This window comes from Drosophila kikkawai, chromosome 3R (assembly GCF_030179895.1).
Source record: "Drosophila kikkawai strain 14028-0561.14 chromosome 3R, DkikHiC1v2, whole genome shotgun sequence".
NCBI classification, from domain to species: Eukaryota; Metazoa; Arthropoda; class Insecta; order Diptera; family Drosophilidae; genus Drosophila; species Drosophila kikkawai.
This window is the reverse complement of record NC_091731.1, coordinates 3,984,345-4,055,786: the sequence shown is the minus strand read 5'-3', so window position 1 is coordinate 4,055,786 and position 71,442 is coordinate 3,984,345. Positions and strand designations below refer to the sequence as shown.

The window sequence follows — 71,442 nt, the reverse complement described above, 5'->3', positions numbered from 1 at the left end:
TAGAGCCTGAAGCTGTCGGGGGCCGTGGCAAGTACAATTCCAGAAATTTCCCAATAAAAGATGGCAGAGTTCGATATGATGATGAGGAGGACAAAACGATCCGTCTTCTTTGGAATTTATTTTCAGAGTAATAAAAGAGAGGTACCACTAATATGGCGACAGGTACATTTTCCCCAGAGATGCTCCCCTGGCGATATTGCCCCTTGTTCAGCATGAACATTCTCCCCCCCTCGCAAGAGGAATACTTGCAATCTACGAAAGGGAACACCGTCCGGAGAGGATGCTAACCCTCGTGCGCGCCAGGATAGGCGTGCGCGACCGGCTGCGGGATGGAGACATATCCATTGGCGTGGCGGGCCGCCGAGGTCCGGATACAGGCGCCTGCTGGCGCTGCTGTGGCTGCCGCTGAGGCCGAGAATCCGAGGGTGGGTTGCGCCTTTGTCGGGGCCGCGAAGAGCGAGGCTGCCCAGTGTGGAGGTGCAGCAGCGTGTGATGAGCCTCCTTGCCAGACGGTTCGCGCAGTACTGGTTAATTAGTACCGCGCGGAGCCGCTTCACAGCCGGCAGTTGGAGAAACCGTTGGCAAACCCTCAGAGCGTGGACTCTCCCGCAGACTCGACATCTGTATACATTGCTCCCGGATGAGCGACGAGGATTTCGGTGGGTCGTTGGAGCCATTGTATACACGGATCTACGTTAAAAACAGAGAAATGGATAAATATGAAAATGAAGTGTTATGGATGAGGATGAACAAGACACGTGGACGGAACGACGACGTTGGATGACACAACTTAGGACTAGTAAATGTCAATTCGAAGGACTAATCTATTGAGGAGTCACTATGGTCAGTGGGGCCGTCCATTGGGAGGCGAATAATTTTCGCAGCTGGTCGTCGGATGACGCCCCGTGTTGTGGCGGTCGAAGGTAGAAAACCGCTCCAAGCGGGGTATGGATATGGACCTGACTAGCAACTCTGGCTTTGGATGTCAGCCGATGGGTACACCAGCCATCAGTCGTTTCGACTCGGATGAAAATGGCAGCCCCATACGCGTCCTGGTACTGCAATTTGGCTGCAGGATGGAAGAGAGTTTTCGCCGTGCTGGCATCTTCCAGCTCAAGGAAGTCTGCACTGACCAAATGTTCCCTCGGAATCGCTTGTAGGAGTCTCCTTTCGTTGGAGGTCCACTTGCGCAGTGGAAAACCGGCACTCTCGAGAGCCAGCCGAAGCTCTTTAATGGCTAAAACTGCCGACTGCCGAGTGTGAGCCCCTGCGAGCACATCGTCCACGTACATAAAATTCGAAATGATGTCGCTGGCCAAAGGATATTGGCCTCGGATGTCCTGAGCCAACTGCTGAAGCACTCTGATGGCCAGGAAGGGCGCACAATTTACGCCGAAGGTGACTGTGTCGAGTTCATTGTCACAGAGCTCACCGTATTTGTTGCGGAATAAGATTCTCTGAAAGCGCGTGTGATCAGGATTGACCCGGATTTGCCGATACATCTTTGTGATGTCCGCATTAAAAACATACTTAAAGAAACGCCATTTTAGAATCTGAATAGTCAGATCGGACTGTAGTACAGGCCCCTCATGAAGGATATCATTGAGGCTGTTCCCGTTTGATGAGGGATTGGAAGCGTTGGACACGACGCGAACCTTCGTCGTGGTGCTATCTGGTTTGAAGACAGCGTGATGAGGCAGATAAAAACTGCTAGAGTCGTCAGGGGAGACTTGGTGCATATGACCTAAGTCTAAGTACTCTCGAATGACTGAGTCGTACTGCACCTTCTATGGAAGATCTTTACTTAATCGCATTTCGTTTCGGAGGTACTGAGCTAGTGCGATGGGTCTGGAATGTCCCAGCTTAATATTGTCCGGCTCTTTAAAGGGCAACGAAACAACATATCTTCCATCCTCACTTCTTTTGGTGGATCGGATAAAGTTCTCCTCGCAAACCGAGGTGGATTCCTTTACTAACTTCACTGGAACATCCTCCACCTCCCCAAATTTGGTGAGGATGCTGCCTGGTTTGGACTCGGTCACTGCTAATCGGGCTGAAAAAGAACAGATTCTGCTTATGGGACTCGTTGCAATAGGACCGCAAAGAGTCCACCCGAATATGGTCTCTTGACCCCTTGGTCCACAAATATTGGAATGGGAGCTGTGAGAATGATTGATGGCAGGATATCGGAACCAATAAGCACGTCAATCGGCGAGCTCCGGTAGAAATCTGGATCTGCTAGTTGCAGAGGTGGAAGATCCTTTAATGAATCCTCTGGTATAGTGTAGGATGGGAGATTCCCGGCTAACTGTGGTAGCACATACGCACAGGTTTCAATTTGGATATGGGGCTTGACGGGAGAACCTAGTCTGAATTGACAACGCTTACGGGGCTGAGCTGCAACGGAAAGGTTGACCCCTGAAACTTGCGCTTGGATGGACTCATAAGGCAACTTAATCAGGTTGAACAACCGTTCTGAGATAAAGGTTGCCTTGGAACCTGAGTCAATGAGAGCCCGTGCTGAGTACTTGATGCCCAAATGGCAAACTTCTATTATTGCCGTACTCAGGAGGAACCCTTGCGTGTTAACGGCAAGAAACGTTTGCACATTCGCTTGACCCGTCGATGGAGTGGACTGTATATGTTGCTGGATTGCTGTGGATGGATGGGACTGTTGGTCAGGCATAACCACTGAATGGACTGGAGGAGGGCCGCTTCGATGCAGGAGAGTATTGTGACGTCCACTGCAGGTGTAGCAATTATGCGTGCTGTTGCAGTCCCGGAGCAGATGCGTTCTTGCGAAGCAGTTCAAGCACAACTTCTGCTGTTTCACATGTCTCTCTCGATCTGCGACTGACATTCGCAAGAATAGAGGACATACACGGAGTGGATGGTTCTCTTGTGCACAGAGTTTACAGGATTGCGGGCTTACCGTAACTCTGTTTTCGAAGGTTTGGATCGACCGCGAGCTATTGTCAGCCCTCAGTGCCCTGGATTGAACGCTCGCGTTTGGCTTGAACTCCTCAATCGCCTCAAGCGTTCGATGACGATCTTTTAAGAAGGCCTGGAATTCAGCCCAGAGTGGAACCTCTGACTTACTTAGCAGGGACTGTTCCCAAAGAGCCAAAGTTAGTTTTGGCAACTTGGACGAGCACAGGAAAACAAGCAGGCAATCCCAATTCGTGGTCTCGACTCTTGCTAATTGCAGGGCCGTTAAACAACCTTGGATTGTGCTCTCTAAATGCTTCAAGGATTTTCCGCATTCCTGGGCAACAGAAGGCAAATTAAACAAGATCTTTAATTGGCTATTGACCAGCAGCCTCTTGTTCTCGAACCGATTCTGCAAGTTTCTCCACGCTGACTCAAAACCATCATTGGTCAACGGAGATAAGGCCACAATGGATTTGGCCTCACCGCTCGTCTTTGCATTAAGATGGAACAGTTTTTCGACTTCTGAAAGCCGAGGATTGCGTATATAGATGGCGGAGAAAAGGTCCCGAAATGTGGGCCATTGAACATAGTCACCATTGAAAACTTCGCACTCGACTGGAGGTAAGTGACATCCGCCCTGAGACGGCGTCAGATTGGAGGACTGAACAGACTGTTGTGCGCGTGAATCTGCAATGATCTCATTGAGGCTTGCTGCGCACCGCTCGTAAACGGTATAACAGTCGTCATACTTGGATTGCATGGCTGTTATTTTGTCTTTGCAGGTTTGACTGGCCACAACTTCGGAGCACGTCTCATATTCCTTTTCCACCTTGTCCCAGAGGGCCCTGATCTGCTCGAGTCGAACCCTACTCGTGTGGATGGACGGATTTGTGTCCTCATTGGTATTGATTCTGGCTTCAAACTGACTCACCCTATCGGTTATGGTGAAGTGAAGTGGGGAGATACGACTGACCTTGCGGCTTTTGTGGATGGAACAGACCGTGGAACTTCAAGCGACGTGCTCGTAGATCTTAGTGGAGTTGCGGTTGTCAATGGGCCTTTGCTGCGAGAGGGATTTTCGCTTTTGGAAGGCACAGTAGATTCACTCTTTTCCCTGACTCTGTGAGACTCTTTTTCCTTAGAACGGCCAAAAAGGATTTTGGTTCCTCACCGTCACCAATTGGCATATGAAGCTCTCGTAGGAGCCGGAAAATGTAAGTGAGTGAGGTAGTCTATCGACTTTGACGTGGTTCGGAGAGGGGCCGCTGGATAAGCGCAAAAAAACCGAGTTAATCGAAAAAATTTTATCGATTTCAATTAGTACGGGGACGCTGGATGAAGCGTTCAAAATTGATGGTTATCGATTTTAAATCAATACAGGGACGCTGGATAAAGCGTTCAAAATGGTTATCGATTTGAAGGATAAGGGGGCGCTGGATGGCGCGTTGACACGGATGTACTCGGTTCGAAAGATATGGGGGCGCTGGATAACGCGTAGAACAAATTAATCGAAAAAATGCTATCGCTACTCAATTAATACGGGGACGCTGGATGACGCGTTGGCACGGATGTACCCGGTTTAAAGATATGGGGGCGCTGGATAACGCGTAGAACAAATTAATCGAAAAAATGCTATCGATTTCCAATTAATACAGGGACGCTGGATAACGCGTTGACACGAATGCACTCGGTTCAAAAGATATGGGGGCGCTGGATAACGCGTTGGCACGGATGTACCCGGTTTAAAGATATGGGGGCGCTGGATAACGCGTAGAACAAATTAATCGAAAAAGATGTTATCGCTACTCAATTAATACGGGGACGCTGGATGACGCGTTGGCACGGATGAACTCGGTTCAAAAGATATGGGGGCGCTGGATGACGCGTTGGCACGGATGTACCCGGTTTAAAGATATGGGGGCGCTGGGTAACGCGTAGAACAAATTAATCGAAAAAATGCTATCGATTTCCAATTAATACAGGTACGCTGGATAACGCGTTGACACGAATGTACTCGGTTCAAAAGATATGGGGGCGCTGGATAACGCGTTGGCACGGATGTACCCGGTTTAAAGATATGGGGGCGCTGGATAACGCGTAGAACAAATTAATCGAAAAGGATGTTATCGATTTTAAATCAATAGAGGGACGCTGGATAAGCGCAGGAAAACAGAGTTAATGGAAAAAATTATATTTATCGATTTGGAATAAGTGCAGGGACGCTGGATAAGCGTAAATAAACAAATAATACTCGAAAAGGATGTTATCGATTTTAAATCAATACAGGGACGCTGGATAAGCGCAGGAAAAACAGAGTTAATCGAAAAAATTATATTTATCGATTTGGAATAAGTGCAGGGACGCTGGATAAGCGTAAATAAACAAATAATACTCGAAAAGGATGTTATCGATTTTTAAATCAATACAGGGACGCTGGATAAGCGCAGGAAAACAGAGTTAATCGACAAAATTATATTTATCGATTTGAAATAGAACCGAGACAAAATATGTAGAATCAATTATTCGGGGACAAATAAATGTTTGTCGAAAAATACTGTGGGGTTGGAAAGTGTGTTGCATTTTCAATCGGAATGGGCTGGAGGACTATCGATATATCGATAGAGACAGGATCTTTAGGACCAAGGGGGGCAGGGATTCAAAAGAGCGAACCGGGAATAGGTAACGGGCTTTGGTCAAGGGAATTAAGAGAAATGGTTTTTACCCTTGGCCTCGGCCGTTGCACCGAAAAAAGAACGGTTCCTAGGTCTGAACTCGGGTGACAGGCCGAAGCCTATATAGGGAGGGATAGGCAACATGGAAGCCGGCAGTAGCAACGAAAAGTCAATGCGAAAAGCAGCTAATCTCCTGGGCGGCTAGGAATTACCTGAAGAACGTGGGTGAAAGTGAAAAGATTCAAAAGCGTGGTATTAAATAAACGTTTAATTTCAGCGTGGCAGTGAATCAATCGCTGGCCACGGCGATTTTTATTGAAAATTGGTGAAATTATACGGAGAATCTTACCCGCCGCCGACGTTCTGGGGAGGATATATTCTGAAGAGGAGTGAGGGAAATTTTCAAACGAGCCTCTCAGCAGCCGTTGACGGAGCCAGCTATCGAGCCAAACGGGAATCCGGTGAGTCCGTTCCGTTAAGCGCCGTCCGGAACCGGCAGGTTTTTTCGTACCCATATTTGGGGACATCCATTGGCTCTGCCTCTTCTCCGAATCGACGTGGCCGTGGCTGCGTCCTACTGGCCCTACTTTCCTCGGGCTAGCCGTCGCCAACAGTCGTCACGATTTCTGGCCACTCAGGCCACCGAAGCCATTTGCGGGTCGCCAATAGTGCCTTCTAGTTGCTAAGATATAATTAATTAATTAGTGTTTGATGTATTTTTTTTTTGTAAACTCACGTATCGCCGTAATTTGTCCTCTGCGTTGTTGTAGTCCCTGGGTCCGGGATTTGTGCAACACAAGGCTGCAATAGGGCCGATTCGGGGTGAAGAAGCTGGACCAAAATCGAAGTAGAACCCTCTCCCCTTTTATTTCTCTTGGAGCTCCAGTAGGGATATCAGGTTGGAAGTAGCAAATTCTTTTGGCCAGGTTGTGGCCTGTTGTGTGTTGGCGGAGCGCCGCTTCTCCTCCGCGATATCCGGAAACATTTGCTTGGCAGCCTTGGCGCGAGCGCATCCCTGGCTGAGGCCACGCTCTCGCCGGGAGCAAGTGAGGTGTTACCTGGGTTACAAATATGTACTCTGCCAATGTTAGCCTTAAATACCTTGAATTTATAAAGTATTAAACACGATGAACTTTGAGTAAAAAGTATTTACCTGGGGAGATGGGCCGGCCGTCGAGCCGCCTGGATTAGACTCCGGTCCGCCGGAGATGGGTGGTGCCCCTAGACACACCGGAGGCACCACAGGTTGGGCGGGAGCGTCGTGGCGACTCCATCTATGCCACCATTCCGCAAAAGTCGTCAATTTTTGGTTTGTTTACTTTTGTTTGTTAGAGATGTGTTATCTGTTAGTGAGGAGTTTTGTTGAGACGTCCGATTAATCGGTGTTTTGTTGTGCGGACTGCGGGCATAGGTTCCTACCCCCCCTGGGCATCCACTGAGCTAGTCCGGCATTGCCCAGGGAATATGCAGTTCCGTAACAATATGGCGCCCAAGTTAAAAAAAAAAAATTTTCATCGGGATGAGGACGTCTTGTCCAGTCACGTCCTGGGCTATCCAGCCCCCCACAAACGGTGGCTTGCGAGGCCTATATTACGGCCTGCAATTGCACCGGGGACATGGAGACTGGTGGTCCAGGCGGAGGCATTTTTTTTTGTTTATCGTTTTCTTTTGGTTTTTGTCTAGACGGGAGGCTTGGGCCGCAGGAGAGTGGACAATTGCTCCAAGTCACAGCTTGCAGCTGTTTTGCTGTGCAGAGGTGGTGGCATCCGGGCGTAGGACGCCGGATTTGCATCCCTCGGGCACAGACCCGTGCAGGAAGCACGCGATACAAGAAAAGCTGTGAGATAATTGATAGGGATACATGTTAATTTTTTTGTTTATTAACGTAAAGTCTGGTAATTTTTGTTTTGTTAACGTAATTTTGTGCGGATCCTTGGGTTTTCCTGGTGAGGGTGGCTTTTGGGATCGTCTTGGAGGTGGGTGTCGTGACCCGCAGGATACACTGCGCGTTGCACGACCACGCCACAGGGTGAACCTCAAGCCGCGTTCGCCAAGGAAAATCCTACGGGATGCTGCGAAGGCCGAAGTCCTTAACTGGCGACTTTCAGCACAGCTGAAAGTTAGTCCAGTTGACGAGCGGCCGGAGTAGAGACGACCGGAAGGAATGTAAGACGCAGGAAATCTGGCACGGAGTCCACCGGCGGTTGATCGGCTCCATCTCCCCTAAGAAGTAAGAAGGAAAGGAAAATTAGTTGACTGGTTATTTATTTATTTATTTTTGGTTATTTATTTATTTAGTTGTGGTTATTTATTTATTTATTTTTGGTTATTTATTTATTTATTTGTGTTTATATATTTATTTATTTGCTGTTTGTTATTTATTTACTTATCTTGCTTTATTTATTTATTTATATCGTTATATTTATTATTTATTTATTTATTTATTCAGTGTTAGGTGTTTGTTTAGAGATTTGGGTAGGTGGTGTTATAAATTTGTTAGGTGTTTCGCAGGTTAGGAGTTAATAAAAAAATGGCAGAGGAAAGGCAGGACAGATATGAGCTTAGATCGAAGGGTCCTTCAGCCCAGGAAGAAGAAATGTGGTCCACGGACGCGGAAGGTGCTGCTGGGTACGCGCCGCCGCGGTTTTCAACCGGGTTGGTGAGGACTCCACCGCGACGACGGGCAGAGGAGCAGCCAGGGGAACCGAAGCAGCTCAAGTCGCTGGAGTTTGAAGCTATCGGGGCAGCAGCTGACAAGCTGTTGGAGGCGGAATCCCCCCCGAAGGAGGTACGCTTCCAGAGTCCTCCGGTGGACTCAACGATCACGTCGGCGGTGAACCTCGCCCTAGCGCAGGCAGCGGAAACGTACCGCAAGTCCCAGGAGGCGGGAATCGGCCAAGGGTTGCGGGACGAGCTGCGGGCGGGCTTCCTGGAGATGATGAATCTGATGAATCAGGTGTTGAGACCGGTAGGTACTCACCAACAGGAGCCGCAGCGGACGCCAGCCCAGCAGCAACAGCAGCCTCTGCCAGAGGGACGGCAACAGCAGCCTCTGCCAGAGGGACGGCCACAGCAACCTTTTCCTATGGGACGACAGGCGGAGGGACCCCAGGGCGCTCGTGGAGCCATACCGCGGAGCCACCAGACGGTCAGTGGGCAAGCGGCAAGGACACCTCCGCGTGTTCCACCGAAGCCGCCCAGGAAAGCACCGTACCCGGACGAGACAGTCTGCAGCAGCCCAGGGTGGTCCACTGAAGTCGAGGAGATCCGTCGGGACGAGGGCGGACGTCGGAATTGGCGAGTGGAGGATCGCCGCGCGGGCGAGTTCCAAGATGAGCGGGCGTACGCCAACTGGGACGTAACAGGAAGCAGCGCACAGTACACCAGGGTGGAGCGCTCATCTCATTCAGCGGCGAGGACGAGAGGAACCATGTCGAGGGGTTCCTATTCCGGTTGGAGTACCTCCAACGCCAAACTCGATGTCCGTGGGCTGAAGTTCTGTGAAACTTCCACACGTTGCTATCGGGACGGGCGTTGGAGTGGTATTGGATCCACGTCCAGCAGCATAGACTGGACCATTGGAGCCAGTTGCGTCGAGCGCTGCTTGACAGGTTTCAGAGCCACGAGACGGAGCACCAGCGGATGCACCTGCTCTTGCAACTGGAGCAGCAGCCAGGAGAGGGCGTAGACGATTACCTGCACGCCATGCAGACCCTTGCTTCTCGCCTGAAAAAGCCAATGCCAGAGCGGCACTTGGTAAAGGTGATGAAGAAGGGTTTACGAGAGGGAATCGCGCGTTTTATCTACGCGATGGAGCTGCTCACCGTTGATGAGTTGCGGCAGGAGGCCGTCGAGGTCGAGCGCAGTTTTGGACGCAGGAGCCGCACACCACTCCTTCCAGCGACGCGCTATCCGATAGGAGAGCGAAACAGGGTCAGCGAGGTGGCTGGACCGGAACCAGACGAGGAGGAGCACCCGCCAGAGGTCGAGGAAGTCCGGGAGAGGCCACGAAATCCGATCCGCGCCGGATGCTGGAACTGCGGAGCGTTAGACCATGGATTCCGCGATTGCGAGCAGGAGCTGCGAAAAGTGTTCTGTTTCCGATGTGGAAAGGCCGATACTGTTGCCCCAAAATGTCCGAATTGCGCGGGAAACGGTCGGCTGGGCGATGCGAGAGCGGGAGGAACTCGCCCAGGACGGAAACCCGCGATGTAGGGGAGCCTGCAAGGAAGGATACAAATACTAATCACCATAATCAAAATATATTAAGGTACTTACCATATGAGGAGCGCATGCGAAGGTATTTGGAAGCTAGAAATAGAATTTTTAAACAACACCAGCTGTGCGGAATGCGCCAGGTATCCCGAACGGTTCGGAAGGCCAGAGAGCGGTTTCGAAAGCGTAGGGAAAAGCGAAGAGAAGTCGTCGCAGCAGTGCAGCGGGGCGGCATCTCCGATCCCAGGCCCTTCGCCGGGATAACCATTTTAGGCCAGCAGCTGACGGGTCTATTGGACACCGGTGCAAGTGTCAGTCTGCTCGGCAAAGGCGGCAGGGAACTGGTGGAGGCGTTGGGGGTGCCGGTCCAGAGATATTTCTCGGTAGTGCGTACGGCCGCAGGCGAGGATCGGTCGATCATCGGGCGATTAAAGCTACCTGTGGAGTACAAAGGGAGGGTAGAGAGTATTCTTTTCTATCTTTGCCCGTACCTAGAGCAGCCGGCATATCTCGGAGTCGACTTTTGGCGAGCGTTTGGCTTGGCTCCGGCCGTAGTGGGGGAAGTACCGACAAACAGCGTGATGAAGGCCGAAGAAATCCACGCCAGGGAAATGGAACACTACGCCGACCAAGAAGACGACGACGAAGAGAAGGTAGATCCCGAATCCTGGTCTCTATCCGAGGCGGAGTCCCGGAAGCCGGAGGAGATCAAGCTGATGTTTCTCACCTTTGAAAAGGATGGCTTAGGAACCACGAGCCTGGAGAAGCATTCCATAGAGCTGGCGCAAAGATTTTTAAGGATCGGCCCTATCCGATGTCTCCGGCGAAGCAGAAGGTGGTCGAGGACGAGGTCGACAAGATGCTGGCGCTGGGAGTCATCGAGGAGAGCAAGAGCCCGTGGAGTAACCGGACGACGGTGGTTTCAAAGCCTGGAAAGGACAGGTTCTGTTTGGATGCCAGGAAGCTGAACGAAGTGACCGTCAAGGATGCTTACCCCTTGCCTAGTATCGATGGAATCCTGTCCAGGATCGATCAGACGCACTACATTTCCAGCGTGGATTTAAAATTCGCGTTTTGGCAGATCGAACTGGACGAGAAGAGCAAGGAGTTGACAGCGTTTACGGTTCCTGGTCGGCCCCTGTACCAGTTCCGAGTGATGCCGTTCGGGCTCTGCAATGCGGCGCAGCGGCTGGTGAGACTCATGGACAGAGTAATCCCAGCAGAAATCCGGTCCAACGTGTTCGTCTACTTGGACGACCTGCTCATCCTGGCACCGGACATCGAGACGCACTTCCGGTACCTACGACGAGTCGCCGAATGCCTAAGAGAAGCAGGATTGACGATTGGGCTTAGCAAATCGAAATTTTGTTTCAAGTCGTTGACTTACCTAGGCTTCATCGTAGGTGGAGGTCGTCTGCGGATGGATCCAGGAAGGGTGGCTGCGATCCGTAGGATGCCAGAGCCGAGGACGATGAAGGAGGTGCGAGCATTTTTGGGCACGGCTGGCTGGTATCGGCGCTTCGTCAGGAACTTCGCAACGCTGGCAGCACCGCTCACCGAGGCGCTCAAGAAAACCGGGAACACTAAGTTTTCTCTGAGTCCGGAGGCGCAGCTGGCGGTCGAAGCCCTGAAGATGGCTCTAACGACAGCGCCGGTACTAGTCCACGCCGACTTCAAGCGGCACTTTTTTATCCAGTGCGACGCTTCTCACATCGGGGTTGGAGCGGTTCTGTTCCAGAAGGATGTGGACAACCAGGAGCAGCCGATAGCCTTCTTCTCGGCGAAGATGAACAAGCACCAGGTGAATTACACCGTCACCGAGAAAGAGTGCCTGGCAGCGCTCCTGGCGATCCGGAAGTTCCGTCCTTATGTGGAAGGGATGCCGTTCACCTGCATCACTGATCATGCCAGCCTAAAGTGGTTGATGTCCATGAAGGATCTCTCGGGACGCCTGGCCAGGTGGTCTCTGCAGCTCCAGGGATTCAACTTCAACATCGAGCACCGGAAGGGCAGCGAGAACGTGGTTGCAGACACGCTTTCGCGATGCGTGGAGGAGATCGCCGTCGATCCGACAGAGTTGCTGGGTTTCGAGACCACCGAGTTTGCTGGGGATGAGTACCAGGAGTTAGTCCGTGAAGTGGAGGAGAATGCGGATAACTTACCGGATCTTAGGATCGAAGACGGTCTCATCTTCAAGCGAGTCTCCCCGGCAACGCTGGATGATGAAGTGGAAGGATCCGCATGGAAACTTTGGGTACCACAGAGTCTGACCCACAGCCTGGTTGAGCGAGCCCATACGGATCCCAAGGCAGCTCACGGCGGAATGGGGAAGACTCTGGAGATCCTGCGGAGGCAGTTCTACTGGCCTGGGATGGTGTTGCAGATCCGCGAGTTCGTCCGAAGATGTGAGATTTGCAAGGAGTCGAAGGCCCCGAACCACCGGATGATGGTGGGGATCGGAGAGCGGGTACAGACGGAACGGCCTTTCCAGAAGCTGTACGTCGACTTCCTTGGCAAATATCCGATGTCGAAGAAGGGACACGCGTGGATTTTCATAGTGGTGGACCACTTCTCCAAATACACGTTCCTCAAGGCGATGAGAGATGCAACCGCTTCGAACGTAGTAGATTTCCTAATTACGGAGGTCTTCTACAAGTTTGGAGTCCCGGAGGTGGTGCACTCTGACAACGGTCGGCAGTTCACCTCGAAGATCTTCGAGGAGGCGATGAAGACCCCGATTTACTCCCCACAGAGCAACGCAGCGGAACGGGTCAACCGGAGTGTCCTGGCAGCGATTCGAGGGTTCCTGGAGAGTGACCATCGGGAGTGGGATGCGTACCTTCCGGAGATTGAGGTGGCCATCAGGAATGCCGTCCATTCAGCAACAGGTGAGGCGCCGTTCTTTACGGTGTTCGGGCATCATATGTTCCTGCATGGGTCCAGCTACCGACTGGCAAGGAAGCTGCAGTCGATGTGTGACCATGAAATGGCCGGAATGCCGACGGCTGACAAACTCCGGGTGGTACAGGAGAAGGTGCGCAAGAGTCTGGAGACCGCATATGACCACAGTCGCCAGCGATACGACCAGAGGGCCAGAGTCTTCACCGCGAAGCCGGGGCAAGTCTTTCGCTGGAACTTTGTCCTCAGCGACTTTGGGAAGCAATTTAATGCAAAGTTCGCCAAAAAGTTCCTGAAGGCCAGAGTGGTAAAGGCCGTAGGCAACAATGCGTACGAGCTGGAGGATCTGCAGGGCCGAAGTTTGGGCATCTATCACGCCAAGGACATCCGCATCTAACCTGGAAGGGAACAAAGAACACAAAGTATACAAGGACGGAAAGGAGCCTACAGACATCTGATACTTCCCGTAAGGCGTGGGCCCCGCGTTGGGCACCTGACGGAACTGCACGGGAACAATATTCAAATGCTCCCAATGATCCTGTCGAGCCGCCGTGATCCAGTAGCATCTCTCCAAATCCTTGGGTGGTGTTGCATTTTCAATCGGAATGGGCTGGAGGACTATCGATATATCGATAGAGACAGGATCTTTAGGACCAAGGGGGGCAGGGATTCAAAAGAGCGAACCGGGAATAGGTAACGGGCTTTGGTCAAGGGAATTAAGAGAAAGGGTTTTTACCCTTGGCCTCGGCCGTTGCACCGAAAAAAGAACGGTTCCTAGGTCTGAACTCGGGTGACAGGCCGAAGCCTATATAGGGAGGGATAGGCAACATGGAAGCCGGCAGTAGCAACGAAAAGTCAATGCGAAAAGCAGCTAATCTCCTGGGCGGCTAGGAATTACCTGAAGAACGTGGGTGAAAGTGAAAAGATTCAAAAGCGTGGTATTAAATAAACGTTTAATTTCAGCGTGGCAGTGAATCAATCGCTGGCCACGGCGATTTTTATTGAAAATTGGTGAAATTATACGGAGAATCTTACCCGCCGCCGACGTTCTGGAAAAGAGATATTTGTAGAAGAGGGATAAAAAAGGTTTCCAGCGAGCCTCAAAGCAGCCGTTGACGGAGCCACCTATCAAGCCAAACGGGAATCCGGTGAGTCCGTTCCGTGAAGCGCCGTCTGGAACCGGCAGGTTTTTTCGTACCCATATTTGGGGACATCCATTGGCTCTGCCTCTTCTCCGAAACGACGTGGCCGTGGCTACGTCCTACTGGCCCTACTTTCCTCGGGCTAGCCGTCGCCAACAGTCGTCACGATTTCTGGCCACTCAGGCCACCGAAGCCATTTGCGGGTCGCCAATAGTGCCTTCTAGTTGCTAAGATATAATTAATTAATTAGTGTTTGATGTATTTTTTTTTTGTAAACTCACGTATCGCCGTAATTTGTCCTCTGCGTTGTCGTAGTCCCTGGGTCCGGGATTTGTGCAACACAAGGCTGCAATAGGGCCGATTAGGGGTGAAGAAGCTGAACCAAAATCGAAGAAGAACCCTCTCCCCTTTTATTTCTCTTGGAGCTCCAGTAGGGATATCAGGTTGGAAGTAGCAAATTCTTTTGGCCAGGTTGTGGCCTGTTGTGTGTTGGCGGAGCGCCGCTTCTCCTCCGCGATATCCGGAAACATTTGCTTGGCAGCCTTGGCGCGAGCGCATCCCTGGCTGAGGCCACGCTCTCGCCGGGAGCAAGTGAGGTGTTACCTGGGTTACAAATATGTACTCTGCCAATGTTAGCCTTAAATACCTTGAATTTATAAAGTATTAAACACGATGAACTTTGAGTAAAAAGTATTTACCTGGGGAGATGGGCCGGCCGTCGAGCCGCCTGGATTAGACTCCGGTCCGCCGGAGATGGGTGGTGCCCCTAGACACACCGGAGGCACCACAGGTTGGGCGGGAGCGTCGTGGCGACTCCATCTATGCCACCATTCCGCAAAAGTCGTCAATTTTTGGTTTGTTTACTTTTGTTTGTTAGAGATGTGTTATCTGTTAGTGAGGAGTTTTGTTGAGACGTCCGATTAATCGGTGTTTTGTTGTGCGGACTGCGGGCATAGGTTCCTACCCCCCCTGGGCATCCACTGAGCTAGTCCGGCATTGCCCAGGGAATATGCAGTTCCGTAACAAGTGAAGACAAAAGGATAAATCGAAAATGTATGCTTATCGCCTTTTAAGATATGCTTGGACGCTGGATAATGCGTACCAAAAAAATAATCGGAACGGTGTACACAATTTGGAAAAATTAGGTTGTAAATTAGTCGAATTGAAACTCAAAAACCAATAATGCAAAAAAAAATGCACCCAAGTGTGAACGGCTCATTAACAGACGCGTATGGTAATAGCGTCGCAACCTTGGCGGCCTGTACTTACATACATATGTATTTACGCAAAATAAACAAATAAACAACTATTAAAAACGCAGATTTTTTAATTTTGTTTGTTTCACTTGGTTTTGTGTTCGAATGCAGCGACACTGATACCCGCCGAGTCTCAATTGCCGGTCCGGCAAATTTGCATGAATATGTGCATATATGTATGTATTTATATGCACGTATGATCGGCCAGCTGGAGGAGGGGGTTAACTTTATTTATCTTTTGTTTTGTTGTTGTGGATGCAGTGGATGGAAAACATGTACATATGGATATTTGTGGTGGATGGAATATGATCTTTATTTATTTTTTCTCTTCTAAATGCCGCCGATTTGTGAACCAAAGGTGATCTACATATGTATGTTCATAAATCGGCAATGTTCGTACATACCTATGTGCGTATGCAAATTGTGTAAGTATATACGTACATATACTACGGAATCGGTGTGGTTTTTTATGTATGGAAAAAAAAAACTGGATGTAAACCTTTTCGGATATTGGCTGATTTAGAAAATAGGAAAGGGGCATATAGCCATGTAAACACATGCATATATATACATATACTACTGCCCAAGTTGGTAGTGTTTTAAATAAATTGGATGCAGCAGTATATCTACATATATATGCATGTATGTACATACATATATGATGGGAATTTCGGCACCGTACTTATCTTGGCAAAAAAGGCGCTGGAATATCTCGGGCGAAGGACCAAAAATGAAGCTGTCGGGGGCCGTGGCAAGTACAATTCCAGAAATTTCCCAATAAAAGATGGCAGAGTTCGATATGATGATGAGGAGGACAAAACGATCCGTCTTCTTTGGAATTTATTTTCAGAGTAATAAAAGAGAGGTACCACTAATATGGCGACAGGTACATTTTCCCCAGAGATGCTCCCCTGGCGATATTGCCCCTTGTTCAGCATGAACAGAGCCCATCGAGCTAATCGGCTACTGAGATCGGATTGAGTCATCAGCCATTTTAAAGAGGCATGGTCGGTTATTACCGTGAAAGGATGTGCCTCGATATACGCTCTGAATTTCTTAATGCTTAACATAGCTGCCAAACATTCTTTTTCTGTAACAGAGTAGTTACGCTGGCATTTGTTAAGCTTTCGAGATATGTATGAGATCGGCACGTCATCGCCTTCTTCATTTATCTGCATCAGTACACCGCCAGTACACCGATAGAAGCAAAATTACAAATGAATTTTTGGTACCACCATAGGGTGGTTAAGCCAGCTTTGGCTAAGCAAAATGATATTTCGCTATTTCGGACAAGTGTCGATTAAATGTATCTGATACAATCAATAGGTCATCCAAGTAAATAAATACTTCGTTTTTCAATGTAACGGGTATAATGCGATCCATCAATTTCGACATGGTCGATGGGGCATTGGTTAACCCAAACGGCATAACAGTAAACTGGTATAATGCTCTACCTGGTATAGTAAAAGCGGTTTTATCGCGAGAGCCTGGCTCGAGAGGAATTTGCCAATAGGCATCTTTTAAATCGAGACTAGTGATAACTTCGGCTTTTGGTAGTCTGCTTAAAATACCGTCAATTATTGGCATTGGGTATGCATCCTTACGAGTGACTGCATTCACTTTACGGCTGCCGATACACAGGCGGACTTTGCCTGGCTTGCAAACTAAAACGACTGGTGAGGACCAGGCACTTTCTGACTCCTCTATGACACCAAGGGCTAACGTACGATCTATCTCTTCAAACAGAAGTTTCTCAATCGCAGGTGACACCGGATAATGGCGTTGTTTAATTGGCTTCGCGTCGCCTACGTCAATGGAATGAGAGAGTATGTTAGTTCTGCCTAAACCTTTTTCCGTATAGGATGGGAAATTTTGAACGGTTTTTTGCAATTCAACTTGTTGTTCGCGGGAGATCGGTCTGAACAAGTCAGGGTCGATAGCTGCTAGGCTTTTTTCCGGAGTGGATTGAAGAAGACCTAACGGAAGTAACTGGAACTCTTTCCAAATATCGATGCCTAAATATAGCGACTGTACTAATAAAGGTAAGGTAAAAGATTAAATTTTTCTTATCACCTTTATATTCAACGTCTGCACTAATCTTGCCAGTTATATTTTGAGTTTGTCCATCCGCAGTTCGGACTGAATTAGTCATGGGCTTATATTTTACCTGTTCTTGCAATAACTATTTAGCCAAAGCACCTCCGATACAACTGATAGAAGCACCGGTGTCCATTAAGCCAGAAATTGAGCGACCTAGGACTTTTACATTCGCATATGGACGACTATCGGCAGAAATTATCGCTGACAGTAAACACTTTTGTTCCTTTTGCAAGTTTCGATAATAAGTTTTTATGCGTCTTTGAGAACGCCTTCTTCTCTTAGCATATCTTTCAGATACCGCAGAAAGGGTAATCGCCGGGTCAATAGAACATTCAGGGTTGTTGGTCAAATCTGGTGAGGGTTGGTAAGAAGCTTCGGATTCTTCTATTCGGTGTTGGTTGCTTTGGAAACAGTCGGTTTGCGTGCACTTCTCAGTTGTGCACGAGCTTGACAGTTTTTTGTACCAGTACACTTAGGACAAGAGGGTCGATATGTGTCTGGTTTTCCACAACCGTAGCAGAAGACTTTTCGCTCATCGTAGCAATCATGATATAAATGACCACTTTTACCACAATTCCAACACGAAGTTGTTATTGCGGACAGCTCAACATCTTCTGGCTCGCTTTCAACTTCGGATTCGGTTTTGATCTCGTGTATCATACGACGAGGAGCAGGAAGAGGTTTTCGCACGGCAGGATTGACAGAGTGCATAAAAGCTTCTCGCATTCGTACCACGCGCCTTAACTGGGCTACACTACTAAAATTGTGGTATAGCAATTGAGTTGGATTTCAGGCAATAAATTTGATCGAACGCACTCTAACAAGGTCAACTCAGCCATCGGCACGGACAACTTAGCGGTTAATTTAACAATGCTTTCATAAAACTCATCAAAAGATTCTCCTGTCTTCTGTTTGCGACGATCAATGGATGCTCTGATACTCACATCAGTTCGTTCTTCCCTAAACTGCTCTCTTAAAGCTTCAGATAAACTGGTCCAAGTTTCTTCTTGAACACTTTCTTGGTACCGCCAGTACCATTCACTAGCCGGTCCTTCTAGCAACGTGCTAATATGACACGTCAAAAGCTCAAGGTTTCCGTCTAGAGTTTTCCGCGTAAGCGTTTCTACTCGATGTAGGAAACCATCTATACTCATAGCTGATTTTCCTGAAAACTTTAGGTTCCAGTGACTTATAATTTGACCTATACGATCTGGTCTTAAGTCTGAAGTTCTGGAAGACAAACCCGAGGGTACGGAGTTTACCGAAGTCACAAGGTTACTTCCCCTTGCGTTTGCGGCCGGAACGCTTCCGGTTCGAGAATCTTCTCTTTGCGTAAGTGCTTTTTGAAGATTTTGAAAACCCACATTCATGGCTCGAGTTATAAGCTCTGTTTGTCTTATAGCTGCTGCACTCATAGCCTCAACTACTGATTGTTGTAATTCATTCAAAACAGGAGACGGACTTTGTTCTTCCCCAATTGCCTGATTTTCGCGACCTGGTTCGTTTCCTATCTCTGCACTTATAGTTTCTGGAGGGGCATTCACTTCCTTAGGATGACTTCAAAGTCGGACTGGCATATTGTCTGATGGTAAACTCTGAGAGGATTGATTTAGGTCGGTATTAACAGTTAGGGTCATACGCGATCTTTCTAACTTCGATCTGCACACTGGGCAAGAATCTCGATTTCCAACTTTAGTGTTGAAACAGGCCCAATGGAACGTGTGGTTACAATTGGTGGATAGATAGCATTGAATATCTCTTGGAAGTTGTTCCTCCATATTAACTTGTTATGAATGCATAATATCCACTCGTATATAAAGTGAATACCAAAGGTTACCGTATTAATTAATAATGTTTATCTTTAAATATATTTGATCTTAACACAATAGAAAATAATAAAAAATCTAATTTAATCAATATTCAGGAATCATGGACTTCTTCCATGGGCAAGACTATTTACACTTCCATACTACTTTATTCAGACTATCATAGAAAACATTGACCCCGAACCTACATTGATGACGCAATCCCCCAAATCCTTTACATCCTTGGTAAAATAATCTTTAATCCGAAAAGACGTTTTGGTTGAAAGATCTACTAATTGTCATCTTATGTATCATTATATTCAGGTTCAAGTGAATAATAGACATATTTTTATACATGTCAGTTGTCCTAACGAAGCGGTATATATTCTTTTACGATTCGCTCATCTGCTATCCCCGATATACAAATATTTACAATAGGTAGGAGCATATAGCTAGTCAATCCGAATATAAAATTCCTGCTAGTTAAGACAACAAATAGCATTAAGGGAAAATAGAAAGGGGTTGATGGAGAAAGGGAAAGGGAACGAAAAGGAAAATTTAAGGAACAAATGCTTCAATAAAGCAAAGGACCATAAATACTTGCATTCCAGTATACTTCGAGCTCAGGATATTGGTATACTAACGGTAAGGTACCGATTAAATTCGGAGCCGAAATCCAGTCGAGTTAACCTTTATCCTTTGTCGGCTATTACACTTCTAATCCTGCGAGCGGAGTTAAATCCTTGTTTCTTAGATTTATCTTTCCTGCAACCAAAACTTTTAGTGAAATACCGTTTTCAGAACTGGTACTAACGCCATGTAGAATTTCCTAATTCTTTTCTCTGAAGTCGAAACTGGAATGTAGCACAAAACCAAGACAACATTTTTGTGATCTAGCTGTTTAAATCACTTTATTTTATTTTTAGGACCTGTCGAATCTCTCTTCAAGGCCCCACGTTGGGCGCCAATTTATTATTGTAGCATATAACGTACATATCCGAAAAGGATCAGGGATATGAGAAAACGAACGGATGGTCGGGGAGTCCTATTCGCAGAGCACGTGATAATTTTCCGGCTCAGTGTTAGTCGGGCGTTGGGGAGGTTCCCTACTTAATCTTCTGCTAGGCTCATTGCTCGCGGGTATACACAATAACAAATAAAATTCACGTGCGGGTATTGGTGTAGTCATTGGTCTTGAGTGTCACTATCGAGAGGGAGGCAAAAGGGAAATAGTCTGAGAGAGGAAGTCATCGGGTCCTGCACAACCGTATGCGCCAACTCAGGTGGTATTGAGCCGCGTTATCCCCACCCTACCAATGATCGCCAGTGCTAGGTGTTCCTAAAGGATATTAGGCGATCCCTTGATCGGTTGTGGAACCGCTACGTCATTGCTCCACTTCCGATTGCCATGATTCCTTAAGAAAATCGTCTACTCACGCTTCATTATAATTTTTATTAAGGACTAATTATAGAAGAAATAGAATTCATTTTGGGTTGGCATTAACATAAGAACTTAATTTAATTACTAACGAGATTTAATAATAATACTTCATGAAATTGTCTGCATTTGGCTTTCTTTCGCGTTTAACTAGTTTTTCTTTCATTTAACTATGACGAGATAATGAGAAGGCGTTTATTTTATACAGTAGAAACTAACCGAAAATTAAATATGATAATTATAATTAATAAAGAATTAAGTAAGAGTTCTTTTCATTTTGATTCACCCTGATTATTTTCAGTGTATCTATTTATATTTCGTTATTATTATTTTGTTACTAGGTATTTTACGAATTCAAGAGAAGTATATAATTGTTTTTAATATTTAAAGTTACATTATTTAATATATTAATTCATTAAAGGATAAGAAATGGCGATCAAATAAAAATAATAAAATTAAATAATAAAGAGTTTGGGTGACTTACAGTAATCCATTATTTCCTCGGCGAAAGATCTTTCTCCAAAATAAAAGAATAAAAAAAAATAAAAGGATTTTTCCTTGCTAACTACATCATACAAATAGACTTAATTATTTTTATTTATTTCACAGTACTTCGAGCCTCATTTCTCATTTCTTCTCGTTCACATTCACAATCTAAATTTATACTATTAAATTTGTAAAAAATATAAAAATAATTCAGGAAAATAATATAGTCGAAGATTAATTAATCCACTATTGTGCCACTTTAATTAATTCATATTGTTGTTATTTAAGATTGGGCAAACAAGAAAAATCAAATTATTTATATTTAATTAAATTATTTTCCTTTGTGGTTGTTGTTGACTCAGGCACCGAATTAGGTTATTTTTAATTGTTGTTGTCACTAGTTGTTGTTGCCTGAATTTAGGTTATTTTCACTTGTTGTTGTTGTACAAAAACTAAGGGCACATGATCACTAGGGTTATTCTCACTTGTTGTTGTTGTACAAAAACAAAACTTAAGGAAGGCACATAGTCCCTAGTTGTTATTGCTATTCAGCCTAACTTTTGGTTATCTTCACTAGTTGTTGTTGTACAGAAAAATATGCAAAGCGGAGCTTGAAGTTATTTGCACTTGTTGTTGTTGTTCAATGCTGGAGGTTAGGGTATTTTCCCATGTTGTTGTTGTTGGACGATGGGGCTCCGCTGGCCGAAGAAAAATTGGGAACTCGATGGCCAAGTTCAGACTTTTGGCTTGGTCTCCGATCCACGGAACCAAAATGCAGACCTCGGACTCTGCTAGCCGTTCTGCCGCTGGGCGCAGTTGGCCGTAGTACTGCCGGGGGGGTGCTCCTCGAGGCAAGTCGATCCTCAATTAGGCACAAAGTGCCAGAAACTAATAAATTAATTTTTATTAGTTTTCTGGGTTGAAATAATGATGTATCCAGTACATACCTTGAGTCTGGCACACTCAAACACTTTAGATTGGCGGACAGGTGGAGGATTAATTTTTAATTAACAATACCACGTTTGTCCGGCTTAAGATCTTAGAGGAAAAGGAAATTGGCAGCGCAAAGTTAGCTGCACTTACGCTAAGCCCAGGCTTGTATTTTGGGGCTAGTATAAAATAAAGTATGCGATATAAATTTAACTATGGTATTGCAACTCCGCCCATAGGTGGCGCTGTTGATCATACTAGCCGATATGGCGCCTAGTTTGAATTCAGCCGCTAGATGGCTCAGTCGCTAGTGACAAGCGCTACTACAATTCCCCCCCGCTAAAATCACACTTGTTGGGGGCTCAACAAGGGAGATACACGCTTGGCACAAATACCTATTGCTTAATATCTTTAGCGTGGTATTTGCCAACTAGCTTTCCTTGCATGTCTTCAATTTCATAATACGCTGATCCTAGTTTCCGCCTTATTCTTCCTTTCACAAATGTTGGGGCTAATTTTGCATTGAAGCCCTTCGCAAAGCAACTTTACTTCGCAAATTATACGCTCTTTCATTGCGGGTATATTGTTTTTGTACGTGAAGGTTGCCTTGATTTCTCATCAGATCAAAAGAATCGTCCTTGTTAAATACGATAGATCGATCCTCTAACAAGCTCAAGCGACGCAAAAGCTCATACGTGCTTGCATGGGTGATCATCTGCTGACCAAAAACAAGGCGATAAGGGGTATTATTCGTTGCAGTGTGGAAACTAGAACGAAGAGAACAACAGATTTTACTTAGATTCTCATCCCAGTTTGTTTGGTTAGGGTGTACATACGCTTTAAGGGGGTCTTCTCATTCAAAAGCCGTTTTTTGGACCCTTTTTAAAAAAATTCTTATTTGAAAACGCAAAGAATAATTGAAAACTTTTTTTATTTATTGTATTCAAAAATGTTCAAAGTAACTAAAAAAGTTGTTCTTGCCTCGATACGAGGGTTGTTCAAAGAGTAATGATACTTCAAACTTGGTGGTCGAAAAAAAAGGTGTCGTCCTGGCGGCCACGATTCAGGGTCTCCAGAGCGTCCGAAATGAAAAATAAAAACGGGGTTATAATCAGAATTGATGTCATTTTCGGGTGACGGAACAGATTTTTTTTTAAATTTTTTTAAACAAAATGGCGGCCATTCAAAAAAAATTTCGATTTCGGGCTTTTTTTTTGTAGTTTAGTGTAAAAAAAAAATAGAAAAAAAAATTTAAAAAAAATCTGTTCCGTCACCCGAGAATGGTGACAATTCTGCGTCGACTCCACTTTGTTTCATGAAAATCGGTTCAGTTGAACTGGAGATATCATGGCCGCCAGTTCGAAAAACGTGGTTTCGAGATAAACGCGTTTGAAGTTTGAAAAAAGCTCATTTTGCGAAGAACTTGCTTCACAAAAAAGGCTGTATCTTCTAAAGTATTTCGAATTTCTAAAAATCCTTTTGGGGACATATACACACCATCCCATGCTATAAATAAATGCAAAAAAAAAAATCGAAAAAAAAAGTTGCCCAATGAGAAGACCCCCTTAATGGCAGATATTACCGAACGATTTACGCGTTCCGACACATTCCCTTGAGGGGCATACGCTGCCGTGAAAGCGTGGTTTATTCCATATTTGGATAGCAACTGTTTAAATGCGTTCGACTTAAATTGGACTCCATTATCCGAAACAATGGTTTCGGGAACTCCATAGCAGGGAAACAGATTCTCTTCGATAAAGGACAAAATAGCATCGACGGAAAACTTTTTTACAGGTTTCAAGAAAGGAAATTTCGTAAGATGGTCGACTACTATAAATATTCCAATGTGACCTGCCTTCGATCGTGGATACGGCCCTAAATAATCTATATAAAGCTTTTGGAAAAATCTATGACTCTCAGTAGATTTTGTCAAGGGCGGTCTTAGCGATCGATTGGATGGCTTAGTAATTTTGCAAATTTCACACTGGTTAACATAGTTCCGCACATCTGTCACTAAATTTGGCCAAAAGTAATAGCGACGTATTCTCTCGAGGGTTTTATTTATTCCACCGTGAGAAGATAACGGATCATCGTGGGCTAATTGTAACGCCTTCGGTACTAATTCTGAGGGCAACCAGAGTTTCCACGCTTGATCATCTGAAATTTTGCTGTCATTTAAATGCTCCATTCGACGAAATATTAGACCATCCTCTATTTTCACGTCACTCACTAGTCCTTTTTCAATTTTCTCTCGTAGATCCTGATAAAGGGATGAGTGGAAATGTGGGGACTTTAAGTCGATAAACTGAGGTAACTCGACAGCGGATAAGTCTTCAGTATAGGTTCGCGAAAGCGCATCGGGAACAATATTTTTGCTGCCTTTTCGATGCTGTATGGTAAACTCGTATCCTTGTAACTTTAGAGCCTGAAGCTGTCGGGGGCCGTGGCAAGTACAATTCCAGAAATTTCCCAATAAAAGATGGCAGAGTTCGATATGATGATGAGGAGGACAAAACGATCCGTCTTCTTTGGAATTTATTTTCAGAGTAATAAAAGAGAGGTACCACTAATATGGCGACAGGTACATTTTCCCCAGAGATGCTCCCCTGGCGATATTGCCCCTTGTTCAGCATGAACATTCTCCCCCCCTCGCAAGAGGAATACTTGCAATCTACGAAAGGGAACACCGTCCGGAGAGGATGCTAACCCTCGTGCGCGCCAGGATAGGCGTGCGCGACCGGCTGCGGGATGGAGACATATCCATTGGCGTGGCGGGCCGCCGAGGTCCGGATACAGGCGCCTGCTGGCGCTGCTGTGGCTGCCGCTGAGGCCGAGAATCCGAGGGTGGGTTGCGCCTTTGTCGGGGCCGCGAAGAGCGAGGCTGCCCAGTGTGGAGGTGCAGCAGCGTGTGATGAGCCTCCTTGCCAGACGGTTCGCGCAGTACTGGTTAATTAGTACCGCGCGGAGCCGCTTCACAGCCGGCAGTTGGAGAAACCGTTGGCAAACCCTCAGAGCGTGGACTCTCCCGCAGACTCGACATCTGTATACATTGCTCCCGGATGAGCGACGAGGATTTCGGTGGGTCGTTGGAGCCATTGTATACACGGATCTACGTTAAAAACAGAGAAATGGATAAATATGAAAATGAAGTGTTATGGATGAGGATGAACAAGACACGTGGACGGAACGACGACGTTGGATGACACAACTTAGGACTAGTAAATGTCAATTCGAAGGACTAATCTATTGAGGAGTCACTATGGTCAGTGGGGCCGTCCATTGGGAGGCGAATAATTTTCGCAGCTGGTCGTCGGATGACGCCCCGTGTTGTGGCGGTCGAAGGTAGAAAACCGCTCCAAGCGGGGTATGGATATGGACCTGACTAGCAACTCTGGCTTTGGATGTCAGCCGATGGGTACACCAGCCATCAGTCGTTTCGACTCGGATGAAAATGGCAGCCCCATACGCGTCCTGGTACTGCAATTTGGCTGCAGGATGGAAGAGAGTTTTCGCCGTGCTGGCATCTTCCAGCTCAAGGAAGTCTGCACTGACCAAATGTTCCCTCGGAATCGCTTGTAGGAGTCTCCTTTCGTTGGAGGTCCACTTGCGCAGTGGAAAACCGGCACTCTCGAGAGCCAGCCGAAGCTCTTTAATGGCTAAAACTGCCGACTGCCGAGTGTGAGCCCCTGCGAGCACATCGTCCACGTACATAAAATTCGAAATGATGTCGCTGGCCAAAGGATATTGGCCTCGGATGTCCTGAGCCAACTGCTGAAGCACTCTGATGGCCAGGAAGGGCGCACAATTTACGCCGAAGGTGACTGTGTCGAGTTCATTGTCACAGAGCTCACCGTATTTGTTGCGGAATAAGATTCTCTGAAAGCGCGTGTGATCAGGATTGACCCGGATTTGCCGATACATCTTTGTGATGTCCGCATTAAAAACATACTTAAAGAAACGCCATTTTAGAATCTGAATAGTCAGATCGGACTGTAGTACAGGCCCCTCATGAAGGATATCATTGAGGCTGTTCCCGTTTGATGAGGGATTGGAAGCGTTGGACACGACGCGAACCTTCGTCGTGGTGCTATCTGGTTTGAAGACAGCGTGATGAGGCAGATAAAAACTGCTAGAGTCGTCAGGGGAGACTTGGTGCATATGACCTAAGTCTAAGTACTCTCGAATGACTGAGTCGTACTGCACCTTCTATGGAAGATCTTTACTTAATCGCATTTCGTTTCGGAGGTACTGAGCTAGTGCGATGGGTCTGGAATGTCCCAGCTTAATATTGTCCGGCTCTTTAAAGGGCAACGAAACAACATATCTTCCATCCTCACTTCTTTTGGTGGATCGGATAAAGTTCTCCTCGCAAACCGAGGTGGATTCCTTTACTAACTTCACTGGAACATCCTCCACCTCCCCAAATTTGGTGAGGATGCTGCCTGGTTTGGACTCGGTCACTGCTAATCGGGCTGAAAAAGAACAGATTCTGCTTATGGGACTCGTTGCAATAGGACCGCAAAGAGTCCACCCGAATATGGTCTCTTGACCAAGGAGTGTTCCACAAATATTGGAATGGGAGCTGTGAGAATGATTGATGGCAGGATATCGGCACCAATAAGCACGTCAATCGGCGAGCTCCGGTAGAAATCTGGATCTGCTAGTTGCAGAGGTGGAAGATCCTTTAATGAATCCTCTGGTATAGTGTAGGATGGGAGATTCCCGGCTAACTGTGGTAGCACATACGCACAGGTTTCAATTTGGATATGGGGCTTGACGGGAGAACCTAGTCTGAATTGACAACGCTTACGGGGCTGAGCTGCAACGGAAAGGTTGACCCCTGAAACTTGCGCTTGGATGGACTCATAAGGCAACTTAATCAGGTTGAACAACCGTTCTGAGATAAAGGTTGCCTTGGAACCTGAGTCAATGAGAGCCCGTGCTGAGTACTTGATGCCCAAATGGCAAACTTCTATTATTGCCGTACTCAGGAGGAACCCTTGCGTGTTAACGGCAAGAAACGTTTGCACATTCGCTTGACCCGTCGATGGAGTGGACTGTATATGTTGCTGGATTGCTGTGGATGGATGGGACTGTTGGTCAGGCATAACCACTGAATGGACTGGAGGAGGGCCGCTTCGATGCAGGAGAGTATTGTGACGTCCACTGCAGGTGTAGCAATTATGCGTGCTGTTGCAGTCCCGGAGCAGATGCGTTCTTGCGAAGCAGTTCAAGCACAACTTCTGCTGTTTCACATGTCTCTCTCGATCTGCGACTGACATTCGCAAGAATAGAGGACATACACGGAGTGGATGGTTCTCTTGTGCACAGAGTTTACAGGATTGCGGGTTTACCGTAACTCTGTTTTCGAAGGTTTGGATCGACCGCGAGCTATTGTCAGCCCTCAGTGCCCTGGATTGAACGCTCGCGTTTGGCTTGAACTCCTCAATCGCCTCAAGCGTTCGATGACGATCTTTTAAGAAGGCCTGGAATTCAGCCCAGAGTGGAACCTCTGACTTACTTAGCAGGGACTGTTCCCAAAGAGCCAAAGTTAGTTTTGGCAACTTGGACGAGCACAGGAAAACAAGCAGGCAATCCCAATTCGTGGTCTCGACTCTTGCTAATTGCAGGGCCGTTAAACAACCTTGGATTGTGCTCTCTAAATGCTTCAAGGATTTTCCGCATTCCTGGGCAACAGAAGGCAAATTAAACAAGATCTTTAATTGGCTATTGACCAGCAGCCTCTTGTTCTCGAACCGATTCTGCAAGTTTCTCCACGCTGACTCAAAACCATCATTGGTCAACGGAGATAAGGCCACAATGGATTTGGCCTCACCGCTCGTCTTTGCATTAAGATGGAACAGTTTTTCGACTTCTGAAAGCCGAGGATTGCGTATATAGATGGCGGAGAAAAGGTCCCGAAATGTGGGCCATTGAACATAGTCACCATTGAAAACTTCGCACTCGACTGGAGGTAAGTGACATCCGCCCTGAGACGGCGTCAGATTGGAGGACTGAACAGACTGTTGTGCGCGTGAATCTGCAATGATCTCATTGAGGCTTGCTGCGCACCGCTCGTAAACGGTATAACAGTCGTCATACTTGGATTGCATGGCTGTTATTTTGTCTTTGCAGGTTTGACTGGCCACAACTTCGGAGCACGTCTCATATTCCTTTTCCACCTTGTCCCAGAGGGCCCTGATCTGCTCGAGTCGAACCCTACTCGTGTGGATGGACGGATTTGTGTCCTCATTGGTATTGATTCTGGCTTCAAACTGACTCACCCTATCGGTTATGGTGAAGTGAAGTGGGGAGATACGACTGACCTTGCGGCTTTTGTGGATGGAACAGACCGTGGAACTTCAAGCGACGTGCTCGTAGATCTTAGTGGAGTTGCGGTTGTCAATGGGCCTTTGCTGCGAGAGGGATTTTCGCTTTTGGAAGGCACAGTAGATTCACTCTTTTCCCTGACTCTGTGAGACTCTTTTTCCTTAGAACGGCCAAAAAGGATTTTGGTTCCTCACCGTCACCAATTGGCATATGAAGCTCTCGTAGGAGCCGGAAAATGTAAGTGAGTGAGGTAGTCTATCGACTTTGACGTGGTTCGGAGAGGGGCCGCTGGATAAGCGCAAAAAAACCGAGTTAATCGAAAAAATTTTATCGATTTCAATTAGTACGGGGACGCTGGATGAAGCGTTCAAAATTGATGGTTATCGATTTTAAATCAATACAGGGACGCTGGATAAAGCGTTCAAAATGGTTATCGATTTGAAGGATAAGGGGGCGCTGGATGGCGCGTTGACACGGATGTACTCGGTTCGAAAGATATGGGGGCGCTGGATAACGCGTAGAACAAATTAATCGAAAAAATGCTATCGCTACTCAATTAATACGGGGACGCTGGATGACGCGTTGGCACGGATGTACCCGGTTTAAAGATATGGGGGCGCTGGATAACGCGTAGAACAAATTAATCGAAAAAATGCTATCGATTTCCAATTAATACAGGGACGCTGGATAACGCGTTGACACGAATGCACTCGGTTCAAAAGATATGGGGGCGCTGGATAACGCGTTGGCACGGATGTACCCGGTTTAAAGATATGGGGGCGCTGGATAACGCGTAGAACAAATTAATCGAAAAAGATGTTATCGCTACTCAATTAATACGGGGACGCTGGATGACGCGTTGGCATGGATGAACTCGGTTCAAAAGATATGGGGGCGCTGGATGACGCGTTGGCACGGATGTACCCGGTTTAAAGATATGGGGGCGCTGGGTAACGCGTAGAACAAATGAATCGAAAAAATGCTATCGATTTCCAATTAATACAGGTACGCTGGATAACGCGTTGACACGAATGTACTCGGTTCAAAAGATATGGGGGCGCTGGATAACGCGTTGGCACGGATGTACCCGGTTTAAAGATATGGGGGCGCTGGATAACGCGTAGAACAAATTAATCGAAAAGGATGTTATCGATTTTAAATCAATAGAGGGACGCTGGATAAGCGCAGGAAAACAGAGTTAATGGAAAAAATTATATTTATCGATTTGGAATAAGTGCAGGGACGCTGGATAAGCGTAAATAAACAAATAATACTCGAAAAGGATGTTATCGATTTTAAATCAATACAGGGACGCTGGATAAGCGCAGGAAAAACAGAGTTAATCGAAAAAATTATATTTATCGATTTGGAATAAGTGCAGGGACGCTGGATAAGCGTAAATAAACAAATAATACTCGAAAAGGATGTTATCGATTTTTAAATCAATACAGGGACGCTGGATAAGCGCAGGAAAACAGAGTTAATCGACAAAATTATATTTATCGATTTGAAATAGAACCGAGACAAAATATGTAGAATCAATTATTCGGGGACAAATAAATGTTTGTCGAAAAATACTGTGGGGTTGGAAAGTGTGTTGCATTTTCAATCGGAATGGGCTGGAGGACTATCGATATATCGATAGAGACAGGATCTTTAGGACCAAGGGGGGCAGGGATTCAAAAGAGCGAACCGGGAATAGGTAACGGGCTTTGGTCAAGGGAATTAAGAGAAATGGTTTTTACCCTTGGCCTCGGCCGTTGCACCGAAAAAAGAACGGTTCCTAGGTCTGAACTCGGGTGACAGGCCGAAGCCTATATAGGGAGGGATAGGCAACATGGAAGCCGGCAGTAGCAACGAAAAGTCAATGCGAAAAGCAGCTAATCTCCTGGGCGGCTAGGAATTACCTGAAGAACGTGGGTGAAAGTGAAAAGATTCAAAAGCGTGGTATTAAATAAACGTTTAATTTCAGCGTGGCAGTGAATCAATCGCTGGCCACGGCGATTTTTATTGAAAATTGGTGAAATTATACGGAGAATCTTACCCGCCGCCGACGTTCTGGGGAGGATATATTCTGAAGAGGAGTGAGGGAAATTTTCAAACGAGCCTCTCAGCAGCCGTTGACGGAGCCAGCTATCGAGCCAAACGGGAATCCGGTGAGTCCGTTCCGTTAAGCGCCGTCCGGAACCGGCAGGTTTTTTCGTACCCATATTTGGGGACATCCATTGGCTCTGCCTCTTCTCCGAATCGACGTGGCCGTGGCTGCGTCCTACTGGCCCTACTTTCCTCGGGCTAGCCGTCGCCAACAGTCGTCACGATTTCTGGCCACTCAGGCCACCGAAGCCATTTGCGGGTCGCCAATAGTGCCTTCTAGTTGCTAAGATATAATTAATTAATTAGTGTTTGATGTATTTTTTTTTTGTAAACTCACGTATCGCCGTAATTTGTCCTCTGCGTTGTCGTAGTCCCTGGGTCCGGGATTTGTGCAACACAAGGCTGCAATAGGGCCGATTCGGGGTGAAGAAGCTGGACCAAAATCGAAGTAGAACCCTCTCCCCTTTTATTTCTCTTGGAGCTCCAGTAGGGATATCAGGTTGGAAGTAGCAAATTCTTTTGGCCAGGTTGTGGCCTGTTGTGTGTTGGCGGAGCGCCGCTTCTCCTCCGCGATATCCGGAAACATTTGCTTGGCAGCCTTGGCGCGAGCGCATCCCTGGCTGAGGCCACGCTCTCGCCGGGAGCAAGTGAGGTGTTACCTGGGTTACAAATATGTACTCTGCCAATGTTAGCCTTAAATACCTTGAATTTATAAAGTATTAAACACGATGAACTTTGAGTAAAAAGTATTTACCTGGGGAGATGGGCCGGCCGTCGAGCCGCCTGGATTAGACTCCGGTCCGCCGGAGATGGGTGGTGCCCCTAGACACACCGGAGGCACCACAGGTTGGGCGGGAGCGTCGTGGCGACTCCATCTATGCCACCATTCCGCAAAAGTCATCAATTTTTGGTTTGTTTACTTTTGTTTGTTAGGGCATAGGTTCCTACCCCCCCTGGGCATCCACTGAGCTAGTCCGGCATTGCCCAGGGAATATGCAGTTCCGTAACAATATGGCGCCCAAGTTAAAAAAAAAAAATTTTCATCGGGATGAGGACGTCTTGTCCAGTCACGTCCTGGGCTATCCAGCCCCCCACAAACGGTGGCTTGCGAGGCCTATATTACGGCCTGCAATTGCACCGGGGACATGGAGACTGGTGGTCCAGGCGGAGGCATTTTTTTTTGTTTATCGTTTTCTTTTGGTTTTTGTCTAGACGGGAGGCTTGGGCCGCAGGAGAGTGGACAATTGCTCCAAGTCACAGCTTGCAGCTGTTTTGCTGTGCAGAGGTGGTGGCATCCGGGCGTAGGACGCCGGATTTGCATCCCTCGGGCACAGACCCGTGCAGGAAGCACGCGATACAAGAAAAGCTGTGAGATAATTGATAGGGATACATGTTAATTTTTTTGTTTATTAACGTAAAGTCTGGTAATTTTTGTTTTGTTAACGTAATTTTGTGCGGATCCTTGGGTTTTCCTGGTGAGGGTGGCTTTTGGGATCGTCTTGGAGGTGGGTGTCGTGACCCGCAGGATACACTGCGCGTTGCACGACCACGCCACAGGGTGAACCTCAAGCCGCGTTCGCCAAGGAAAATCCTACGGGATGCTGCGAAGGCCGAAGTCCTTAACTGGCGACTTTCAGCACAGCTGAAAGTTAGTCCAGTTGACGAGCGGCCGGAGTAGAGACGACCGGAAGGAATGTAAGACGCAGGAAATCTGGCACGGAGTCCACCGGCGGTTGATCGGCTCCATCTCCCCTAAGAAGTAAGAAGGAAAGGAAAATTAGTTGACTGGTTATTTATTTATTTATTTTTGGTTATTTATTTATTTAGTTGTGGTTATTTATTTATTTATTTTTGGTTATTTATTTATTTATTTGTGTTTATATATTTATTTATTTGCTGTTTGTTATTTATTTACTTATCTTGCTTTATTTATTTATTTATATCGTTATATTTATTATTTATTTATTTATTTATTCAGTGTTAGGTGTTTGTTTAGAGATTTGGGTAGGTGGTGTTATAAATTTGTTAGGTGTTTCGCAGGTTAGGAGTTAATAAAAAAATGGCAGAGGAAAGGCAGGACAGATATGAGCTTAGATCGAAGGGTCCTTCAGCCCAGGAAGAAGAAATGTGGTCCACGGACGCGGAAGGTGCTGCTGGGTACGCGCCGCCGCGGTTTTCAACCGGGTTGGTGAGGACTCCACCGCGACGACGGGCAGAGGAGCAGCCAGGGGAACCGAAGCAGCTCAAGTCGCTGGAGTTTGAAGCTATCGGGGCAGCAGCTGACAAGCTGTTGGAGGCGGAATCCCCCCCGAAGGAGGTACGCTTCCAGAGTCCTCCGGTGGACTCAACGATCACGTCGGCGGTGAACCTCGCCCTAGCGCAGGCAGCGGAAACGTACCGCAAGTCCCAGGAGGCGGGAATCGGCCAAGGGTTGCGGGACGAGCTGCGGGCGGGCTTCCTGGAGATGATGAATCTGATGAATCAGGTGTTGAGACCGGTAGGAGCCGCAGCGGACGCCAGCCCAGCAGCAACAGCAGCCTCTGCCAGAGGGACGGCAACAGCAGCCTCTGCCAGAGGGACGGCCACAGCAACCTTTTCCTATGGGACGACAGGCGGAGGGACCCCAGGGCGCTCGTGGAGCCATACCGCGGAGCCACCAGACGGTCAGTGGGCAAGCGGCAAGGACACCTCCGCGTGTTCCACCGAAGCCGCCCAGGAAAGCACCGTACCCGGACGAGACAGTCTGCAGCAGCCCAGGGTGGTCCACTGAAGTCGAGGAGATCCGTCGGGACGAGGGCGGACGTCGGAATTGGCGAGTGGAGGATCGCCGCGCGGGCGAGTTCCAAGATGAGCGGGCGTACGCCAACTGGGACGTAACAGGAAGCAGCGCACAGTACACCAGGGTGGAGCGCTCATCTCATTCAGCGGCGAGGACGAGAGGAACCATGTCGAGGGGTTCCTATTCCGGTTGGAGTACCTCCAACGCCAAACTCGATGTCCGTGGGCTGAAGTTCTGTGAAACTTCCACACGTTGCTATCGGGACGGGCGTTGGAGTGGTATTGGATCCACGTCCAGCAGCATAGACTGGACCATTGGAGCCAGTTGCGTCGAGCGCTGCTTGACAGGTTTCAGAGCCACGAGACGGAGCACCAGCGGATGCACCTGCTCTTGCAACTGGAGCAGCAGCCAGGAGAGGGCGTAGACGATTACCTGCACGCCATGCAGACCCTTGCTTCTCGCCTGAAAAAGCCAATGCCAGAGCGGCACTTGGTAAAGGTGATGAAGAAGGGTTTACGAGAGGGAATCGCGCGTTTTATCTACGCGATGGAGCTGCTCACCGTTGATGAGTTGCGGCAGGAGGCCGTCGAGGTCGAGCGCAGTTTTGGACGCAGGAGCCGCACACCACTCCTTCCAGCGACGCGCTATCCGATAGGAGAGCGAAACAGGGTCAGCGAGGTGGCTGGACCGGAACCAGACGAGGAGGAGCACCCGCCAGAGGTCGAGGAAGTCCGGGAGAGGCCACGAAATCCGTTCCGCGCCGGATGCTGGAACTGCGGAGCGTTAGACCATGGATTCCGCGATTGCGAGCAGGAGCTGCGAAAAGTGTTCTGCTTCCGATGTGGAAAGGCCGATACTGTTGCCCCAAAATGTCCGAATTGCGCGGGAAACGGTCGGCTGGGCGATGCGAGAGCGGGAGGAACTCGCCCAGGACGGAAACCCGCGATGTAGGGGAGCCTGCAAGGAAGGATACAAATACTAATCACCATAATCAAAATATATTAAGGTACTTACCATATGAGGAGCGCATGCGAAGGTATTTGGAAGCTAGAAATAGAATTTTTAAACAACACCAGCTGTGCGGAATGCGCCAGGTATCCCGAACGGTTCGGAAGGCCAGAGAGCGGTTTCGAAAGCGTAGGGAAAAGCGAAGAGAAGTCGTCGCAGCAGTGCAGCGGGGCGGCATCTCCGATCCCAGGCCCTTCGCCGGGATAACCATTTTAGGCCAGCAGCTGACGGGTCTATTGGACACCGGTGCAAGTGTCAGTCTGCTCGGCAAAGGCGGCAGGGAACTGGTGGAGGCGTTGGGGGTGCCGGTCCAGAGATATTTCTCGGTAGTGCGTACGGCCGCAGGCGAGGATCGGTCGATCATCGGGCGATTAAAGCTACCTGTGGAGTACAAAGGGAGGGTAGAGAGTATTCTTTTCTATCTTTGCCCGTACCTAGAGCAGCCGGCATATCTCGGAGTCGACTTTTGGCGAGCGTTTGGCTTGGCTCCGGCCGTAGTGGGGGAAGTACCGACAAACAGCGTGATGAAGGCCGAAGAAATCCACGCCAGGGAAATGGAACACTACGCCGACCAAGAAGACGACGACGAAGAGAAGGTAGATCCCGAATCCTGGTCTCTATCCGAGGCGGAGTCCCGGAAGCCGGAGGAGATCAAGCTGATGTTTCTCACCTTTGAAAAGGATGGCTTAGGAACCACGAGCCTGGAGAAGCATTCCATAGAGCTGGCGCAAAGATTTTTAAGGATCGGCCCTATCCGATGTCTCCGGCGAAGCAGAAGGTGGTCGAGGACGAGGTCGACAAGATGCTGGCGCTGGGAGTCATCGAGGAGAGCAAGAGCCCGTGGAGTAACCGGACGACGGTGGTTTCAAAGCCTGGAAAGGACAGGTTCTGTTTGGATGCCAGGAAGCTGAACGAAGTGACCGTCAAGGATGCTTACCCCTTGCCTAGTATCGATGGAATCCTGTCCAGGATCGATCAGACGCACTACATTTCCAGCGTGGATTTAAAATTCGCGTTTTGGCAGATCGAACTGGACGAGAAGAGCAAGGAGTTGACAGCGTTTACGGTTCCTGGTCGGCCCCTGTACCAGTTCCGAGTGATGCCGTTCGGGCTCTGCAATGCGGCGCAGCGGCTGGTGAGACTCATGGACAGAGTAATCCCAGCAGAAATCCGGTCCAACGTGTTCGTCTACTTGGACGACCTGCTCATCCTGGCACCGGACATCGAGACGCACTTCCGGTACCTACGACGAGTCGCCGAATGCCTAAGAGAAGCAGGATTGACGATTGGGCTTAGCAAATCGAAATTTTGTTTCAAGTCGTTGACTTACCTAGGCTTCATCGTAGGTGGAGGTCGTCTGCGGATGGATCCAGGAAGGGTGGCTGCGATCCGTAGGATGCCAGAGCCGAGGACGATGAAGGAGGTGCGAGCATTTTTGGGCACGGCTGGCTGGTATCGGCGCTTCGTCAGGAACTTCGCAACGCTGGCAGCACCGCTCACCGAGGCGCTCAAGAAAACCGGGAACACTAAGTTTTCTCTGAGTCCGGAGGCGCAGCTGGCGGTCGAAGCCCTGAAGATGGCTCTAACGACAGCGCCGGTACTAGTCCACGCCGACTTCAAGCGGCACTTTTTTATCCAGTGCGACGCTTCTCACATCGGGGTTGGAGCGGTTCTGTTCCAGAAGGATGTGGACAACCAGGAGCAGCCGATAGCCTTCTTCTCGGCGAAGATGAACAAGCACCAGGTGAATTACACCGTCACCGAGAAAGAGTGCCTGGCAGCGCTCCTGGCGATCCGGAAGTTCCGTCCTTATGTGGAAGGGATGCCGTTCACCTGCATCACTGATCATGCCAGCCTAAAGTGGTTGATGTCCATGAAGGATCTCTCGGGACGCCTGGCCAGGTGGTCTCTGCAGCTCCAGGGATTCAACTTCAACATCGAGCACCGGAAGGGCAGCGAGAACGTGGTTGCAGACACGCTTTCGCGATGCGTAGAGGAGATCGCCATCGATCCGACAGAGTTGCTGGGTTTCGAGACCACCGAGTTTGCTGGGGATGAGTACCAGGAGTTAGTCCGTGAAGTGGAGGAGAATGCGGATAACTTACCGGATCTTAGGATCGAAGACGGTCTCATCTTCAAGCGAGTCTCCCCGGCAACGCTGGATGATGAAGTGGAAGGATCCGCATGGAAACTTTGGGTACCACAGAGTCTGACCCACAGCCTGGTTGAGCGAGCCCATACGGATCCCAAGGCAGCTCACGGCGGAATGGGGAAGACTCTGGAGATCCTGCGGAGGCAGTTCTACTGGCCTGGGATGGTGTTGCAGATCCGCGAGTTCGTCCGAAGATGTGAGATTTGCAAGGAGTCGAAGGCCCCGAACCACCGGATGATGGTGGGGATCGGAGAGCGGGTACAGACGGAACGGCCTTTCCAGAAGCTGTACGTCGACTTCCTTGGCAAATATCCGATGTCGAAGAAGGGACACGCGTGGATTTTCATAGTGGTGGACCACTTCTCCAAATACACGTTCCTCAAGGCGATGAGAGATGCAACCGCTTCGAACGTAGTAGATTTCCTAATTACGGAGGTCTTCTACAAGTTTGGAGTGCCGGAGGTGGTGCACTCTGACAACGGTCGGCAGTTCACCTCGAAGATCTTCGAGGAGGCGATGGAGACCCCGATTTACTCCCCACAGAGCAACGCAGCGGAACGGGTCAACCGGAGTGTCCTGGCAGCGATTCGAGGGTTCCTGGAGAGTGACCATCGGGAGTGGGATGCGTACCTTCCGGAGATTGAGGTGGCCATCAGGAATGCCGTCCATTCAGCAACAGGTGAGGCGCCGTTCTTTACGGTGTTCGGGCATCATATGTTCCTGCATGGGTCCAGCTACCGACTGGCAAGGAAGCTGCAGTCGATGTGTGACCATGAAATGGCCGGAATGCCGACGGCTGACAAACTCCGGGTGGTACAGGAGAAGGTGCGCAAGAGTCTGGAGACCGCATATGACCACAGTCGCCAGCGATACAACCAGAGGGCCAGAGTCTTCACCGCGAAGCCGGGGCAAGTCTATCGCTGGAACTTTGTCCTCAGCGACTTTGGGAAGCAATTTAATGCAAAGTTCGCCAAAAAGTTCCTGAAGGCCAGAGTGGTAAAGGCCGTAGGCAACAATGCGTACGAGCTGGAGGATCTGCAGGGCCGAAGTTTGGGCATCTATCACGCCAAGGACATCCGCATCTAACCTGGAAGGGAACAAAGAACACAAAGTATACAAGGACGGAAAGGAGCCTACAGACATCTGATACTTCCCGTAAGGCGTGGGCCCCGCGTTGGGCACCTGACGGAACTGCACGGGAACAATATTCAAATGCTCCCAATGATCCTGTCGAGCCGCCGTGATCCAGTAGCATCTCTCCAAATCCTTGGGTGGTGTTGCATTTTCAATCGGAATGGGCTGGAGGACTATCGATATATCGATAGAGACAGGATCTTTAGGACCAAGGGGGGCAGGGATTCAAAAGAGCGAACCGGGAATAGGTAACGGGCTTTGGTCAAGGGAATTAAGAGAAAGGGTTTTTACCCTTGGCCTCGGCCGTTGCACCGAAAAAAGAACGGTTCCTAGGTCTGAACTCGGGTGACAGGCCGAAGCCTATATAGGGAGGGATAGGCAACATGGAAGCCGGCAGTAGCAACGAAAAGTCAATGCGAAAAGCAGCTAATCTCCTGGGCGGCTAGGAATTACCTGAAGAACGTGGGTGAAAGTGAAAAGATTCAAAAGCGTGGTATTAAATAAACGTTTAATTTCAGCGTGGCAGTGAATCAATCGCTGGCCACGGCGATTTTTATTGAAAATTGGTGAAATTATACGGAGAATCTTACCCGCCGCCGACGTTCTGGAAAAGAGATATTTGTAGAAGAGGGATAAAAAAGGTTTCCAGCGAGCCTCAAAGCAGCCGTTGACGGAGCCACCTATCAAGCCAAACGGGAATCCGGTGAGTCCGTTCCGTGAAGCGCCGTCTGGAACCGGCAGGTTTTTTCGTACCCATATTTGGGGACATCCATTGGCTCTGCCTCTTCTCCGAAACGACGTGGCCGTGGCTACGTCCTACTGGCCCTACTTTCCTCGGGCTAGCCGTCGCCAACAGTCGTCACGATTTCTGGCCACTCAGGCCACCGAAGCCATTTGCGGGTCGCCAATAGTGCCTTCTAGTTGCTAAGATATAATTAATTAATTAGTGTTTGATGTATTTTTTTTTTGTAAACTCACGTATCGCCGTAATTTGTCCTCTGCGTTGTCGTAGTCCCTGGGTCCGGGATTTGTGCAACACAAGGCTGCAATAGGGCCGATTAGGGGTGAAGAAGCTGGACCAAAATCGAAGAAGAACCCTCTCCCCTTTTATTTCTCTTGGAGCTCCAGTAGGGATATCAGGTTGGAAGTAGCAAATTCTTTTGGCCAGGTTGTGGCCTGTTGTGTGTTGGCGGAGCGCCGCTTCTCCTCCGCGATATCCGGAAACATTTGCTTGGCAGCCTTGGCGCGAGCGCATCCCTGGCTGAGGCCACGCTCTCGCCGGGAGCAAGTGAGGTGTTACCTGGGTTACAAATATGTACTCTGCCAATGTTAGCCTTAAATACCTTGAATTTATAAAGTATTAAACACGATGAACTTTGAGTAAAAAGTATTTACCTGGGGAGATGGGCCGGCCGTCGAGCCGCCTGGATTAGACTCCGGTCCGCCGGAGATGGGTGGTGCCCCTAGACACACCGGAGGCACCACAGGTTGGGCGGGAGCGTCGTGGCGACTCCATCTATGCCACCATTCCGCAAAAGTCGTCAATTTTTGGTTTGTTTACTTTTGTTTGTTAGAGATGTGTTATCTGTTAGTGAGGAGTTTTGTTGAGACGTCCGATTAATCGGTGTTTTGTTGTGCGGACTGCGGGCATAGGTTCCTACCCCCCCTGGGCATCCACTGAGCTAGTCCGGCATTGCCCAGGGAATATGCAGTTCCGTAACAAGTGAAGACAAAAGGATAAATCGAAAATGTATGCTTATCGCCTTTTAAGATATGCTTGGACGCTGGATAATGCGTACCAAAAAAATAATCGGAACGGTGTACACAATTTGGAAAAATTAGGTTGTAAATTAGTCGAATTGAAACTCAAAAACCAATAATGCAAAAAAAATGCACCCAAGTGTGAACGGCTCATTAACAGACGCGTATGGTAATAGCGTCGCAACCTTGGCGGCCTGTACTTACATACATATGTATTTACGCAAAATAAACAAATAAACAACTATTAAAAACGCAGATTTTTTAATTTTGTTTGTTTCACTTGGTTTTGTGTTCGAATGCAGCGACACTGATACCCGCCGAGTCTCAATTGCCGGTCCGGCAAATTTGCATGAATATGTGCATATGTGTATGTATTTATATGCACGTATGATCGGCCAGCTGGAGGAGGGGGTTAACTTTATTTATCTTTTGTTTTGTTGTTGTGGATGCAGTGGATGGAAAACATGTACATATGGATATTTGTGGTGGATGGAATATGATCTTTATTTATTTTTTCTCTTCTAAATGCCGCCGATTTGTGAACCAAAGGTGATCTACATATGTATGTTCATAAATCGGCAATGTTCGTACATACCTATGTGCGTATGCAAATTGTGTAAGTATGTACGTACATATACTACGGAATCGGTGTGGTTTTTTATGTATGGAAAAAAAAAACTGGATGTAAACCTTTTCGGATATTGGCTGATTTAGAAAATAGGAAAGGGGCATATAGCCATGTAAACACATGCATATATATACATATACTACTGCCCAAGTTGGTAGTGTTTTAAATAAATTGGATGCAGCAGTATATCTACATATATATGCATGTATGTACATACATATATGATGGGAATTTCGGCACCGTACTTATCTTGGCAAAAAAGGCGCTGGAATATCTCGGGCGAAGGACCAAAAATGAAGCTGTCGGGGGCCGTGGCAAGTACAATTCCAGAAATTTCCCAATAAAAGATGGCAGAGTTCGATATGATGATGAGGAGGACAAAACGATCCGTCTTCTTTGGAATTTATTTTCAGAGTAATAAAAGAGAGGTACCACTAATATGGCGACAGGTACATTTTCCCCAGAGATGCTCCCCTGGCGATATTGCCCCTTGTTCAGCATGAACAGAGCCCATCGAGCTAATCGGCTACTGAGATCGGATTGAGTCATCAGCCATTTTAAAGAGGCATGGTCGGTTATTACCGTGAAAGGATGTGCCTCGATATACGCTCTGAATTTCTTAATGCTTAACATAGCTGCCAAACATTCTTTTTCTGTAACAGAGTAGTTACGCTGGCATTTGTTAAGCTTTCGAGATATGTATGAGATCGGCACGTCATCGCCTTCTTCATTTATCTGCATCAGTACACCGCCAGTACACCGATAGAAGCAAAATTACAAATGAATTTTTGGTACCACCATAGGGTGGTTAAGCCAGCTTTGGCTAAGCAAAATGATATTTCGCTATTTCGGACAAGTGTCGATTAAATGTATCTGATACAATCAATAGGTCATCCAAGTAAATAAATACTTCGTTTTTCAATGTAACGGGTATAATGCGATCCATCAATTTCGACATGGTCGATGGGGCATTGGTTAACCCAAACGGCATAACAGTAAACTGGTATAATGCTCTACCTGGTATAGTAAAAGCGGTTTTATCGCGAGAGCCTGGCTCGAGAGGAATTTGCCAATAGGCATCTTTTAAATCGAGACTAGTGATAACTTCGGCTTTTGGTAGTCTGCTTAAAATACCGTCAATTATTGGCATTGGGTATGCATCCTTACGAGTGACTGCATTCACTTTACGGCTGCCGATACACAGGCGGACTTTGCCTGGCTTGCAAACTAAAACGACTGGTGAGGACCAGGCACTTTCTGACTCCTCTATGACACCAAGGGCTAACGTACGATCTATCTCTTCAAACAGAAGTTTCTCAATCGCAGGTGACACCGGATAATGGCGTTGTTTAATTGGCTTCGCGTCGCCTACGTCAATGGAATGAGAGAGTATGTTAGTTCTGCCTAAACCTTTTTCCGTATAGGATGGGAAATTTTGAACGGTTTTTTGCAATTCAACTTGTTGTTCGCGGGAGATCGGTCTGAACAAGTCAGGGTCGATAGCTGCTAGGCTTTTTTCCGGAGTGGATTGAAGAAGACCTAACGGAAGTAACTGGAACTCTTTCCAAAAATCGATGCCTAAATATAGCGACTGTACTAATAAAGGTAAGGTAAAAGATTAAATTTTTCTTATCACCTTTATATTCAACGTCTGCACTAATCTTGCCAGTTATATTTTGAGTTTGTCCATCCGCAGTTCGGACTGAATTAGTCATGGGCTTATATTTTACCTGTTCTTGCAATAACTATTTAGCCAAAGCACCTCCGATACAACTGATAGAAGCACCGGTGTCCATTAAGCCAGAAATTGAGCGACCTAGGACTTTTACATTCGCATATGGACGACTATCGGCAGAAATTATCGCTGACAGTAAACACTTTTGTTCCTTTTGCAAGTTTCGATAATAAGTTTTTATGCGTCTTTGAGAACGCCTTCTTCTCTTAGCATATCTTTCAGATACCGCAGAAAGGGTAATCGCCGGGTCAATAGAACATTCAGGGTTGTTGGTCAAATCTGGTGAGGGTTGGTAAGAAGCTTCGGATTCTTCTATTCGGTGTTGGTTGCTTTGGAAACTGTCGGTTTGCGTGCACTTCTCAGTTGTGCACGAGCTTGACAGTTTTTTGTACCAGTACACTTAGGACAAGAGGGTCGATATGTGTCTGGTTTTCCACAACCGTAGCAGAAGACTTTTCGCTCATCGTAGCAATCATGATATAAATGACCACTTTTACCACAATTCCAACACGAAGTTGTTATTGCGGACAGCTCAACATCTTCTGGCTCGCTTTCAACTTCGGATTCGGTTTTGATCTCGTGTATCATACGACGAGGAGCAGGAAGAGGTTTTCGCACGGCAGGATTGACAGAGTGCATAAAAGCTTCTCGCATGCGTACCACGCGCCTTAACTGGGCTACACTACTAAAATTGTGGTATAGCAATTGAGTTGGATTTCAGGCAATAAATTTGATCGAACGCACTCTAACAAGGTCAACTCAGCCATCGGCACGGACAACTTAGCGGTTAATTTAACAATGCTTTCATAAAACTCATCAAAAGATTCTCCTGTCTTCTGTTTGCGACGATCAATGGATGCTCTGATACTCACATCAGTTCGTTCTTCCCTAAACTGCTCTCTTAAAGCTTCAGATAAACTGGTCCAAGTTTCTTCTTGAACACTTTCTTGGTACCGCCAGTACCATTCACTAGCCGGTCCTTCTAGCAACGTGCTAATATGACACGTCAAAAGCTCAAGGTTTCCGTCTAGAGTTTTCCGCGTAAGCGTTTCTACTCGATGTAGGAAACCATCTATACTCATAGCTGATTTTCCTGAAAACTTTAGGTTCCAGTGACTTATAATTTGACCTATACGATCTGGTCTTAAGTCTGAAGTTCTGGAAGACAAACCCGAGGGTACGGAGTTTACCGAAGTCACAAGGTTACTTCCCCTTGCGTTTGCGGCCGGAACGCTTCCGGTTCGAGAATCTTCTCTTTGCGTAAGTGCTTTTTGAAGATTTTGAAAACCCACATTCATGGCTCGAGTTATAAGCTCTGTTTGTCTTATAGCTGCTGCACTCATAGCCTCAACTACTGATTGTTGTAATTCATTCAAAACAGGAGACGGACTTTGTTCTTCCCCAATTGCCTGATTTTCGCGACCTGGTTCGTTTCCTATCTCTGCACTTATAGTTTCTGGAGGGGCATTCACTTCCTTAGGATGACTTCAAAGTCGGACTGGCATATTGTCTGATGGTAAACTCTGAGAGGATTGATTTAGGTCGGTATTAACAGTTAGGGTCATACGCGATCTTTCTAACTTCGATCTGCACACTGGGCAAGAATCTCGATTTCCAACTTTAGTGTTGAAACAGGCCCAATGGAACGTGTGGTTACAATTGGTGGATAGATAGCATTGAATATCTCTTGGAAGTTGTTCCTCCATATTAACTTGTTATGAATGCATAATATCCACTCGTATATAAAGTGAATACCAAAGGTTACCGTATTAATTAATAATGTTTATCTTTAAATATATTTGATCTTAACACAATAGAAAATAATAAAAAATCTAATTTAATCAATATTCAGGAATCATGGACTTCTTCCATGGGCAAGACTATTTACACTTCCATACTACTTTATTCAGACTATCATAGAAAACATTGACCCCGAACCTACATTGATGACGCAATCCCCCAAATCCTTTACATCCTTGGTAAAATAATCTTTAATCCGAAAAGACGTTTTGGTTGAAAGATCTACTAATTGTCATCTTATGTATCATTATATTCAGGTTCAAGTGAATAATAGACATATTTTTATACATGTCAGTTGTCCTAACGAAGCGGTATATATTCTTTTACGATTCGCTCATCTGCTATCCCCGATATACAAATATTTACAATAGGTAGGAGCATATAGCTAGTCAATCCGAATATAAAATTCCTGCTAGTTAAGACAACAAATAGCATTAAGGGAAAATAGAAAGGGGTTGATGGAGAAAGGGAAAGGGAACGAAAAGGAAAATTTAAGGAACAAATGCTTCAATAAAGCAAAGGACCATAAATACTTGCATTCCAGTATACTTCGAGCTCAGGATATTGGTATACTAACGGTAAGGTACTGATTAAATTCGGAGCCGAAATCCAGTCGAGTTAACCTTTATCCTTTGTCGGCTATTACACTTCTAATCCTGCGAGCGGAGTTAAATCCTTGTTTCTTAGATTTATCTTTCCTGCAACCAAAACTTTTAGTGAAATACCGTTTTCAGAACTGGTACTAACGCCATGTAGAATTTCCTAATTCTTTTCTCTGAAGTCGAAACTGGAATGTAGCACAAAACCAAGACAACATTTTTGTGATCTAGCTGTTTAAATCACTTTATTTTATTTTTAGGACCTGTCGAATCTCTCTTCAAGGCCCCACGTTGGGCGCCAATTTATTATTGTAGCATATAACGTACATATCCGAAAAGGATCAGGGATATGAGAAAACGAACGGATGGTCGGGGAGTCCTATTCGCAGAGCACGTGATAATTTCCGGCTCAGTGTTAGTCGGGCGTTGGGGAGGTTCCCTACTTAATCTTCTGCTAGGCTCATTGCTCGCGGGTATACACAATAACAAATAAAATTCACGTGCGGGTATTGGTGTAGTCATTGGTCTTGAGTGTCACTATCGAGAGGGAGGCAAAAGGGAAATAGTCTGAGAGAGGAAGTCATCGGGTCCTGCACAACCGTATGCGCCAACTCAGGTGGTATTGAGCCGCGTTATCCCCACCCTACCAATGATCGCCAGTGCTAGGTGTTCCTAAAGGATATTAGGCGATCCCTTGATCGGTTGTGGAACCGCTACGTCATTGCTCCACTTCCGATTGCCATGATTCCTGAAGAAAATCGTCTACTCACGCTTCATTATAATTTTTATTAAGGACTAATTATAGAAGAAATAGAATTCATTTTGGGTTGGCATTAACATAAGAACTTAATTTAATTACTAACGAGATTTAATAATAATACTTCATGAAATTGTCTGCATTTGGCTTTCTTTCGCGTTTAACTAGTTTTTCTTTCATTTAACTATGACGAGATAATGAGAAGGCGTTTATTTTATACAGTAGAAACTAACCGAAAATTAAATATGATAATAATAATTAATAAAGAATTAAGTAAGAGTTCTTTTCATTTTGATTCACCCTGATTATTTTCAGTGTATCTATTTATATTTCGTTATTATTATTTTGTTACTAGGTATTTTACGAATTCAAGAGAAGTATATAATTGTTTTTAATATTTAAAGTTACATTATTTAATATATTAATTCATTAAAGGATAAGAAATGGCGATCAAATAAAAATAATAAAATTAAATAATAAAGAGTTTGGGTGACTTACAGTAATCCATTATTTCCTCGGCGAAAGATCTTTCTCCAAAATAAAAGAATAAAAAATAATAAAAGGATTTTTCCTTGCTAACTACATCATACAAATAGACTTAATTATTTTTATTTATTTCACAGTACTTCGAGCCTCATTTCTCATTTCTTCTCGTTCACATTCACAATCTAAATTTATACTATTAAATTTGTAAAAAATATAAAAATAATTCAGGAAAATAATATAGTCGAAGATTAATTAATCCACTATTGTGCCACTTTAATTAATTCATATTGTTGTTATTTAAGATTGGGCAAACAAGAAAAATCAAATTATTTATATTTAATTAAATTATTTTCCTTTGTGGTTGTTGTTGACTCAGGCACCGAATTAGGTTATTTTTAATTGTTGTTGTCACTAGTTGTTGTTGCCTGAATTTAGGTTATTTTCACTTGTTGTTGTTGTACAAAAACTAAGGGCACATGATCACTAGGGTTATTCTCACTTGTTGTTGTTGTACAAAAACAAAACTTAAGGAAGGCACATAGTCCCTAGTTGTTATTGCTATTCAGCCTAACTTTTGGTTATCTTCACTAGTTGTTGTTGTACAGAAAAATATGCAAAGCGGAGCTTGAAGTTATTTGCACTTGTTGTTGTTGTTCAATGCTGGAGGTTAGGGTATTTTCCCATGTTGTTGTTGTTGGACGATGGGGCTCCGCTGGCCGAAGAAAAATTGGGAACTCGATGGCCAAGTTCAGACTTTTGGCTTGGTCTCCGATCCACGGAACCAAAATGCAGACCTCGGACTCTGCTAGCCGTTCTGCCGCTGGGCGCAGTTGGCCGTAGTACTGCCGGGGGGGTGCTCCTCGAGGCAAGTCGATCCTCAATTAGGCACAAAGTGCCAGAAACTAATAAATTAATTTTTATTAGTTTTCTGGGTTGAAATAATGATGTATCCAGTACATACCTTGAGTCTGGCACACTCAAACACTTTAGATTGGCGGACAGGTGGAGGATTAATTTTTAATTAACAATACCACGTTTGTCCGGCTTAAGATCTTAGAGGAAAAGGAAATTGGCAGCGCAATGTTAGCTGCACTTACGCTAAGCCCAGGCTTGTATTTTGGGGCCAGTATAAAATAAAGTATGCGATATAAATTTAACTATGGTATGGCAACTCCGCCCATAGGTGGCGCTGTTGATCATACTAGCCGATAGGGCGCCTAGTTTGAATTCAGCCGCTAGATGGCTCAGTCGCTAGTGACAAGCGCTACTACACTGAAGTCGGTAATGCTGCGTTACCAAAGACCATCACCGCTATTCCACCACTAAAAACAATATTTGTTTCTCGGGTTCCCCCTGATCTCGCATCGGAAGATGTACTAGTGGAAAAATTCAATTTCTCATACCCCAGAGATATCTCATCTTTCAAGATAAGTGTCTCCCTCGATCTTTTTGACACAATTTGTTCTGGTGACTTCTGGCCCGAGCACGCTGTAGTCAAGGAGTACGAGGTAAACATAAAGAAAAAACGGCCTTCACGGCCGGCACAAACCACAGTGACAGCGGGCGTCACGGCAGTGCCAAAAAACTAAATACCTCCCTCCTATTTTCCTATCAGAATACTAGAGGCTTACGCAGCAAGCTCTTTAAATTGTATTCTGATAGTTTTCGTTTGCATCCCAGGTGATTGTGTTTACCGAAACCTGGTTAAAGCCGGAGATTCTCAGCTCCGAAATTTTTCCGGGTAAGTACACAACTTATAGATTGGACCGTCTTTCCCAGCGAGGTGGTGGAGTTTTAATTGCCGTTGACTCCACCCTTATTTCCGAACTGGTTCAAATTGACGATTTCACAGGTATTGAATTTATCTGTGTAAAACTATCATTTCCAGGTAGTTTTATTTATACAACTTGTTCTTACGTTCCTCCATCTGCTGAAGAGCCTATTTATTGGAAACACCTTTCGGCAATTCAGGCCGTTCCCAACATGCTTTCGGATAGAGACCAACTAGTAACTCTAGGTGACTTCAATATACCTGGAGCTCGTTGGTCATCAGATGGTACGTCTAATGTCCTCCAAACTGCGGCACAACATGACCTCATAGATGGCTTGCTTGACATTTCGTTGTCCCAAGTCAACCATGTTGTAAATTCTTTAAATTGCCTACTAGATCTGTGTTTCGTCTCTGATCCTGTAGGTGTAAACTTAACAAGAGTCGATCCATTGACGCTTCCCGAAGATCCTTACCACCCTACTTTCGAAGTGACCATCGATTTGGGAATTGTCGTAAAGACCAAACCTGATCTGAGTCGCTCAGCCGAACTTAAGTGGCTGCGCGACTCAGATCAGGTTTGGTCTTTACGACAAGCAAACTTAAAGCAAACTTTCATAGGCTAGATACCTTGATTTCTGAATTTAATTGGTCTGAACTTTACAGGTGCACTGACATGGCGTCCGCCGTGGATATTTTTTACAGTGCCATAAATGCGTTCTTTGCACCGTGTGTTCCGTTGACCTATCCGTCGGTGTCTAGTAAACCACCTTGGTTCACTACAGAGCTGACACGCCTAAAAAACGTTAAGTCTAGGCTTTATAATCGTTATAAACGTACCGGTTCTCCTACTGTTCATTCAAGTTATCTCATTGCTCGGTCGAATTTCACCGTGCTAAACGCGCAGTTTACGCAGGACCCGGAACAGTTTTATAACTTTGTTAACACTAAGCGAAAACCCAATCTACATCCTTCATCGCTTTCGTTCAAGAACGCTACAGCAAACTCTGATCAGGCCATCGCCGATCTCTTTGCCGACTTTTTCAAAACTACGTATTGCTCCTCAAATAGCTTAGATCAGACTTACTCTTTTGATTTGCCCAAGTCGAACCTGATTTTCAGTCCTATTTTAACCGAAAGCTCCCTTAGTTCGGATCTTCATCGTGTAAAACCAGTTTACTCACCGGGTCCCGATGGAATACCAGACTGCGTGCTCAGGTATTGTGCTGGAGCTCTGTGCAATCCCCTTCTGAAATTGTTTACCTTATCTTTAGAAACCTCAGAATTTCCCCTTATTTGGAAGGAATCATTTATCATTCCTCTCCACAAAAAAGGTAGCAAATCGGACGCCAGCAACTATAAAGGAATCTCTAAGTTGTCGGCAATTCCAAAACTTTTCGAGAACGTAATTACACCTCACTTGCAGCATTTATGCAGATCCGTAATTTCTCCATGTCAGCATGGTTTTATGAGGCGAAGATCGACCACTACAAATCTCCTGGAACTCACCTCTTTCGTTATTAGAGGTTTCCAACGTAACTTTCAAACAGACGTGATTTACACAGACTTCAGTAAAGCCTTTGACTCGGTTAATCACTCCCTTCTTGTAAGGAAGCTTGACTTAATCGGGTTTCCTGTCGATCTTCTTAAATGGATTTTGAGCTATTTGAGTGATAGAACTCAAAAGGTTCTGTTTAAAAATGCTCTATCCAAATTCCTCAGAGTCACTTCTGGCGTCCCACAGGGTAGCCACCTCGGCCCGCTGCTATTTACATTGTTTATCAATGACCTCCCGCTGGTTCTAACGAATTCTAGAGCACTTATATACGCTGATGACGTTAAGGTATGCTTGCAGTATAAGGACAGCTCTTGCCAGTCAGACCTGCAATCGGATCTTAATAACTTTCAAGCATGGTGTCGTGCTAATTTATTACATCTCAACAGCTCTAAATGCAAGCTGATGACATTTTCACGTGTCACTCCCCAGTTTGCCACTTATATGCTAAATGATTGTGCTCTTGAAAGAATATCTCTTGTTGATGATTTAGGCGTTCGCTTAGACCATAAACTTTCGTTCTCTGAACATATTTCGTGCACGGTTAATAAGGCCAGAGGCATGCTCGGTTTTATTAAGAGGTGGTCGAAGGAATTCGATTCTCCTTATATAACGAAGACCCTTTTTACTTCGTTAGTTCGCCCTATATTGGAGTATGGTTCATGCGTCTGGAGTCCTCAATTCGGAGTCCATATTAACCGTATTGAATCTGTACAAAAGAACTTCTTACTTTTCGCCCTCCGTGGCCTACCCTGGGATGCTGATGAGAGACTACCATCCTATTCTAGTAGACTTCTGTTAATTAACTTACCCTCCCTAGCTAACCGTAGAACGATGCTTGGTGTCGTATTACTTAACAACCTAATAAACGGTGATGTTGAAAGCCCCTATCTCTTAGGGCAGCTCAATTTCCACGTTCCTCGACTAACATCTAGAACCCTTATCCCTTTAGTAGTAAATCACTGTAGGCGGGAGTTTGAAGTACATGAACCCTTTAGGGTTTTATGTACGGATTACAACCGCCTCTCTGACATTATTATTCGTAGTGATAGCCCTTCTGTACTAAAAACTTTAATACTTGTTGAGTTAGCTCGTAATGTATCACCGCAGTCTAATTTTGCATGCGTTCTTATTTATTTATCGTAGTTATTATTTAGTTACATTATATTATTTTTTTTAATATTTATTTTGCATGCGTTTTTATTTATTTATCGTAGTTATTAGTTAGTTACATCATATTATATTTTTTTATATTTATTTTGCATGCGTTTTTACTTATCTATTATTATTTTTATTATATTATTTTTTTTTTTCTTATTAAATTTTATTTTTTGTACTCTCGTTACGTTTTCTCGTTCTTTTCTTCCTTCATTCACCGCGTCTATCTAGTTCGCGATTCGTGCCGTACGTCACGCGGCTGCGCCCCTCGGTCGGTTGAACGGGAGGTGCAAGCAAGACCCCGCACGAAAAAAAAAAAAAAAAAAAAATTATATGAAATTAAGAACAAGTAAAGAAGCAATGAAAATGACCTATCTATTTCTCAACAGTGACTTTGTTAACTTTTATTACAGTCAATACACAAACGAACGTTTCCAGGCTTGCGAACGAGGACTACTGGTGATGACCAGGGACTCTCTGATTCCTCCGACTCCCAAAGCGAGCATCCTATCAAGTTCCTCGTACATTAATTTTTCTAATGCGGGAGAAACCGAATAATGTCGCTGTATAATAGGTTTTGATTCGCCTATGTCTATATCGTGCGCTAACCAACTGGTCTTGCCTAATCCATTCTTTGCAAATGACGGAAAATGCTCGATGACCTTTGACAGTTCCGAGACTTGAATTTTAGATAAAGTTAAACAAGAAGGATCATCTCTAGACAATGAAGAAACACTCGTTTGGAGGGTTTGGTTAGCTAGAAGCACGGGTAACAAATTATAACTCCTCCAAAACTCGATGCCTAAATAAAGCTCTTGCTGCAACGAAGGTACTGTACAATTTCGTCAAGAAGATAATTGCTCGCAGCTGCCACCAGCCATCTATTGATAAGATTGCATCTGGACGCTGCCCATCTACCTAAATAAACTCGGGAAACTCGCGATACCCGGGTCACGCAGGTCCGCGCACACATGTGTGATTACGGGCCATAAACAGAATCCCGCGATCGGTCACGTTCTTCACACCAATTGCATGCAGACGTCGCAGGAATTAGTTATCTAAGTAGTTCCCATGGCTGTATCCCGCTGATTATGTTTTTATAGGATAAACCCATGTAACCCAAAAGTAGACCTAGTAAATACCCTTTGACCCGAAAACATGTATATAAACCCCATGCAGTATCCAATAAAATCAGTACGAAAAGAACTCTTTGCGTATTCACTTCTCCGCAGCCCAATTGGTATTGTACTTATTGCGGCGACCATTGCCACTGGTACTGAACCTGAGGCACGCAATTAAAAAACTATTTCAGCATTAGGAATTATCCTGAATCCGCACATTTGGTGACCCCCGACTTGGAAACGCACTTGTTTTCGAAACTTGATTTAAATTAATTTAAATCAACTGCAGAAATCATGATAGTGATTATTGGGTCAACATTTGGTGACCCCCGACTTCGAACCGCATTTTGTTCGACAGTTGATTAAAATCACGCTATCACGTTAGTGATTAATTGGTCAACAAGGCGACCAATCAGCATTTAAACAGAAGTTCACTTGGCGAACTCTGGTGCTAACTGCTATCAACTTGGCGATAGACAGTCAAAAAAAAAAGAAGCAGTAAAGGTCAACAAGGCGACCTGAGATAACTCAAAGCACAGATTTGGTCAACTCGGCGAACCAATCTGCAATTTCTACGTGATTACGATACTTTTACTGATATTAATAAACCACGGTGTGAGTCGAGGCACATCAATAACAAAATACCTCTTAAGGTTTATTTAATAAAGTAAAATGGCATCGTCAAATATCACCACTTTATTGGATGAACAGCAGGCGCTGGGCGAGCGCATTCAATCTCTGATAAGGAACTTCAAGAAGGATTCCGACAGCAGGAAAACCAAACCTGCATACTACACGGAGCGGTTGGCAAAACTGGAGGGACTCTGGACAAATTTTGCCAGCAGAGATGCCAAAATACGAACCATTTTAAAAGGAGAATCATTATTTTATAAATAATTATTTTATCGAAATAAAAAATTTATTAATTGAATACCAAAATATATTCAACACTAAGCTCGCAGCATTAAAAACTGAGACAGAGGATCTAGAAATTGAGTCCATGTTTCGAGAGCAAAGGGCGCTGATCGACAGCTTGGAGCGCATCATGAGCAAAGTAACGCTCGACACATGCCAACATTTTGAGGCAATTATTTTTGAATATTGGAATGAAATTAAAAATATTCATGTCCAAATACACAAAAAATTTCAAAATCCTAAGGAATTGGGATATGACGATTCCCGATATTTAATGGCCGAAGATGCCATTGTGTCCTTCCAAGTAACATTTGGAGGAGTAAGGAAAGCTGCGACGGTAGCCAGTTCCTCTACGGCGGCTGCATTACCGTTGCCAAAGGCAACAATTCCCAAATTTGATGGAAATTACCTACAATGGCAACAATTTCATGACTTATTCAAGAAAATGATTCATGAATCAACAATACCCACAATTCAAAAAATGTGGTATTTAAGAACTAATTTAATTGGAGAGGCGGAACGTTTAATTCGTCACTTGTCGCTTACAGAAAGCAATTATGCGACAGCCTGGAAAATGTTGCAAGAACGGTATAGCAACAAAAGAGTGCTATGCAACACTCTTATCCAAAAATTGTTAGATGTCGCACCCATTACTAATGATGCAAAAGGAATAAAGGCACTGCATGATAATATAAAAGAAACATTATCTGCATTAAATAATATTGAAATTAAAACGGATAGTTGGGATCCAATCCTTTTACACTTATTAACAAAGAAATTGGATCGCCAAACACACTTGCTGTATGAGCAGCCAATTCCAGATACAAGGAATTTACAATCAATACAGGAATTTTTGGAATTCTTGGAGCAAAGATTTCTCACGCTGGAGGCCATATCCGGTGAGAAAATCAAAAAGCCGAGCACGTGTGCTGCAGGAGCAGAAGCACAATTTAATTGCTTCTTTTGCAAAAAGCCAAATCATAGCATTTTTAAATGTAATGATTTTTTAAAAAAGACTCCAGCAGAGCGACTTAGCTGGACGCAAAAGAAGAAATTATGTGTTAAATGTCTGAATGCAAATCATACCTCCAAAACATGCACAAGGAGGAACTGCTTTACATGCAACAAAGGACATAATACACTACTGCACCTAAAAAAGGTTGCTGACAACCAAGAGACCATTACTGCAGCATCAGTAAATGGCAGACAAGAAAGCTACGTCCTCCTAGCCACGGCAAGAGTCATCGTCGTAGGCAACAATGGACAAATGGCTGAATTCAGAGCACTATTAGACTCTGGATCCCAGATAAATGCAATTTCTGAGAGAGCAATTCAGAAATTGTCATTGAAAACCACGAACTCTACGCTTAAAATAAACGGCATAGGTGGAAAGGCACACACGTCAAGCTCCAGAGTCAATGTAGAGATAAAGTCAAAATATGGAAACTTTGTCTCAAGACTGGAAGCGATGGTAATGCCTCACATTGTTGCTGATCAGCCGACATATCCGATCTCGACGGAAAATTGGAAAATCCCGAACATCACGTTGGCTGACCCTAATTTCGGAAGTCCAGGAAAAATAGACTTGCTGATTGGAGCAGAGCATTATTTTGAAATAATGCTATCAGAGAGTCTACACCTCCACAAGGGACTACCACGACTGCAAAATACCAAGCTTGACTGGATTGTAGCTGGAAAAATATTAAATGAAGGAAGAATATCGTCCGTTTGTGCAGTTCTCACGGAGGCAGAGAAAGTAGATGAGCAACTAGAGAAGTTCTGAGAGCCTGACAACTTTCAACCCGAAAAGAAGTGTTATTCACCAGTTGAAAGGCAATGTGAGGCCCACTTCCTAGAAAATATTCAGCGAGCACAAGACTCAAGATTCATCGTCCAGTTACCCTTTCTGGAGCATACATCAGCCCTGGGGGAGAGTCGTGACATTGCCACGCGACGATTCCTATCCCTAGAAAAAAGGCTGCAGAGAGATCATGTGATCAAAGAAGGCTATATAAACTTCATGAAGGAATATGAAGAGCTTGGACACATGAAAGAAGTTCCTTTGGTAAATTTACCAAGGGCACACTATTTCATCCCACATCATTGTGTGTTGAAACCAGATAGTCACACAACAAAATTACGTGTTGTTTTCGACGCATCAGCAGTGACATCCTCTGGAAAGTCATTAAATGATTTGTTGCACAAAGGCCCAACAGTGCAAAATTCATGAATGTCGATATTGTTACGCTTTAGAATACGCAAATATGTATTCACTGCCGACATTGAGAAAATGTACAGGCAAATTTGGATTAATCCAAAGGATCAACACTACCAAATGATAGTATGGAGAAATAGCCCATCGGAAACGCTAAAATATTACCGTTTGAAAACGGTGACATAGGGCACAAAATCAGCACCATACTTAGCAACATTTGGCAACTAAACAAATGCAGCATTATCCGGTTGGATCTCATGCACTTAAAAATGATTTCTACGTGGATGATTGCATCACTGGAGCAGACACAATGCCCGAAGCCCTGCAGATAAGAACTGAGCTAAACAAAATTTTGCTAAGTTCTGGGTTTAAATTACGGAAATGGTGCGCAAACAGTAATCAACTACTACAGGGATTAAACAAAGATGACATAATCCAGAAGGTCAGTTGGAAGATACTGCGTATGAAGATTGCAGTGTCAAAACTCTTGGAATTATTTGGAATCCCAGGATCGACAAACTTTGCGGCAAAACACAAGTTGCCACAAACTCCAAAATAACGAGACGCGATGTAGTCTCAGAAATATTTAAAATATTTGATCCTCCTGGACTATTCTCTCCAGTTGTCATAAAGGCCAAAATATTTATGCAAGGTCTGACCAAAGAGAAATTTAACTATAACGAAGAATTACCGGAACATCTACAGAAGCAATGGATTGCATTCTGATAAAGCTTACAGGCTTTGAATGAAATAAAAATTTCACGACATGTTTTTTGGAAGGGAAGACACCAGCTACGAAGGAAATACACACATTTGTAGACGCTTCAGAAAACGCATATGCAGCAGCAGTATATCTTCGAGCAGTTCACAAGGATAAAAGGGTAACTGTTCAACTACTATGTGCAAAACCGCATTTGGCACCAATAAACACGATAACCCTGCCTCGATTGGAATTAAAGGCTGCAGTGCTTGGGGCGCAGTTAACGTCCACGTTAAAGGAGCAGTTGTCCATGCAAGCAGTTCCTACATATTTCTGGGCAGATTCCGAAATTGTGCTTTCCTGTATAAATAGCCCGACCACAATAAAGGACAAATTTGTGGCAACAAGAATTACGACGATTCAGGAAGCATCGTTACAAAAGGAATGGAGACATGTCCCATCAGAACAGAACGCCGCGGATGTTGCATCAAGAGGAATATGTGGATCCAAATTCGCAAATCACTGTCTTTGGTTTTATGGACCACTCTTTCTGTATGGACCAGCATCAAAATGGCCAGCACCGTTTATTGCATCTAAAATTGAGCGCATGGCCAAAACTGCAGAAACATGTTTAGGAGCAGTTAAAGAAGATAGCAGTCTGATATACAATATTAATCACGGAAATTCATTTTCCAAGCTACTACAGATAATAGCTTATATCCTGCGGTGGAAAGGAAAACCACTAGTTGCAGGAGAAACAATAAACGTTGAAGAACTTGAACGAGCAAGGAAATTAGTTCTTCGCAGCATTCAGCAGAAGCATTTCATCGCAACAACATAAGCTCTCTCACACCGTTTATAGACCAGGACAATCTCATCCGAGTTGGCGGAAGGTTGGAAGCAGCTGCATTATCATATGATGCTAAGCACCCAATAGTGCTTCCATACAATGACCCAATCGTCAAGCTCATCTTTGAAAAAGTGCACAAGGATAATATGCACTGTGGAGCCCAAGCACTAGTGGCCACTTCACGACAAAGATATTGGGCTATAAAGGCAAAAACAATTGCCCGAAAGGTTGTACTCAGCTGTGTAAAATGTACCAGAACCAAACCAAAATTGCTGGAACAAATCATGGGACATTTACCACCATTAAGAGTAACGCAAGCAAGGCCGTTCCTTAATGCCGGCGTTGATTATTGTGGACCCTTTAAAATCCACTATAATCCACTATAAAATTCGTGGAAAGAAACCACATACAGCATACATTGCCATATTTTGCTGTTTCGCCACTAAAGCAGTCCATCTGGAGCTAGTAAGCGATCTAGCAACGGAGGCATTCTTGGGAGCACTGCGTCGGTTTATAAGCCGACGTGGAAGGTGTCAAACGCTGCACTGCGATAATGCAACCAATTTTGTTGGAGCTAGGAATAAGCTTCAAGAGCTGGAAGATGTCATCTTTTCGGAGAAAGCCAGAAAGGCTATTATTGAGAGTTGCTCTAACAAAGGAGTCAACTTTAAATTTATCCCACCAAGGGCACCTCATTTTGGAGGATTATGGGAAGCTGCTGTAAAATCAGCTAAGCATTTGCTGCTGAAAAATGTCACCACAGCGAATCTGACATATGAAGAGTTGGAAACAGTCATTGTCGAGATTGAAGCAATCTTAAACTCTCAATGTCATGGGATCCAAATGACTTGACTGCAATTACTCCCGGTCATTTTCTTATTGGAGAACCACTAACGGCTCAAGCTGACAGCGAGCCTTCTCAGCAACCACATTCATTGGGACAAAGATGGCAAGCTGTATCCAAGTTAAAGCATGCCTTTTGGAGTTAATGGTCAACCGACTATCTTCAACAATTGCAACAAAGGCAAAAATGGAGGCGATCATCAGCACACATACAGGAAGGAGCTTTGGTGTTGATCAAAGAAGACAACACACCAGTACTCCAATGGCCAATGGGACGAGTTGTCAAGATATTTCATGGAAAGGACAATTTTGTCAGAGTAGTGGAGGTAAAAACCGCAAAAGGATACTTCAAGCGTGATATCCAGCATATAGCACCGCTATTTCCGGAAGAAGAACCAGTACACAAACCCCCCGTATCCGAAGAATCTGACGACAACAGCGTTGATGAACATGCATCGAAGAGGAAGAAGACATCAACTATGTCTACAGTGGCAATGACATTGATAGTAATGCTTCTAGTGTTACCATTAACTATGGCACAATCCATTAACGTGACACAGTTTATGTCAAGGCCTGGAATTTTCTTCGAAAAAATTGGAAAGGGCCAACTTGCCACCACGGATTGGTCCATCGTTGTATATTACAATTTGAAACATCTGGAGGAGGACCTGCAAGCTGAAAATATGCTACTAGCAAGAACTAGAAAACAAAGAACCCCACTCGACATCGTTGGAAATATAGCAAGTAGTCTTTTTGGTGTATTGGATTCAACATATGCCAAAGACATGGCTAGCACAATAAATAAGGTTAAACATAATGAGGAACACTTATTAACGTTATTAAAAAATCAAACGTCCTTAATAGATTCAACAATTAATGTCATAAAGAGAGACGAAATTTCGAACTCTAAGCGACTTAAGTTGATTGAGGACTACATTGCTGACACAAGAAATGCCAGTAATCTATTTGATAAAAGGTCGTGGTATACTTCACTGTCGACTCAGCTTGCGATGATGGCGTCAAATCTTCAACGTGTACAATTGGAAATAATTAATATATTAACCGATGTTCGTCACAACAAAATCAGCCCAATGTTGATATCACCACGACAGCTTAAGGAACAACTGGAGCAAATACAAAGACACTTAAAGACTGGACAAGTTCTTCCAGTGTCTCCAAGTAACATCCTCATGGCATACCAGATGATGAAGGGAGAAGGAGCTATTGTAGATGATAGTCATCAGGATGAGTTTGTAGAAATGTCTGAGGCGGACTTTAAGACTTGCCAAGAACGGGCTAAGAATGATTTCATCTGCTACAATAAGCAAGCGATGTTCTCTTCAGAGACAAGTTGTGAGATGAAATTGTTTCACAATAAAACAGATGCTTCTTGCAAACTAATAACTACAAAAAGAGCATTTTTATGGCTTGGAACGTATGCCGAAAATCAATGGATCTTTGCTACAAATTCATGCTTAAAGCTATCTGCTGTGTGTGTAGATGGCGCATCTGATATAGAATTACAAGGCTCTGGATGGTTAACTGCCAGACCTGGATGTACAATTCGAAATACATTAATGACAATCACGACACGAGAAGCCACAGAAACTAAACTTCAAGCATCATATGCTCGTTTTGGAGACATCGACGTAACAGAAACTGTGACAAAGAGCTCCAATACTACGAATTCCATCGATGTAAGGACTCTAAATGTCAATGAGCTGATACAAAGGAAAATAGAACTGTTCCCGAAGGACACATTCAGGCTACCACATAGTCTTTCACCTATTGAGCATCATCATATCGCCATTTATGTTGGACTAATATTCATAATGGTTATTAGCATCATTCATTTCGTTAAAAAATGGCAAGTAACTCAACAAAATCAACGAGGCCATACCACGTCTGCAACTATGGCTACTCTCGCAACTCAACCGTTTACAGTCAACATTGATGATTGTTGAACATCCGTTCAACGGGCGGGAGAATGTACATTTTCGTCAAGAAGATAATTGCTCGCAGCTGCCACCAGCCATCTATTGATAAGATTGCATCTGGACGCTGCTCATCTACCTAAATAAACTCGGGAAACTCGCGATACCCAGGTCACGCAGGTCCGCGCACACATGTGTGATTACGGGCCATAAACAGAATCCCGCGATCGGTCACGTTCTTCACACCAATTGCATGCAGACGTCGCAGGAATTATTTATCTAAGTAGTTCCCATGGCTGTATCCAGCTGTTTATGTTTTTATAGGATAAACCCATGTAACCCAAAAGTAGACCTAAGTAAATACCCTTTGACCCGAAAACATGTATATAAACCCCATGCAGTATCCAATAAAATCAGTACGAAAAGAACTCTTTGCGTATTCACTTCTCCGCAGCCCAATTGGTATTGTACTTATTGCGGCGACCATTGCCACTGGTACTGAACCTGAGGCACGCAATTAAAAAACTATTTCAGCATTAGGATTTATCCTGAATCCGCACAGGTACTATGTAAAACCTCAACTCCTTCGTTTCTCCTTGAAAGCAAACATCTGTGGCAATTCGACCTATAATTGGCTGTCTACCACCATCTGCGGTACGAACATTAGCAAAAACTGGCCTTACACCTACATTCATATCCATTACATCTGTTGCAAACTGTCCTCCTATACAATTGATGTTTGCTCCCGTGTCCATTAGACCACTTAGCGTTCTGCCTATGTAACATATCACTAGGGATATGTAAGGGTATTGGACGACGGATGGAGGGGGTAACTGCTCTGGGAGGCACGCGAAGTGGTCCGGCTATGGGCCTGGTCGGTATCTGGGAGTGGGAGTAAGGAGAGGGTCCTAAAGCGTCACCAAGTCGTCGGATATATATATTACATATTTTAATTTCGCGTTCTGGCGGGAGAAAAAGTGCCAACTCAACAACAAAAGAATGACCGAGAGAGGGGGAAAGGGTAAACAAAAAAGGGAACCTGCTTGTCCACATACACAACCGGAAGCGTAGCAGCCATGGTGATCTGCCGCTGTCACGCCCACCGTACCATGATTCCGCAGCCTCCTAGCTGTTGATAGCCGCAATCCTTTGTGACACGCTTCTACGTCCTATCGATCCTCCTTCCCGCCTTTGGGCCCCTGCATGGTCCCCAATTGAGACGAACTAGTACTTCATCATTAACTTAAATTTATTTGACAACATTTAGCTCTCCTATTTATCCTGAGACATGATCTTCCCTAGTTGGCTAAATACATGCAGTAAACAAAGGCATCCAAGTATAAATACATAAATTAAGAGAGGCAAACTATGAGGTATTATTACATAAAATTCTAACAATTAAAAGTATGACTAAAATGTGAACATAATAATAAAATATATCGAAGCAAGTATTTAGTTGACTTTAATTCAACAAACGCTGCATTCCGTGCAGTTGGATTTAATTTCAATTATTTTATTTGATTATTTTTCCTTTACGTTACTCTAAGTCAAGCAGCCAAGACAACGACCGTTTTGGTTCTTCGCATCAAATGTGGATTGTATGTTACGTTAATTTGCAAACGCAAGGCCAGACCGAATTACAGCTGCTGCATTAACTAGATCATGGTTAGCAAAGCTTTTAAAAGATAGAAGGGGAGGGAAAGAGATGGAACATCGCCGATCAGCGGCATATCACTCACTCATGTGGTTGCGGGAATTCCAACGACGAAAGCGCTTTCTCGTTCTGCATTACCTGTAAAGTCATTGCACAAAAATATTTAGGGCACAAACCAGATAAGAAGGCAGAAAATAACAAATTAATTAATCATGAATTTTTTTCAATTTAAACATTCTTTCCGTTTCCTTTCATTTCTGCTTTACTAAAAGATCGCCATTTAATTTTCAATCATATTTATATATATGGCTTCACTTTTAATTTTTCTTTTAGTGTAGCAGCTTATCGGTGGCTCTTCTCCTTCCTTTTCTTGTCACTTTTATTTCGCGCAATGCATGATATATTTTTTTTCTCTTTTTAATTAGATCGGCATCGCCGGGAGCAAGAAAAGGAACGAGGATAACTTAGAGGGGAACGGAAGATAGCGGAGTTTTAACCTAGCTCATTGGCTTAAGTAATTTTTCAAATTTGTTAATTTTTCCCACTGCCTTTGGTTTTCTTTAGATTTTTCGAGTTTAGATTTTTAACTTAAAATTTTTTTAAACCTCATTTAAACCTAACCAAAAAAAAATCGAATTCACAAAAAAAAAAAAATGATCTCGGCTTCTACGGCAAATCCGGGCGGAATTCCACCGGAATTTTCTCCAGGCCGCTTTGGCCGTTTCTGGGGTCGGGTGCAGATGCCACTTGGTAATTTATACGTTTCCGGGTTCCCGGTTCCGCCCCGCGCGTCTCCCGATCAGAGCGATTCGCCCGTCGCTGCGCTCGCTGCCGCGCTTAAAGCTGAACTGGCGCTTTCGGGAGAGGCGATAAGGAACGACTGGCGGAACTGAAGAAGGCGACAAACAATGATGTGGAGCGGCCGACAGTGGCTTCTCCAGCGGGTGGACCCTAGTTAAGGGTAATGTTCGGCGTCCACTAACAGCTCCAAAAATTTTCCGGGGGCTCGCTTGCAAACATAATTTCCCCTATAATGTGAGCACTAACTGACCCCTGGGACTGGTTAAACTCACCCAATTATTTAAGACACAATTTTAGAAAATAAAACACGGATAAATCCGCGCACACTTTGCCTTTTATTTGGCTCCAAAGAAAATTATGTAGCACCGTAAAAATTTATTACAATTTTGGTACCACTTCCGCTTGCTCTGAGGTTTCAAAAAGGAATGCTGGCGTTGTCAGCACTCCATTTTGGGATAGAGTATCTTTCTGAGAGTTTGCTTAATAGGAGCGATACTCTTACCACTTTTTGCCCTAGCAACGACCTTTGCGTGCTTTCTCTTAGCCCCATCCTCGAGTCAGATTTATTTAAGCCTACTTTTAGGCATATCTGAAAGTATCTACATGTAGCATTCTACACCTAATAAGGTAACCTGTGGGAAAGGTCTATAATCCTTCGCGATCTTAACAACTGAAGATACTATAGCGCGTTGGTTGAGTTTATATCTTCGCATATAATCAATTCTGCGAGCCCTATTTCGATTTGGCTCTCTCTTGAGATAACGCGTTTCTTCCGGATTGTGAACGTTTCTATGCAATGGTAGGGCTGGTTGATTGTGAAAGTCCGGTAATGTTTGAATAGAGCAACCGTCCGTTACTCTGTGTTGATTGCTTTCGAAACCATCCGTTTGCGTGCATTGCTCAACAGTGCACGCCCTCCTAAGTTTTTTGAACCATTGCACTGGTTACAGTTGCGCTTGTAGGTGTCTGGCTTTCCACATCCGTAGCAAAACACCCGTCTTTCCCCAAATCATTCCTGGTATCTATGACCAGAAATCCCACAGTTCCAACAAGTCAATTTTATGGCTGCCAATTCTTCGTCCTCTCCCTCACTTTCCTTGATTTCATTCACGGTCTCACTGGATGTTTCAAGTTCATGGACTTGACGTCGAGAAACAGGTCGAGAAGGATGGCTATTAATCTTGGGCATGGATTGCAAAAATCGTTCTCGTGTCTGAACAACTTTCCGCAGCTCAGCGACAGTCGAGATCGGAACGTATAGAATCTCATGTTGAATTTCTGGTAGTAAGTTTGCCCTTTATACTTCTAATATGGAAGATTCGGACAATGGTTGTGCTAGCTTATTCTCTAAAACAGTTATAGCCTCCTGTAGGCTGTCAAAGGACTCGATAGGCCTTTGTTTTCTCTGCGACATGGCTGCACGAATCTCTTAATCGCTCCCGCTGTCTTTAAACTGAGACCGCAGAGCTAGTTTTAAACCTGGCCGTCACCTCTACTAAAGTCTTGTGGTAGCGCCAAAACCATTCATTTGTGCTTCCTTCAAATAAATTGCTGGTGTAGCGCGCAACTAACGCGGGATTTCCATCAAGAGATTGCAACGTCAGTGCTTCTACTCGATAGATAAACTCGTCGACTGGAACACTCGAATGTCCAGAAAAACGAATTTTCCAGTTAGAAATAATCTGTCCAATGCGGTCGGGTCGTAATTTATGTGGTGATAGCGATCCTGACTGCGACAATATATTCCTTTGACAGTTCCTACCCCTTTGGTCTCTTCTTCCAGTGACTGGAGTCTGCTCAAAACTTTGCTGACCAACTTCTTGTTCGTCATCAGCTGTTGTGGTTGTGTTGTTGCGTTGCACCTCACTGCGAAGACTCTGTTGTAGAGATACGACTTTTTTTTTTTTTTTATATTCCATTGATTAATACATACATTTGACTAAGCAACAAATAAACAAATAACAACAAAAATAGCGAAGACTGCGGGCTGTTGGGTAGAAGGGTGCTATTTTAACGGTGTAGATGGCCATGGTCGCGCGGTACCGCCGCTAAGCATTGTTTCGCGAGAGGTACAGGTCACCTACTCCGCTCGCATCCTTCTTTCCGTCTCCAGGGTCCTCTGCGTTTTCATAACGCTTGCCACGAACGTGGCTGTCGCGTCCCAGGCCTTCTGGCTGGCAAGCATGATGGGGACCAGGTTATCAGCTCCTATGGCGGCGCCCACGACTTCCTCCAGTGCTAGCCGCTCGTGGTGGAATCGATGGCAATCGAAGAGAATGTGGTGCACGTTCTTCTCCACTCCAGTCCCGCATTCAGGGCAGTGGTCCTCTGTGTCGTGGCCGAATCTTTTGAGGTAACTTCGAAAGCAACCGTGTCCACTAAGTGCCTGTGTCAGGTAGAAGTCTACCTCGCCGTGTTTTCGGACTACCCAGCTTTGGACGTCCGGAATCAGGCGGTGAGTCCAACGGCCCTTTTTAGAATTGTCCCACCTGGACTGCCACCGGGCGATGCTCCTGCGCCTGGCACTGACCCTGGCCTCGCGCCTTTCCGAAGGGTTGTCCGGCTCGCGTGAGAGACGGGCTTTCTGAGCTCGCACAAGCTCTAATAGCGGCACCAGCCCCGCAATGACCAGGGCCGCTTCGTCGGAAACCGTCCTGAAGGCGCACGCTACTCTCAGGGCGCACAGGCGGTAGGTACCTTCCGCACCCCTCACGTAGCTTTTTACGTTCGCGGCCTCCGCCCAGACCGGGGCTGCATAGAGGAGTTGGGAAGTGACGACACTCGTGAGCAACTTCCTCTTGCATTGCTTGGGGCCTCTGGTGTTCAGTAGGATTCTAGAGAGGGCTCTTACTGTTCCGCTAGCCATTCCGTGGATATATTCCAAGTGTTCTCTATAGCAGAGGCGGGTATCCAGTTAGACGCCCAGGTACCTTATCGCGCGCTGCGAGGTAATTGGCAGGCCGCCAACCCGAATCTCGGCCGTTTCCACGCGCTTTCTGCTAGATATCAGCACTGCTTCCGTCTTATGTGAGGCCAGTTCTAGGCCAGCGACTGCCAACCAGGACTCAACCGCTCGGATTGCGCTGTTTGCCATTGACTCTGCCTCTGCCAGCTCCTTCGCTACGACCACCAGCGCCACGTCGTCGGCAAAGCCGACTATGGTGGTGTTTTCGGATAGCGGGAGATTTAGTACTCCGTTATACATAGTATTCCAGAGCAGAGGCCCCAAGACGGAGCCCTGCGGGACTCCGGCTGCCGGCGTTCACGCGCTTCACCACTTTTTTATAAGCCCCGCCCCATGGGTCCTTCTCGACGTCGTCGCAGAGCTTAAGGAAGCACTCTCTCTTGCTGGTCCTAATCGCGTTCTTTAGGGCGGACCTTGCGGTCTTGTACTCCTCGCTTCGGGCTAGAAGGTTCGGAGAGCCGCGCGCTCTCTGGACGAGCCTCCTAGCTCGGAGGCAAGATGAGCGTAAGGTGGCAATGTCGTCGTTCCACCAGTAAACGGGCGAGTGGTGCTTCCGGAAAGTTTTCCGCTGCTGCATGCTTGCCTTGCATGCACGCTCGACAGCGACCGCCAGTTTGAGCGCAGCATCGTTGGCGCTGTCCGTCTCGTCTGTCGCTAGGCCCGCTAAGGCGCTCGTGAACACTTGGGCGTTGAGCGTGTCCTGCCGGAACGCCTTATTTGCATTGGGCGGGATCGTTCTGCTCGGTGAGTTCTCGCCGAGGGAGACGAGGATGGCCTCATGATCGCTGGCTGTATAGATCTCGCTGATCCTCCACCTGGCTAGGCAGGCTAGTGCACTGCTAGCGTAAGTGAGGTCTATAACGGACCCTGCTCCCGCTCTGTTGAAGGTATGCTGGGTACCCTCGTTGAGCAGAGCGATATCCAGGGAGGCGAAGGCCTCCAGGATGATGCGGCCTCTGGCGTTGGTTGAGGGCGACCCCCAATCCTGAGCCCAAGCGTTGAAGTCGCCGCCCACTAGTGTGTTGCTCCGTCCCCGGATGTCATCGCTGAGCTCGTCGATGATGCTGCTGAAGGCCTCCAGGGTGAGGCTTGGTGCCAGGTAGCAGCTGTACACCCACACCCCGCCTACTCTACCGCGAACGAAGCCGTCCGCCGATCTGACGTCGGACATGTGAGCGGGTTCCCGCCCACACATCCACAGCGCAGCTTTGCCAGTCCGGTCCATGGCCCAACCATGTGTGCTTGCATCTTTGTATGGCTCGCTGAGCACCGCCACATCCGCGTCCAGGTCGCGCACTGTCTGCATCAGCAAATCATGCGCTGCTCTGCAGTGATTCAGGTTCAGCTGAATCAACTGCATGGCGCGTTTCGGGGGACGGCGCCACTGCTACTGCAGCTCCTTGACGGGCAGCTTTTGCTGCCTGCCTGGTGCCTCGTCTTGTTCTTGCCGGAAGCAGCGCAAAGGAAGCATTTCTGCTCGTTGGGGCACTTTGCGGCTTTGTGTCCACTCTCCCCGCATCTTATGCAGCACCCACTCCGGTCAGTAGCGCTTTTGCAGTTTGAGGCCAGGTGGCCAGCCTCAAGACACCGGTAGCATCTTGGGGGGCCTGTCCTCTCCCTGATCGTGCAGGAGGTCCAGCCTATGCGCAGAGAACCTCTCTTGAGCACCGCCTTGGCCAGGGGGCACGGGAGGCTAATTACTGCCGTCTGGGAATCAGCATAGCCTGGGCGGAGGCTCCGCACCTTGACCTTGGCCCCATCCAAGCTGAATTGCTCCGCGATGGCGGCCACAATCTCGGGCTCCTTGGTCAGGGCGTCCAACTCTCGGATCTCGAGTATCAAGACCTTTGAGTCCTCTGACATCGCCCGAACCTCCGCCGTGTCGCCAAGCACCTGCGCAATGCTCGTTCGCATTGACGCTGCACTCTCGGCGCTATCCTTCGCCATCTCTAGCAAAAGGTTGCCGTTTGTGGTTCGTCTAACCTTTTTGACGCAGTTACCCAGGCCTGCAAGCTGGCTGTCGTCCCTTCTGGTGACCATGGCCAGGATTTCGCTGTATGTTTTCCCTTTCGCGGCTATAATGACTGCGTCCGGGCGGGACCGATGAGGAGCCTCGTTTTTCTTGCGCCGCCTTTGCCTCGTGAAGGTTCTCCAGGTGCCTCCCTCGGCTTCTGGGCCTTCAGTCGCTGGACCGATTGGCTGCGGGTTGGGTGCCCTTGGTTTGGGTACGCTGGCCGCGGGTGTCCCTCTTACGGAGGTTTTCCCCTGCTTAGCAGCTTTAGCCGGCGTGGGGGCACGCCCCTGATTCTTCGCGCTCGTGTTGGCCGCCCTTACTTGCGGTTTCTCGGTGGTGGTCGGGGCTCGCGGCGCCTCCGTCTGCGTTGCGCCGTCCTTGCTCCAGACCTTGGGGGTTGCTGCACTGCGTCCCGTCTCTGGGTGCTCTCTGTCTTCTTCCCGCCCTGAGAGCAATTGTGGCATGCTACTGCAGGTTCGGGTCGATCTGTCTCCTCGGGTTTCCGAGCAGAGTTAAGCCACTCGCCTATGTCGGCTTGCAGGTCTTTCACCCTCGCCAACTTGGTCTTCATAACCAAGGTTATGTGCCGGACCTGCTTGTTGTTGATGTCGTCAAGGACATCATCCAGGATCTTGCCCAGCTCCGCGATGTTTTTAAGACACTGGGATTCCCTGCATCTCTTAGGAGGCGTCTCGCGCTGAGAGCCTGCTGGGCTGGCGGCGTCCCGTGTCCTTTTGGGAGTTAGGGAGTCCGCATTCTCTCCTGCCGTCGGTACCGGAGCCTTGCTCACTGGGAGGAGCGGGGATCTTAGAACCCTGCTGCTCCTTCTAAAGGCCATGGGACCGTCGTCTCTCTCGTCGTCTTGGCTTGGCGTATTAACTACGGTGGCGGCCAAGTCAGCCACCACGTCAGTGCTTGGGGGAATGTTTTTTAGGGCCTCCAGAATCCTTGCCCTGGCCGCGGGGTCTCCCGCGGGTGGATTTCCACATGTGTGGCTGCCACCTGGAGTATTCACGTTTTGCGAAGACATTCCGATTTAATTTGCATTTTGGCCCAATGCAAGGGCTGCATTTTATACCTCCTGCCAGGTATGTTTAACTGCCGGCCAATTTGGCTCAGACGCAGACCAGGTAGCCGCCCAATGTGGGTCAGACGCTGCCTGGGTTTAGGAGATTTGATGCAGCTAGAGCCTGCTGCCAGGTTTGTTCTTCTGTCGGCCAATGTGGCGCAGACGCAGATCACATAGCCACCCATTATGGGAAAAACGCTACGTGGAGGAGTGTGGAGGGAAGGCGGGTGCACTTATGGGGTCCCTCGAGGGTCAGGGGTTTCCCCGAGACTTAGCAGGTGGGGGTTATACCGCCCCTGCTCGGTCGCCAGAGCCCCGATTTTTAAAGGTGGACCGCAGAGCGGAGGGGTTGGCTGTTGGTCGGCTCCTTGACCTTTACCACCATTTAATCCCCTGTGCGGGCCTTGATCACGAGTTTCGTGATGATCCCACTTCCTCGAGCCAAGGATCAGGAGCAGCAGCCCTGAAAGGTATGCTACCTCCTGGATCGGTGTTTGACATGTGCGTGCTGTATCATGCAGCTGGGAGCTACCCAACACTGGATCGCAGCTGATCTGTCCATCAGCTGGCGTGACTGGCATATGCTGCGGGGGCAGCCACATTTACCGTGGAAGGAATATTGCACTGGACTGGAGGAGGCAACAACAATGGGGCAAGAAACTGGAAGGAATGCTCTCACCACTCTCTCCGCTCTCGCCGCCGGCCCAAATCACAGGTTTTGTAATTCGGATTTACTTGGTCATCCGTGGACATCCAAGGCTTGCCGCTGCAGGTGAGTGTTCCCCACTGCCTCACTCGGCCGTCCTGCACCCAGGTTCGATGGGGACATGCCGCAGCCCACACACAACGCGGATTACGCGGGAGCGCCTCCGCGGTGCATCCGTACTCGGCAACTTCACTATTTCTCAAGTACGACTCAAGTAATTTGTGTGTGTATGCCGGCATGAGTGTTTTAATTTTGTGCATGAGGCCATTGAGCCAGACGCGGTCGAATGCTTGAGAGACGTCTAGAAATATTGCGCTGCAATATTCTCGATGTTCGAAGGCTGTGCGAATTTCTGATGTTATTCTGTTAACTTGCTCTATAGTTCCATGCTTTTCTCTGAAGCCAAATTGATGAGCTGGGATGATGTTGTGAGCTCCCAGATAAGGAATTATGCGCTTTAGTAGGCATTTTTCAAATAACTTGGACAAGCATGATAGTAGACTTATTGGTCGGTAAGATGATGGAATCGTGTGGTCTTTTCCGGTCTTCGGTATCATTATAATTATAGATTTTTTCCATTTAGTTGGGTAATATCTGAGACTTATGATCCCATTGAAGATTTTACAGATGACCTCAATAGCACAATTCGGAAGTTCAATTATAATTTTTTGAGTTATTAGGTCATCGCCGGGAGCCTTTTTCGGCTTCAGTTCCCTGATGACCTTCGTGATCTCGTTCGGACGAAATGATGCTGGAGTAGATTCCGTTTCAGTGTGGATTTGCGGTAGTTGAAATGGATGTGCAGCAGGGTTCGGCTGGAAAACGCCCTGGAGATGTGAGGTAAAAGTTTCGGCTCTGTCTTTGTCGCTGCGGGCCCAACAACCAGATGATTTTCTAATCGGGATAATGGTTTCAGTCGGAGAGCTTAAGTTTGGGTGAGCTCTCCATAAGGGATGCTTTGTGCTAGTTGGCCACAGTTTCTCAATATATCTTAATTGTGCATTTTCGGCATCTTGCTTCAGGGCCCGGCTTAGTTTCCGTGTGGCTTCATTTAGACGTTGCTTTGAGCATGGCGATCTATTGTTTTGCCACGCCCGTCGCAGGCGTCTCTTTTCTTGGATAAGCTGTTCAATCTGCTGGTTCGTTTTGAATTTGATTTTTTGCACATCCTTTTGTTGTGGTGTTGAGATCCTGGCTGCAGTCACAAGTACCTCTTCCAGAGCGGAGGTGGAGGAGTCGATGTCGGCTTAAGTATTGAGCTGGGGGGCTAGCTCTATGTGGGAACTCACATACTTTTTGTATTTCATCCAATTTGTTCTGTGCGACGTCAACCTGTGAGAGCGATCCGTAGTTTCTGGGCTTTGAAGGAGGGTTATCAACAGCGGCGAGTGATCTGAAGAAAGGTCCGGAAGGGCGTTGGCGTTTATAAGATTGCGTGGGATGTTTTTTGTCACCGCAAAGTCAATTAGATCAGGTATCTTTCTGGGGTCTGCTGGCCAATAGGTGGGGCTACCAGGGGAAACGTAGTCCAGTTTATTTCTCACATTGATGAGAGCGTTATACAGTTGTCTTCCCTTCCACTTTAATGGACGTAGCTTGCAAGTAATTTGTTGCAAACCTTTGGTGGAAGTGGTGTTTGATGCGTTCTCTGATAAGGATGTCGGTCCCGCCGTGGGCTTTACCATCTGGATGATCTGTGCGGTGGAAGGTATAACCTCTTATATGAAAGTTGGATCTGCTTGTGAGGTGCGTTTCAACCAGTAGCATGGCGTCGATGTGGTTTTCGTTTAGAAATTGTGTTAGTTCAAGTTTATGCCGTGAGACGCCGTTGGCATTCCACGTAGATATACGTAGATTGGACATTGATTATTTTGACTGTTGTGCTACAAGCAGCTGTATCACCATATTCTGATTCTGGACGAGCGTTTGTCGTTTTCATAAATGACATGAGTTCCATCATACTTTGTTGCATGGTCACCATCATGGATTCCAGGTTGTTTTGTGGCTGCCCTGGGGCCTGCTGAGCATTTACTGAGTTTGGGGGGAGTGGATTTTGCATACCTGTCCGTAGAGCTTCGGCGTAGGAGATGCCCGTGGGGGCATTTAGCGGACCAAAAGAGGATCCGGCTGCTTTGGCAAAGAATACGTCTGGAGTAGTTTTTGAATAATAATATACACATTTTGTGTATTTTGTTGACGTGTAGCTGTTGCTCGTCGCATGCGACTCTTCAGCTCCTTGTACCCAAACAGCCTCTGTAGGCTGTATGGTTTCCCCCACAGTTTCCGCATTTTTTCTTGATGGGGTCTTCTTTGTTCGCAGGGCAGTGTGCGGAGTTGTGGAAGTCTCCACAGACTACGCAGACTGACCGAAGGGTGCAGTATGTCCATGTATGACCATACTCCTGGCAATTTGTGCATTGCACAGGACCGTTGCGTTTGTGCGGTTCTTCCACGGTGATTCTTCGATGCAATAGGAACTGCAACTTGTAGATCCGGTGAACTTCATTCTTCTTCAGGGTTTTACGTTCTGGCTCCAGTTCGACTTTGAAAAGTGGTTGCGGCTTTTTGTTTTTATTTATAATGTTGCTGACATTCTTGGCAAGGAAACCCTTGCCTTTCAGGGCTTCCACTATCTCAGAGGGGGCGACGTCTGGTTCAATTCCTTTTAACACGACTTGCAGTCCCTTGCTGCTTTTTAGTTGGTAGGTGTAAAAATTCTTTTTCGATTCTTCCAGGTATTTAGACTCAGCCCGGAAGTGTTCTTCTGATTTGGTTTGAATTTTTGTTTCGCAAATGTTCCCTTTAATAAGCGGAACAACATGATAGTTTCCGTCCCCGACCAGCGCAACAATTTTGTTGACCAGGGCGTTTGAGCTTTTCTCCCTAATATAAATGGGTGGGGGCTTTGGCTGTTTTTGAGTCTCCTGCTCCGGCTCTGCTTGGTTATTCTGCTAGCGGAGAAAATTTGTTGGAGTTGTTTGGGTCGTAGCTTTTGGTGACACGGTTAATCTTAGGTTTGTTACCAACCGTGTTATGTGGGCTAAGCTTACGCTTAATTTGGATGTAGCGATCCATGCCAGTCTGTATGGCCGGAACCGCTTGTTGCTTATCGGAGTTCACGGTTTTTGTTACCATTGAATTTGGCGCTGCGGCCGTTGGCACCGATTTCGCAATATTGGTCGTTGGTTTAGTTGTTGCTGTTGCTTTTGCTGCGTTTGCAGAAATTGCAGCTCTGCTTGTTGTTGGTGCATCTTCCATCGAAACCGGTGGTGGTGGGGTTTGGCATTGGGAGCTCCAAGATGTAGGAGCTGGAATGAGTAGGGCGGGTGAGCAAGAGTGCGCTCTCGTGCCGTCGGCGGTCAGTAGAGCCGGGTTGGGCTTGGTAGACGTTTTTTCTGCTTCGTTATCGCGAGTTGAGAAATAAGAGAAAAAACCGTTTCTTTGGTTTACAGAGGTTCTACGCTCATTCTTTTGATCGCCGCTCATTATTTTGAGCTTGTTACGCGTGGCACCATAACATATAAATTAACTTTGCAGCTCAAGAACACGTCTCACGCACTAGTGTCCGTATGTCATACGCCATGTAGGGCTTGGCCTAGCTGACAGTACGTAGTTTAGAGTTCCGAATTTACTTTTTTACCATGAAAAAACACTTCGAGAATAAACCCCGCGTAGCGGTCGTCCGTAAGCACGTCTGCACTCGATGAAGGTCGAATGCGAATAGTAGTTTGTTTAAACGCAATACAATCTGTGACCAGCTTAAAACGGATTCCAAGAAGATAGTGACGGAACTTCTTCAACGCCAAATATGCTGCTTTCAATTCTAAGATGTAACTGTGCTGCTTGGATTCTGCTGCCGAAGTCTTCTTGCTCTAGAAGTAAATAGGATGCAACTTTCCCTCGAAACTCTGCAACAATATGGCTCCATAACCTTCCTTCGACGCATCAATGTGCAATTCAGTTGGGGCACTTCGTGAATATATATGCAGGACTGGCTCCCTTGTGAGCAAACTTTTCAGCTGATCTATCGCCTGTACT

General features: G+C 46.3%; 2 protein-coding genes and 4 long non-coding RNA genes across 7 annotated transcripts; all 6 read right to left on the bottom strand.

The window, feature by feature from the left end:
* Window positions 1-5,953: 5,953 nt before the first annotated feature.
* LOC121501859 (uncharacterized) lies at window positions 5,954-6,953 on the bottom strand. The gene is made up of 3 exons (XR_005990700.2): window positions 6,757-6,953; window positions 6,340-6,704; window positions 5,954-6,285 (listed from the first exon to the last, which is right to left on the bottom strand). It is a non-coding gene; the product is annotated as an uncharacterized lncRNA (long non-coding RNA).
* Window positions 6,954-13,707: 6,754 nt separating this feature from the next.
* On the bottom strand, window positions 13,708-14,736 carry LOC121501858 (uncharacterized). Its single transcript, XR_005990699.2, has 3 exons — window positions 14,557-14,736; window positions 14,140-14,504; window positions 13,708-14,085 (listed from the first exon to the last, which is right to left on the bottom strand). It is a non-coding gene; the product is annotated as an uncharacterized lncRNA (long non-coding RNA).
* Window positions 14,737-30,158: 15,422 nt separating this feature from the next.
* LOC108079591 (uncharacterized) lies at window positions 30,159-31,206 on the bottom strand. Of its 2 annotated transcripts, none has more exons than XR_005990696.2 (3): window positions 31,052-31,206; window positions 30,635-30,999; window positions 30,159-30,580 (listed from the first exon to the last, which is right to left on the bottom strand). It is a non-coding gene; the product is annotated as an uncharacterized lncRNA (long non-coding RNA). The 2 variants fall into 2 exon arrangements; XR_011445260.1 differs by having other exon boundaries at window positions 30,635-30,956.
* Window positions 31,207-33,746: 2,540 nt separating this feature from the next.
* Window positions 33,747-34,534, bottom strand: LOC121501851 (uncharacterized). Its single transcript, XM_041774348.1, has 3 exons — window positions 34,519-34,534; window positions 34,091-34,465; window positions 33,747-34,033 (listed from the first exon to the last, which is right to left on the bottom strand). Exons 1-3 carry the CDS (start codon window positions 34,532-34,534, stop codon window positions 33,747-33,749), a joined length of 678 nt encoding a protein of 225 aa, XP_041630282.1.
* A 3,386-nt stretch (window positions 34,535-37,920) lies between these two features.
* LOC121501826 (uncharacterized) lies at window positions 37,921-38,965 on the bottom strand. The gene is made up of 3 exons (XR_005990698.2): window positions 38,766-38,965; window positions 38,349-38,713; window positions 37,921-38,294 (listed from the first exon to the last, which is right to left on the bottom strand). It is a non-coding gene; the product is annotated as an uncharacterized lncRNA (long non-coding RNA).
* A 24,599-nt stretch (window positions 38,966-63,564) lies between these two features.
* LOC138928687 (uncharacterized) lies at window positions 63,565-64,975 on the bottom strand. Its single transcript, XM_070286185.1, has 2 exons — window positions 63,898-64,975; window positions 63,565-63,806 (listed from the first exon to the last, which is right to left on the bottom strand). The coding sequence occupies exons 1-2, from the start codon at window positions 64,973-64,975 to the stop codon at window positions 63,565-63,567; spliced, it is 1,320 nt and encodes a 439-aa protein (XP_070142286.1).
* Window positions 64,976-71,442: the final 6,467 nt, after the last annotated feature.

What these genes read in the sequence shown, in the direction of transcription:
- LOC121501851 (XM_041774348.1), bottom strand. An exon ending in TCGCATGCGCTCCTCATATG is followed by an intron (nt 34,034 to 34,090) that starts GTAAGTACCTTA and finishes CCTTCCTTGCAG; the next exon opens with GCTCCCCTACATCGCGGGTT.
- LOC138928687 (XM_070286185.1), bottom strand. Translation starts at nt 64,975, where the DNA reads ATGCAGTTGATTCAGCTGAACCTGAATCACTGCAGAGCAGCGCATGAT. An exon ending in CGTGAACGCCGGCAGCCGGA is followed by an intron (nt 63,807 to 63,897) that starts GTCCCGCAGGGC and finishes ACACCACCATAG; the next exon opens with TCGGCTTTGCCGACGACGTG.